General features: G+C 51.3%; 1 protein-coding gene and 1 long non-coding RNA gene across 2 annotated transcripts; both read left to right on the forward strand.

The window, feature by feature from the left end:
• Positions 1-581: 581 nt before the first annotated feature.
• Positions 582-22,561, forward strand: PTP4A2 (protein tyrosine phosphatase 4A2). The gene is made up of 6 exons (XM_042793673.1): positions 582-879; positions 9,158-9,842; positions 11,439-11,531; positions 16,612-16,742; positions 18,857-18,931; positions 20,028-22,561. The coding sequence occupies exons 2-6, from the start codon at positions 9,747-9,749 to the stop codon at positions 20,134-20,136; spliced, it is 504 nt and encodes a 167-aa protein (XP_042649607.1). The 5' UTR covers positions 582-879; positions 9,158-9,746; the 3' UTR covers positions 20,137-22,561.
• A 14,636-nt stretch (positions 22,562-37,197) lies between these two features.
• Positions 37,198-49,936, forward strand: LOC116964277. The gene is made up of 3 exons (XR_004408651.2): positions 37,198-37,301; positions 47,227-47,333; positions 49,279-49,936. It is a non-coding gene; the product is annotated as an uncharacterized LOC116964277 (long non-coding RNA).
• The last annotated feature ends 19,825 nt before the right edge of the window (positions 49,937-69,761 follow it).

Consider the following 69,761-nt stretch of genomic DNA (forward strand, 5'->3'; position numbering starts at 1 on the left):
CCGCCGGGCGGGCCGAACCACTGCGCAGAAAGTGGGGGGGAGTGGGAAGCGGGCTGTACCACTGCTGCTGTGCGCTGGGAGGAGTGGGGGGGGCGGTGCTGGTGTGGAATGGCCCGCGTGCACGTGCGGCCGGAGGGCCAGTCCAAGTGCGCCGGCGCAGTGGGGGGGGGGGGGGGTCGGGGCATTCTGGGGCCAGCAGGGGTGGTGCGTTTCGCTTCGGGCAGGGCGAGCCGCTGTCCGGCCGCGCTGGGAAGGGCCATACCAATGCCCAAGGCGGGGGTGGGAAGCGGGCTGTACCAATGCCTCGCCCCTCGTGAAGTGTGTGGGGGAAGGGCCTGTTCCAACCGCAGTGGGAGGGAGGGGAGTCGTTCCACGCGGCACGGGGCCGGTTGGTCGCTCAGCGAGCTGCGGCCTTGGGGAGCGAGGCCCTTCCCAAAGCCGCGTCGGCATGCTCGGCGCACCCCCGCAGTGCTGTGGGTGGACGCGCCCGGCGCGCTGAACCGGGGCGGGGTGTCCAAGCCGACTGTACCAATGCCGGCTGGCGGGGGGGGGGGAGGGGGGGGGCGGGGAGGGGGTTGCGAGGCGAGCCGTGCCAATCAGCGGCGGGCGGGTCGTACCACGGGGCGCGGGCGGGGAGGGAGGGAGCGGCCTGTGCGCGAGGAGCCGTCTGGCGGCGCGCGGGCTCTCGCGTCTCTCCGCGCGGCCGGGCCGCACCGGGACCAGCGCAGCCCCAGGCCCCGCCACGGGCCCCGCCGCCACCGGGCCGGGCCCCGCCGCGCCCCCTCCCGCCCCCTTCTTCGCTCTTTCCCGGCCCCCGGCCCGCTCTGTGGGAGGCGCCGGGCCCGCTCGGAACGAACGCCGACGCGCTCAATGCCCAGGGTGAGGGGGCCGCCGTGGGGAGGAGCTGGGGGGCTTCGGGTGAGGAGGGACCGCGGCAAGACGGAGCCTCCGCCCCGGGGCGGGCCTGGCCTGCGGAGCGGGGGGGCTGGGAGCTCCCCTTCGCCGCTTGGGACGTTTTGAAGGGATCCCCCCGGCCTGTGGGGCTGGTCTGGGGGGACCTCCCTGGCCTGGAGGGTCTCCTTCGGCCCCTGCGGCTGATTTGGAGGGGTCTTTTGTGCCCTGGGGGGCCCGCATGGGCTGCGGGACTGGTTGGGGGGGGGGGGGGCATGCTGGCTTAAGGGGCTCTCTTTGGTCTGAGGGGCTGGTTCGGGGGGTCCTTCCTGGCCTGGGGGGGATTTCCTGACCTGTGGGCCTTGTTTGGGGAATCTTGCTGGGCCTTGGGAGCTCCCTTGGCCTGAGGAGCAGGCTCGCTAGTCTGTGAGGTCCCTACTCTACTTTGGGGCTGCTTTTGGGGGGTTCCCCCTGCCTGTGGGGTTGGGCCGGTATGAGGGACCCCCATGGCCGGTAAGGCTGGTTTTAGGATAGCAGGCGTTGCCTGCAGTGTTGGGCTGCTTTGGGGGGGGGGGGGGGGGGGGATGTCCTGTACCTGCGAGGCTGGTTTGGAGGGTCCTCCCCTCACCTGCGGGATGGAGTTGGCTTACAGGGCCCACCCCCCAGATCCATGTGACTGGTTTGTGTGGGTCCCCCACCCTCAGCTGCGGGGGTGGGATGAGTGGATCCCGAAGGGACTCGGCCTTGTACCTGGGCTTGGGGGAGGTGTTCGAGAGGGGAAGTAATTCCCTGCAGGATTGCCACAGTGGGAGGATGAGGAGGCTGCAGAGGGATTGGTGTGGGTGAATGGAGGGTGGGTCTTGCTTGTTCCAAGTACAGGGGTGGTATTTGGAGGGGTTTGTTAGAGGGAAGGGAGTGTTACTTATTTCTGTGTGTATGTACGGGTGGAGGAAGAGTTTGAGACAGGATGGGAGGGTTGTTGCGGGGGAGGAGGGGGCTTGCCTTGTGTCAGGCCTGGAGATGGTCTGTAAAGGGTAAAGAATTGTTCAGGGATCTGGGCTGGAAAATGGAGGGGGAAGGCTGGAAGCAGTGTTGGAGGGGGGTAAATCTTTTTAGGCTGGAGGGGGGCATGCGGAGCTGGAAAGGAAGGGTGTCCAGGATGTGGTGGTTTTCCTGGGGTTTGAGTGGGGGCAGGGTTGTGAATGCTGAGGCTGGTTTGTGTAGATAGAGGGCTGCCCTGTGGGATTTGGAGCTGCCTGGGCCTGGAAGGGGGGAGTTGATGAAGCCCGGCCTGGTCAGGGCAGTGGCTAAAGAAAGTACTGGTGTTGGTGAGGGTGCTAGGAGTGACCTCCAGGAAGGCCTGAGACAGGGAGTGGTGTGCTTACTGGGAATGGCTGTGGTTTGCTGCTTAGGGTGTGCTTTGGTGGGTGAGGAACCCTAGTCCCTGCGAGCTGGAGGTTTGGGATTTGGAGCACAGGCGAGGCTGCAGGCTAGGAGGTGTTACGGTACGGGGATGAGTGTAGAAGTGGCCTCCACTCAGTTGCAGTGATGGATCCTCGTGGTTCCTTGGTATGATTAGTCACGATCTGCTTTTTTCTCTCGGGGCAGCTGTGTGCTTGTTGGTTTCAACATGAGGAGGCAGAAAGTTGGCTTTTAAAGCCTACTGTATAAATGGAAACTTGCTTCAAAACTCCCCAAATGAACCAGTCAGGTTCTGACTCAGAACTGCAGTTAGTATTTAAAGAAGAAAAAAAAGATAAACCCACCACTAGCAGCAGCCAGAAAACTCTATCCCTTATGACTCAACGTGTAGAAATACTTTGATTTAATGAACTCAACTGTTGGAAAGAAAAGATTGGTCAGAGTTAAGGTAGGAGTATGTATCTGCGTACATATGGATGCACAGGCAGGAACGTGGGTCTTCTTACATAGGGTCTAGTTGTGATGTTTTTACATGCATCTCTCGAACACAAGTGATTGACTTCAGGTTTAATTACCTTCAGATATCCATCATTCCCTTTCCACACAGCAGTACTCAAACACTGTTCCTCTATCAGAGCTGAACTGTGATCGCAGCTGGTTTCCTTGCTCCTGCTGGACTTTGCCCCGTGGTGGAATGCCGCGCTGGTTAACTGTTGGGAGGCCTGGGAGGGAGAGCGCTGATGTGCGGCCCTGGGGAGAGCCGGGTGATACGTGGCACGTGGAAAGGCACATTTCTGTCCTTACTTTAAGGAAGGTGATCCACAGCTGAAGATGCAGCTGTTGAGAGACTGTAGTGCAAGCAGATGATTTTTGTAAATGGTGTAGGTTGTGCATTTTGATAATATCTTTGGAGGAGAAAACATGTTGTCAGTGATGTACTGTTACTGAACTAGCAGAGAGGGGCTCAGTGTTGTCTGTTGTATTTGGATTAGTTTGACAGCTGCTTTGCCTGTTAGAGTTGGCGATTTAAAACACTTCTGTCTAAACATTGAAAAATAGACCTAATGGCTCAAGAATCTGAGCTAGAAGTTACTCTTTTTGACACATGTGAATTGCCGTGCTAGATCAGGCTGGCACCTATTTAGGCCAGTATCTGGCTGATGTATATCATAAAAGAGTATAAAATACCTTTATAGTGGCTGTTGACTTCAGTATCATCTTGAGGCTAGTTTTGCTAATTGTGAAGGGGTAGAGGAGCCTTAAATCTCTTGATCCTTTTTTCAGTTATAACACTTGAGACACTGGGTTGCTGTCTCTATTCAGGTCACTGTTACGTGTACCTTTGTTACCCCTTGTTCTATACTAAAAAGTTAAATTCTTTTTGGTCTGTTACACTGAAAGTCTAGCTCTGCTTGAAATAATGGACTGTGGATTTTAACAATTGAGACTTTGTGGACGTGCAGTGAAATTTATCAGTAAGCTTCAGTCTCAGTTGTCAGCCTGAATTTAACTGCCGCAGGAGCATGGAAAAGGAGCCAACTCTCCACTAAGTCATTTTTCCGGCAGAGGTATATGGCAAATTCAAATAAGTGAGATGAGTAAGATGCAAGTAATTCAAGTCTCTAACTTCATAGAATAATATTCCTGCTGCTGTGTGATTTGAAATTACTTCTAAGTCCTACTTGACTTGTTAATGGGTTTTTGGTGCGGTGGTTTGTTGGTTTTTTTTTTGATACTTCATCTTAAAGTGTGAGAATGTTTAGTCAGAATTGTTGGGGGAGCTGGTGATCTATCAGGACTGTGTTTTCAAAGACCAACTGTTGATACAACTTAGAAAACTTGGCATTCTGATTTTTAGGAATAAGTTGTTAGTCACATACTCATGAACTGTTATCTAAAGTAATTTTTAATTTTACTTAAATATAATACTGTGACTTCATTTGGATAATAGCTTAAATTTCTTTTCTTTGTGGGGCCTTTTGGTTTTGACTTCAAACACTTTTAGTAACTAAACTTTTTGGGCATGGCATGTAAATGACATTCAAATATGTCCTCTGAAGGGATTTTAAGAACTAAATGGTGGGTGAGGAAGGCGTTCAAAAAATCCTGTGTTAGAACAGCATTTTTAACTATGAAGCAGGTTTTATGTTGCAGGAAAGAAAAGATCTGAAGCATAAAGCACTCATGCCTATCAATTCTTTCTGAAAGAGCTAATGTGGTATCTAATCTCTTCCCACTGCTGAGCTTGCCAGGATGATGATCTCTGTGCATCGACGCCTGTGCTGCATATAGTGGTTTGACCTCGCCCAAACTTGGGGATGGCAGCTAAACTTTTCCTGTGTCATACTCAGTTTTGAGTTTTGTGCAGGATTGTTCTCTCACTGAATAGTCTTGCACAGTACATTTGACAATTCTTATTGTTTCCTGATGTGTCACCTTTAAGTTGAGACTTCTTTAATCTGGCCTTTTTTTTTTTTTTTTTTTTTTTTTTTTTCTTTTGCAAAAGCAAGTCTCTATCTGCTGCTGTGGGTTTTACGGCCTCGGATGGAGCGACTGGGTTAGTGCAAAAGGAAACGAATGAGTCACCCACAGAACTTGTCAGCAGGCTGGGAGGGAGCTCCATGGCAGGGGTGGATAGGGTGGAACAGTAAAATTTTTGACCTCACCCCTCTCTAGGCACGTGTCATTCTGAGCAAACTTCCTTCGGAGAGTGGTCAAGAATTTTTTCCAAGAATGTTAGTTCCAGAGTTTCTTTTCTCTGTGTGCTAGGACAGTATATGTTAGAAAAGACAGTGGCTTCAGTTATTGCTAATGTGTGTTTCCACTGTTTTTAGGCTCATGTTGGAGGTCTTGGTGGGTTCTTTCACTTGAACAGCTCCTTGTGCTCCAGACAAAACAGGACATTTTGGTAGAGTATGGGTAGAATGTGGGTCACTCTGCGGGGCAATGCAGGAAGGGGAAGCAAAATGTGACGTAGGCAGTGTCAGGAAAAGCTCAGCTGGGCTGTAGTGTCGTGTCAGGATGGCAGTTTTGATGGGATCGAGTTGTACATTGTCAGCGTGCTGTGGTGCTGATTTCATGTGTGTAAATGCAAACCGCAAGAATGAGGTTTTGTAGAAGAGGAAAAAGAGGAAAATTCAGCAGCTCATCACCTAACTTTGTTAACATTGAATGTGGATTCCCACTTCCAGGAACAAAATTAGTTGAGATGGTTTGGAAATACTGGTCTTCAAAATGCTGAAGTATTCTTTTAATACTGACTGACAAATTAGCGGGCTTTGCTGTGCATCCTGTGCACTGGCTTATTTTGAAAGGTGATCCAAGTGACCTTTCCAAAGGTATCCGTGTTTTGCAATCTCTGGAAGCTGCAGCTGTTGCAGGCTGTTTCGCTGTCTCAGCGCAGCCAAGGCAGCACTTTTACTGGTGGGTTTTGAAGGAGATGGTGGAACTAGGAATTCCTTACGATGTTATTACTTGTTTTTCATTAGACCTGTCTCCCTGAACTTGTGTAGGCTCAATACAGAAGAGCAAGCAACTTGCCCTATTGAAGTATCTAATTTAGGAGTCCATGCAGTGACAGATGAGGCAGCCACTGGAGATGAATATTGTAGGTGTGTTGGATTTTTATTTAAGGTAATCTCAAGTGAAGCTTCTATCAAGTCAGGAATTCATTAAATTGTTCTCTCTTAATTAGTTAATCACCCTGATTTATTTATGCTAATTATTAGGACTGCCCCTTGCTTACGTTTTAATCATATTCTTGCACTTCTCATAGCTTTTTGAAAGTCGTTCTTCTCAAATTGGCCTCATTAGGCTTTATCAAGCTCTCTTGACATGTGTGGCTGTGTGAGTGTGAGAGGTTGGGAGCTCACGGTGCTGTTATAACTTAAATTAGTCATGTCTGCAGGTACAGAGACTGTCACAGCTCACTAAACTTGGTTGTATAGATAGGCATCTTGATTAATGATTATTCCTTGATAATTTAAGCAATGTCAGGAACTGACTCCCAAGCATATCTAGTTCTTTTCAGATGCATGAATGGTTATTGCTTGGCTTGTTTGTCCTGATGTCTCTGCTTTTTCTGCTCTCCTGGTTCCTGATGAAGCTATTGCACCTAATTTGTAGCATTGGGTACTTCTGCTCCCTTTTTGAGGCCAGCCACATAAAACATGTTGTAATTTTTTGGTTTCTCTCCATGTGCTATCTCACTTTCTAAGTATAAAAGGTTGAAGGTTGTTTGGCTGAAACATTATTTCTTGTTTTATGTTGTGCATAGACCTGGTTACTGCTTATTGTTAGTTTGAGAGTGCTTAGTTCTCTTGGGATTTTGAAGTGCAAATTTGCTTGCTAACACAGTGAGGAAGAAATTTTAAAGTATTTTCTTGGGGAGATCAGAAGTTATAGACAATAGGGGTTTTCCTTTTTAATTTTCTTAATTAGAAGCCTGTTTTTTCTTTTTAAACTTTAGCTTGTTAGCCCTTGAAAGTCATGAGAGGAAGGGATATATGTGTCTGTAACCAAACTTTTAAAAATAGGGTTATGTGCTACATAAACTTCTTATCCTTCTGGAAATAATTTTTGAGACTTAAATACAGTGCTTTAAATTTTAATCACTCCTTAGCTATTAGCTAATTAAATGCTTCAGTAATATTCCTTTAGGGAAGGTAAGATGGTGTCATTCCTGTTCTGCAGATGAGTTGAGCTACTGAAAGTGGCTTGGCCAAGGTCAGACCACAAGCAGCAGCAGATCTGAGAGTAGGACTTGAGTTGGTGACTCCCCCCGGCCATACTTAATTTACTGGAACATGTCATCTCCATGTGTCCTTTCTTAATGACTTGGTAAATAGTTTTCATGAAAGACTTCTAAAATAATCAGGTTGAAATTCCTTCTTTGACTTGCTTGAGGGAGAAGTGTAACCATAATGACCAGATTTGATACAACTCACAGTGCAAATAGCACTGGATGAGGCTCTTCCAGCCAAATTATTGGTGCTGAAAAGAAAAATGTTTAAAGGGTTTGTTTGGATATGATGCAATAGCTCTTCCCCTCTTGACAGTGTACTTTGTAATGCTGTATGTCTCAGGTACTCTGGATCCAGGGTTTGATCTCCTATGCCAAGATCTGTTGACCATTGCTTTTATTTAAATGACCTTGTTAGGTCTTCTAAAGGTAGTTTTGAAACTGCTTCTGTAACATTTAAGTCTGCAGCTCACTCTCCAGGACACGTCAGATGACTGGAGTGTATGTTCAAATAGAGAAAAAGCAGGCCAGTGTTTGCCTGAAAAAAGACTTTCTTGCATCCCGTTTCACAGGTGTTGGACACATGTGGATATTGTAACTTCAGTCATTCTGTGCCTGGTACATCATCGCTATAGCAGATTGTAATACATTTTAACAAAGCCTTTGCTTTGAGATTTGGTAGCGTATATGAGAGAGTTGTGACAAATGTGCAAGAATTGACAAGTGTAAGGACTTGAGTATGATGTGTTTAGATGGGACTTTTCCATCTGGGGTAGGACTTAATCCTGTAGTCATTACACTGATAAAATATTCCAGGATTCATTTTTGAAATTTGTATTTCAGTCACTCAGAGCAAGAACTGCATTAAGGTCGGGGGAGGTTATTGAAAACATCTTTGTTCTTGCCTCTGGCAACCTAATTAATGTGTTTTTTTGGCACTGAAAACTGTTCTTTAGGGAAATAATTGCTGTTCTTTGGGTGATTTTTGACTTAATGTCAGTGAAAAAGGTAATTTTTTAGTACTTAATTTGACTGTTTTAAAGTGAGGATCTCATTAAAATGTTGAGTGCACCAAAAGTTTTGGGTGTGAACTTCCATGTGTGTGTGTGTTTTTCCCTAATTGTATTCACTTGAGTGTGCCACGTTGACCTTTCCGCTTGAGTTGCAGGTTTGTGACTTCTGGCTGCTAGTTTGGATTTGATTCAACTGATTTAAAACTTTTTCCTTAAAGAAGTGTCAGTAGTGATTCTTTGCTTCACGCTTTTTAAATGCAGTGAAAAGCCATGTTGCTTATTTAGTATTTCAGCTGTAAATGGGTTGAGCTAGTTTAGATTAGCTCCATTTTCATGGTAGAATTACAGTGTTCCATGTTTTATTGCTGTTGCTGAAACATCTATATTTTGAATCCTGTGTGTTAGGACTGGAAGCTGCCGCTGTGTTAATGCCCTAGCCTGTAAACTAAGATAAGACTGAGAATAACTAAAATTTATTACCACTAAATGGCCATTTGGTTGCTTTTGAAATGACTGATTTCTGGAGGATCTCTCCCCACTACTGTTGGGAGTTTGGTGATACAGTAAGGTTAGTGAAATTTATCTGCTAACAAAAGCTCAAATATGTAGCAGCTTATACTCTTATTTCAGCTTGTACTGCTTATTTTGTTCAGAAAATAAAGCCATACCAACAATATTTTTCACATATTTGGGCTTAAGCCAAACAGGTATGACTGTACCAACAGGCATTTTCAAGCATGTACTGGGCTTTGTGCTATTTTCTCCTCTTCTAGGGCACCTGGTTGGGAGGGAGGGGCTGTGGAGAGCACAGAAAGGTTTCCTTGTCTCGGTGACGGCGCCTGGTTGCCAGGAGCAGCAGTTATGAGAAGTCCCGTGGCTCTGGGCTGGAGTGTACTGGGTGCCGAAAGAATATTCGGAATTACTGTCAGGAACTATCAGGACTCCAGTAAAGACTGATTTTTTTTATTTGGTTGTTTTTTAAACATTGGCTTACCTAGTCTAATTGGAGTTTCTCTGGGAGGGTCAGTATTTGATGTTTCTGGCAGTAGAAGCAACAAATCTTCTCATGTGATATTTTCCTTCTCTTTAGGTGTTCTGTTGGAATATACGTCGCACATTTATGGCGATTTTGAGTGTGAGGGCAGACTTCTGCCAGGCCCAGCACAGCATCCTGGCTGACAAGTGAGCTGAGTACAGGGGGTTCTACGTGCCATAATTACTTTGCCTTGAAGACTCCAGACACAGCGAACACACTCAAATATATGGGATATCTTCTGCACATTGGAAGCATATTCCTTTTACTGACTCTAGCAAAACTAAGCATCAAGAAAACAAAGTGGAGAGAAAATCTGCCCTTACTTTTTTGCCTCACCAGTGCCTAAATGTAGAACAGGCTGCCTAGTCTTGCATGTAGTCAGAATTTTTGGAGTCTGAAGGATACCACCTGCAGTAATTGAGGCTGAAGTTGAATTCAAGTGGATTCTGAAGCAAACCTGCTTTTCTAGAAGCGAATTCTTTAAGGAACAAACACGTCAAAGCAAGCTCTGATCAATCCCAGGCATTGTAGTGGTCTTTTTAATGTTTTCTGCTGTGAAACGTTTCCAAGGTTATTGATTTTTTTTTTTTTTTTTTTTTTTTAAATTTAATTTTTTGGCCCCTTACACATTTTGTTTGCCATTATGAACCGTCCAGCCCCCGTGGAAATTACTTATGAGAATATGCGTTTCCTGATCACTCACAACCCAACCAATGCAACCCTCAGCAAGTTTATAGAGGTAAGGCAGTCAAAGTATCAGCCTTCTTTCCTTATATGCTCATGGTTTCTGTAGAAGGACTGAACAGTCATTCTTCACACCTGTTGCTCAGTGCTTTGGCTATATGTTACATGTTACTTGAAACGTAAGGCATTTTATCTTTAATACATTGTTCACATTCTCTTGACAGTATGAGAAGAGAATCCACCGATTACTTTTTTCAAAGTCCTGCATTTCTTTAATTGCAAGAGGCTGGATGAGCTTCCATTTTAGAATACAAACATGCCCCTTTGCTGTTGTTCCTGTCCTGGTTTCTGAAGGATTGTATGTTCTGCAATTCTAAACACTATTTTTCATTAAATAATGCAGTGCTTCTAATATATCGATCTATTGCTGATCTTTTGGCTTTTAAAGAAGTAGTTAAGAGAATTGTAACTGGTTTCTGACCTTTCTTCACTCCCTTAGAGTAGGATGGAGTGCAATACTTAAACTGACGTTTTAGTTTACAGAATGTGTTATCAAACTGCCCTACCAATCCCAGAATTGTCAGAGATTTCAGGTGCCAGAATTCATCCATGAAAAAATACATTTGCCTGGGCCAAAGTATGGGAAGAGTCAATTGCAGTGGGCAGTGGATCACACTGTTACTGACACAAAAAGATCTTAAATATGGCAAAATTTAATATTCAGTTTTCTGAAAAAGTAACAGATGGTGTCATCGGATAATCACCAGTACAGTGCATTTCTGCGTTCTAGTTTTCTCTAAACCTGCTGTATCTTTGTGCCCTTATCTAGAGGGCTTTTATCTTGTGTATGCAGGTCTGTCTCATTTCAAAGAGATCCTGTCATCTGATACTGATGTCTGACTGTGGCTATTAACAGACTTCCATCATTTAACAGTGTGTTCTTCGCCATGAATCTGCTCAGATATTAGTAGTTAATTTTGTCTGAAAGCCACGTTCTTTTGGTCTTTTATGTATTTATTTTTATTTTTTTTCCCCTGTTATTGTGGATTGTCTTCTTTCTTCAGGAGTCTGGACTCTGGAATAGGTATTATTGCTCATTGTTAGAAGTTATAGTGATTCAGTCCAAACATGAGAGGAAATTCTGCTTGCTGTATGAACCTTCAAAGTGAACTGGAACAGCTTTTGTTTGATCTTCTGATTATTTATCTAGCACAATGTGCTACTTGCAGTGCATTACAAGGAAGCTGGAGTATGGTGGTGTGTGTGTTCTGTTCCTCCCTGCCTCAAAATGTCAACACTGGCTGAAGCAAACAGTTCCAGGCTTCTATTTAAAGAGAAGAAGCTGCTTGGATAATATAAGCAGCTATTTTAATGTTGCTCTTATACACGCAATTTTTTTTCCACCTTGGCATTTCCCTAGAGAAGAATTATTTAGAGGTGTTTCACATTTATTCCTATCACTTGTAACCCTTGTCCTAATGTAGGCCATAACCCCCCCCCTTCTGTGTTGGTCCATTGTGTAGTCACCTTGGAGCTGCGCAGTAGTTGCAGTACTGCTGACTCTGTATAAAATGTTTAGTTTTGTAGCTAATGAGAAAGTTCTTGAATTCTTCACTGTCGGTGTGCTCACATGTTTTCCTTTTTCTTAAAGGAGCTGAAGAAGTATGGAGTGACAACCTTGGTGCGAGTTTGTGATGCCACTTATGATCAAGCTCCTATTGAAAAAGAAGGAATCCAGGTTCTAGTGAGTTGCCTTTAAGACTGTCTAAAAATGAAAAATTACGTGTCTAAAAGTGGTGGGGATGGCCTTTACTCTTTGGGCAAGAGCTTATGACTGTTTCAGATTGGCTAAAAGTAGTGTGATCCCCAGCATCAACTAAAGCTGGTTTTGAGAAACTCGCTGTACTTTTGTGAAAAGTACTTGCTGATTCATTACGATTGCCCGAGCACTTTAGTTGGAATAGAAATGTCTATTCCTGGATTTCTGGATTTGTTGTTATATTTTGATTGCCTGTTAATGATTAGTTCGCTACTAATCCAGTGTTCAGCCTTGTGGTTCATACAACTTGGTTTGGTCCTTTTCTCTGGATACAGCACTTCTTGGCTTTACTGTTGACCATCTCAGGATGCAGATCAACCTCCCTTCTCTTGCTCTTTCAAAAAGCGCCACCTTTTGAGACAGTAGTTGACATGTTGATCCAGGCTTCCGTGGACTGGCTATAGCAGGATGTTGATCGATAGCCTCATCACTGCTTGCCTCTAAATGGAGCCTGGCTGCTGGTGGTTTCCCAGTTCAGCAGGTGGAATTCCTTAACTGCTGCTCATGGTTAACATTATGCAATGACTGTCTGACTCTATCGTCTAGTACTGCTTGCTGTTTTAGGGGAGGTTTTCTTAAGAGGTGTGTGCTCATACTAAGCTGGCAGGCGGTATTTTTCCAGGCAATGCTTCTGAATTATTATAGTGTGTCAGATAAAATCAGTTTATTTTACTGAAGTGAGTAATACTCTGTTGTTAGGCCAGAAATTGCATCTTACCTTCTTGTTGCAGGTAGTCAGTCTTCTGTTGCCTCTTGATTTTTTTCATGGCTCAGTCAGAGGAAAACTTCTGCAGTTTTCCATTAGGAGGAAAACTTGTATCCTGGAATATCTGTGAAAACTCCACGTACAGGTCAGTCAGGTTTCTTGGCTTCCTGCCCTAGTAAGCATTTACTCCAGTTCCAGGCAGCCACGTGTGCCTCTGTTTTTGGAAAAATCAGTCATTACAGGGCCACCAGTGCTCCTAGGGCTGCGCTCTGGAGTAGCATTTTTGTTCACTTCAGAGCTGTCATGGACTTGGACATCATGGCATTTGCAGGCACGCTGCTGTGAAACCTCTAGCTGCGATGCTCCTGAGGTTGCCAGGGACTGGAAGGATTAAACTTCTGGTGTAGAAGCCCTCAGAGCCCTGATTTAAGCTGGGGCTTAAGAGTGCTTCTGTGTTCCTGTGCCAGAGCAGAGATCTGAGTTCTCCCTATAAGACTTAGGAGGATTTTGCAGGTGTCCAGCCCTGCCAGGGTGGCTGCCCTGTGAGGCCAGCTGACCTTGGCTCCTGCAATTGTGAGTGAAACCCACCTTCTCCTGTCCATGGCCCGGCCCCGGGCAGCTGCGGGAGCTGGGGAGTGCTCTGGAGCCTGCACTTCTGAAATAGGTCGGGGGTTTTGGTTCTCAGGAAACTTTAAAAACTTGGTGTTGGCTAGCTTTGAACTGAAAGCAGTTTTTTGAGGAAGCTTTTCTAAAAAACTAGAAATGGTGTTTCTGCCAGCTCTGCTAAGCACCGTTCTGTTGGAGAGCCTTTCACTTTGAGTAACACATGTGAGAGTCTCGTGTCTGTGCACATTTGCCGCGGCTAACAAGCCTCCCCATTTAGTACATACCAGTTCTTGGTATTCCACTGCTGCAGAAGGCAAGACAGGAGAGAGCATAAATCCACCAGGCATCTGTTAAGGGTAACGGAAGGCAGGAGGTGACAGGGAAAGTTTGCTGCTAATGTCATCGCTGATCCTGATGATCCCAGTCATGAGGTTGTCTTAGTAGTTTACTCAATTACAATAGTGGTTTGCTATTTGAGATAAGCTTAACTAGTCACTGACAAAACCACCTCCTGTATGGCTTTTCCTTCCGATGAATGCATGCTTTTTCAAAGCAGAGTCCTGTCGCTGTTCAGAAATGGTATTGAATTACCAGCTGGCTGAGAAAATAACACGTCACTATTTAAAGCTAATATTTGCTTGCAAAAATAACATGAAGATTAAAAACACAGCCTGAGAGAGATTAGTGTCTATTTTAAAACAGTTGAGGTCAAAAGCATAGTGAAACTCCTGAAAATGAGAGCATTTTAGCAAAGCCTGCTCTCATGCCGTGATACAAGATCATGTACTGGCGAGATGGGTAGAATGTGGCAGCTACGGAGTTGCTTTGGCAGATGGCATAGTGAGAAAGTAGAGAATTAGATGTTCCATGCTTGAGGTAGTACTATTGCATGCGCATGTTTATCAACAGAGATTAAATCCAGGAGACAGGAGGCGGGGATGGATTTAGTTTCTGTGGGCTTCTGCAGTTCTTACAGTTATGTTCATGTGTAAGGTCTTGTAACATAAAAATATTACATCAGAAAGACTGGTAGTTTTTTTTTCTGGAAGTATTTTTGCACTGGCTGGCGACCAAGGAGGCTGCGGTAGTTTTGTTCATCTTCAGGATCGAAGACACGTTTCATTGTTCTCCCTCTGTCAGTCCTTCATTTACTGCTCATCCCTGGATCAGACTTTCTTTACACGCCGTGCCCTCCCGAATGGCCACCCCATGAATGCCAGCAGGCAGCTGGGAGTGCCCATGTTAGAGATGCGACTCCGTTGCCAGCTGATTATTACTGCATTGCCATGGGCTCTGGTATTGGAGGTGGGAAAGTTCCATGGTGGTGGCTGTGGTCTCATCCCACGCAGATTCAGGCAGTTTTGGGAGAATTTTGCTGCTGTAACTTCTGTGCGAGTTGCATGTGGGTTTTGAAGAAAGGTGTCTTTGTCACCTTAAAGTCCTGTCACTGCTTCTTGGTCATCTTGGTTCTGCATTGCCAATCCTGCAGTCCTTGCTGACTGACAAACCCAGAGCTGTTCTGCTGAGCGAGGCTGTTCCAGATAAAGGGTAAATAAGAATAACCCCTTCTTGCCTATCATCCTTCCCAGCTACTGCGGAGTGGCACAGAAGAGCTGTGTTTTCTGTTTGTGCAATCTCAGTGCATCATCCTGGTTATTAATGACTGTTTTGGTCATGGAGCCTAGCAATTTGTTTTCTATCCTGTCCGACAGGAATTTGGAGGTGATGCTGGTAGAACTCATAATCAGGAAAAAAACTACAAAACTGTTGCAATTACTCCTCTAGTCCCAGAATTATTCTTGTTTCTCATTCTGGGCAGTGTCCCAAGCTGCAGTATTTTATCAGTCCTAATTTAGTGTCAGTGGTGTACCATTCCTGAGAAGGTGGTGCTCTGTGGGGAAATGACAATTGTGATTGATTCAGGCCAGCACAAGAGTTTTGTGGACATGATGGTTAACACGTAAGCTAAAGCAGCGTAGTAAGGTTCTGTATTTGGTCTGAAGGAAAGAATTTAATTTGATCTAAAACTAGGACACAGAACTGACATGTAAATCCTGTTCTTTGCAAGGCAGTTTCAGAAGAAGGCATTTTGTGGTGGGTAATGCCTCTTGTCTTGACAGCTCCTACATCTGTTCCTGGGACAGTGGATGACACTAGGCCTAAAATAATATAGCTAGCAGTGGATTGAGTGGAAAATCTCATAAAAGCTTTATATAAGAAAGAACAAGTTTTACTTTATGATCTTGTTTCTACAGCCTCTTACTTTGCTGTGTTGTCCCAGATATTTTTAATTTCCCATTTGCTTTAAAAAAAAAGCTGTTCTCTGTACTCTTCAGACTTTGTGTAACTCTGCATTAATTGCATATAAAGTTATTTCAGTAACTTAAAGCTTTTTGGTTTTGTAGTTCTGAGACACATTTCCACCTTATAGCTTTAAGTGCTGACACATTTCTAAGGTGCTCTTGGGCTGAGGTTTGTGCTAAGCTGTACTTGCTATTCAGGAAGTATTAGGGTAGCAGTAAGTGCATTTCAAAATGAAGTCTGATGAATTTTTACCTTTGGTTGTACTTGTGCAGAGTTTCTGCATTCTTCTTTCAGACTTCAGAGAATATTACTTCATGCTAACCTGTTCTCAGCATACTACGTGAAAGACTTGTTTCTAGCCAATGAGGGAAGAGGGCTTATTCCAAAGTAATTACCCTGCCATTTGCATAGGGGGTTGAATAATATGAAACTCTGGCTATGAGTGTCTCTTGTAAAATGCATTGCATTCATCTAATGAAAAGTGCTAAATAACTACTAAGTATTATTTTTTCCCTTGGATCTAGGAGTGTTCTTTCTATAGCACTCCCTGTGTCTGAGATGATTATAAAGCATGTGATGTTGTGCTTGGTCTTGAAATGTAGGACATGTAGTACTCCACTTAGCACAAGTTCCAGGAGAGAGCAGTGACCTCGAGAAAATGGGAAGCTTCTCACATGTAATTTTGATTTACAGCCGTGTTGATGATATTAAATGTGGCCTAGGTAGTTTAAATGTCGGCTACCCCTTTATTAGGCAGAAATGTAATTGTAAATGCTGCTTAGTTATTGACTTTGCTGCTGTCTAAGCACTCTTACTTTTTGGTTGTGAACGTGTGTTTTTGACTTAAAAATAGCCAGGTAATTTTAACTGTCTTGCTTATTGGATTCATGGCAGCTGGACAAGCCAATCCATTTCAGTTATGAAGTGCATTCTCTGCTGATCCCCTTGAATTGTTATGAAGTAGCTTCTCCTCTGCACAGAGTCTGAAGTACAAATAGTATTTTAAAAGGTTGACACAACCACAGGCAAAAGTCTACAGAGTTCTCATCTTTCAAATCTTTATTTGAAATGTCTATTGATTTTTACATATTTTTAATAAAATGAGATTTCAAGGGCAGCTATTTTTCTAAAAATTCTATACTACAAAGGAGTTGGTGTAGAGTTTTATTACAATTTTATTGAAAAGTGCGATCAGATGGTTGTTAAACATTTAGTGTTGCATTATGATATTGACTTGCAAACTTCTGTGTAACCAGGAAAAATACCCACAGAGCTGTTTTTGTAAAATGCATTCTTGCTGAATGCAATATTTTCCTTCTCCCAGTTATGGTTACTTTGCTGTTGATTATGGATTAAAATCCATATAGCTAATGTTTTTTTCCTTCAAAGGACTGGCCATTTGATGATGGAGCACCACCCCCGAATCAGATAGTTGATGACTGGCTAAACCTGTTGAAAACCAAATTTCGTGAAGAGCCTGGATGCTGTGTTGCTGTTCACTGTGTTGCAGGGTTGGGAAGGTTAGTATTCCACTATTTTGTTTCTGTGCTGGACTTAAAGTTAGTTTGTTTGTTTGGGCGATAGGTCATGGAAGGCATTAAGTAAATGCCAATTTCTCTGTGTTCTCCCAAATAACACTTTAAAGCAGCAGCATCAAGTTAGTGTCATTAAAGCAAGAGAGACTTACTGCAGCTTAAAAATCTTCAGTAATTTCATAACTCTCATGAAGGGTAAGAGGAGAAACTTGGTGAGATTGTTCAGAACAGTTCTGTCAATCATGAATGACATGAGCAGTCAGAGATGCTATTAATTTGAAAGTATAGGTCTTTGCTAAAACAGGAAAATCTCTGTGCTTCTTGACAAATGCTATATACATGTATAGTACAATTTCTAAGGCTGTAAAGTTTTGGTTTGGTTTGGTTTTTTTTTCATTTCATCCTATTTTCAATGGTATACTATTAAGCATGTGGTAATAAAAAAAAAAGGGCATTTAGAAAAAGTGGTTCGGTTGCTTTCTTGCTCTGAAGTGACTTCAGTGTCAGGAAGAGTTAGGCTTGTATTTCTTGCTCATGTGCAGATTGATGTTTCTTTCCTCATCACTCTAAATGTAACATCCCGCTTTGGGAAGGACTTCCTATCAAGATGAAATAAATAATAATAAAAAAAGACTGATTTGGAATAGCAAATTCTACATTCAGATTCCCAAATGTAACCTCTGAATGTTATCTTTATCCTGTGGGCTAGGAGGAAATGAAGCATAAGTGTTAGTATTCTTACAATAACCACGGGATTGTTAATATTTAAGGATATGACTGAGTGGGCAAGAAAGGTGGATTAAAGAAGTCAAATAAGCACAGAGTTGGAGTGCGTCAAGTTCTTAAATTTCTACCTCTAGAGAAGAAGAGATGAGGGAAATTAAGAGGTAAAGGGAGAAACGGCCAATATTTAAAGACACAAGAGCCAAAGTTCCAAGGCAATTAACATTTGTTTAACCATTTCTGCTCTATTTTTATCTGAGGAACATCTTCAGGAAGGTGGCCATGTGTAACTCAAGTGATTTTTTTTTTTTTTTTTTTTTTTTTTTTTTTTCTCAACTCTCCTGTTTCTTGCATAATATCAGGGCAAAGGGTACCGGGAGCTTCCCATCTTCTATACACCACATAAACTGGTGGTGTGGTCTGTTCCTGACCAAATGACCTTTTTGCTGTTGTTCTCGGACTGCTTCTGGCAGGGGGAAAAGCAAGAGCTTTACAGACTTTGCTTTAATCTGGAAAACTGCCTACCTGTAGTAGGGAATTGAACTTCAACTGTAACAAAAAAAAAAAAAAATAAAAAAAGCTGTTTCTCTTTACTGCAGTGACTTTTGAAGTTTCACATTGTTTCCTTTGGAAAGTGAGTAATTCTGTTTATGCAGGTGCAGCATGGCAGTGATAGAGTTGTTTCTCCTGAACTGTTTTTGTTTAGCTATGAGTACAAGTTGTCCAATTGTAGCACCTGTCTAATCGTTCATTGCTCTACTGTCGGAGGTGCCTATTGCTCTCTGTGTTCAGTGGGGTGAGCACCAATCCAGGAGAAAGTCTGTGTGTACTGTGATTTTGGCTTGTTTGAAAAGCCAGCTCTTTACACTTAACCAATTTCCAAAATGTCAACCCCAAAGTAGAAAGTTTTACTCTGCCATCCCTGGAACTCCCGGTTCCATGTATAGCATATAATTAAAAAAAAAAATATATATATAAGTCATTTGTTCAATGCTTCATAGATCTGTCTCAAGTGCAGCTAAATCTACAGTGTCATAAGAAGCCAAATGCATTCAGGAGGTATTACACACTTGTTTTAGCAAGGTAGAAAATCAGGTTATAGTGAAATGAGAAAGCATAAAAATCTAGAATTATTGTTTCATGCCCCAAACACTAAAGAGCTATTAATTTTTATTTTTTTTTGTGTATGTGCTAGAAGCAGAGCTGTCTACTAAAAGAAATTTTACATTAGGTACTCAGCAGGCAAATGTCTTTCTGTACATAATGCTTAAAGAGAAAATACTTAAGCTATCTGTTTATAGCTTAATTTGATGTATTTTGAAGGGTTCAGTATATTGTTTCTCTAGATCTTCCTTAAATATTGATTTCTCCTTTAGGGCTCCTGTTCTGGTTGCACTTGCTCTCATTGAATGTGGAATGAAGTACGAGGACGCAGTTCAGTTTATAAGGCAGTAAGTTAAACTTCCCCATTCTCAAGAAATCTCTCTGTTTACGTTGTGTTTGAACAGCATGTGTCTTCAGCAAAGTTCATTAGATTTCTGATTTGTTTTCTAGTAGCTATATCCTGACAATAATGAGCATGACTTTGACATTCATGCTGATTTTTTTTTTTTTTTTTTTTTAAATAAAAATATCTGGGCTTATATATTAAGCCATTGACCTAAGACTCAAAGATTTTGAACTTGGGAGGAAAAAATGTCTAGGCTGGGGCAGTAAAATTTGTGGATGAATTGAACATAGACTAATTCCTCCTAATTTAAAAAAAAAAAAAAAAATTCTAGTGAGGTTGGGTCCCCAAGCAGGTTTTCTACAGCAAGTAAGTGAGCACCAGCACTGCTACAGGTGTTGTGGGTGAGTGCGTAAACTACCCAGGAAATGTCAGCAACCACCCTCTCTGGAAAATAACAAAACTAGTGAAGGATGAGACTGCAGAGCTCTGTTGGTTTAGTGATAACATCAGATCTTGAAATGAAACCCAGCAGGTAAGATGATGTTGAATGAGCTTTGCCAAAAAAGCAATACATCCTTTTATGGATTCCCAGAGTCTTCAGTTATCTTTGTAAACTGTATTGCTGTCAACAGATTTCTCTGAATTGTTCTTTTCTTAAATTCCTTTTTTCTCTTGTTGGGTACAGTACCTTTTATACCGAGGTGCTCTTTTCTGAGAACCTCTTACATATTTGTATCTGAATGTCATGGTCTTCCTTAGCTAATATAACAAGTAGCACGTGCATCCGCAAGGAGATGGTGACCTTGATGCTCAGTGACTACTGCTGGCAATGGAAATAAACTCTCCCAATCCAAGAAAATATGATGACATTTGCTTAACTGGATTTTGATTTTACTATTGACATGTAGGTGATGAGCTGTGTGTGCTGGCCTGGTTTATCCTTCCTCAGAGTGTCAATGGGTATGGAACCAAGCCAAAATGCTGTTTTGTAGATGCAGAAAAGCTTTGAAACGAGGACTAATCTGCTCTTAGAATGTACATGGTGATCAAAGCAGTACTTCTTCCATTGATATTAGCCTTCATTCTCTTTGTTTTAGGAAAAGGAGGGGAGCTTTCAATTCCAAACAGCTGCTTTACCTTGAGAAATACCGACCTAAGATGCGATTACGCTTCAAAGATGCCAACGGTCACTGCTGTGTTCAGTAAAAAAAAAAAAAAAAAAAAAATCTCAAACGAAGGCAGAAGTTAGCATGGCTGTTTTCTGGACTCTTGGCACCTGGAAATGTGAATCTGGAATCAAACTACGTCATCAAATTAGTGGTGGAGTCAGTGCTCCTCAACCTCTGTCCTAATGGTGGTGATGATTGAAAAAAAAATAAAAATAAAAAAAAAAATTAAGAGAAACATTTCAGTGAAGGATTGTTTTCTCCTTAAGCTGCAGTTTGAACATCTGCAAGGAGAAAATCAGTTTCTGAACCTTCTGTATTTTTAACTTTTTAAGAAAAGAAATAAAGTAAATTTTATGTCTAAGGAAAACCAGCAGAGCATTGGCTTGTGCAGAAACTATTTTCTTGATTTGAGGAAAGTACCCCACAGTTAGGGCCTGATACATTAATTCCTATGGGACTCTTAAATGGAGTTGCCTTTCTTTTTTTTAACCTTGCTGGGACCTGGCAGAGAGACATGAGGAGGAGCCTTTGTTGCTGTGTGGGAGCAGTCTGACAGCCTTAAGCCCAACCTGGGCATATTCTAGAGATTTGGTGATGTCTGTGTTGTATGTCTGTGTGGAGTTCAGACTCTGCAGGTGTGAAAAAAGTTCCTGGTGGGCTTTAACAAAAGACTCACTGCCTAGTGTCTTCGGTGGGTCTGCTAAAGGCCTTTTCTGATTGGTGGGAGATGGTGCTTTTAACTGTGTGAGTGTGTGTGTGCGCGTGCGTGCACACGTGTGTGATTTTGTGTGTGTGTATGTCAGTCTCATTTTTCCAAAGAATTTGGCTGAAATCTTAATTATCTTTCTGTTGCTAGATAGAAAAATCTATCCTGGCAGAAAACTGATGTTCAAAAGTGTCCTAGATGAGCAAGGGTCAATTCAGACAAGGACTTAAAATAAATTTATCTGTCACAAGGAAGAAGAAAAGGCTTTTTGCTGCTGTCTAGACTCTCTGCTTTGCTGAACACAGTAAATCAGGATTTGGGGGGAGGGTCTCATTTGTATCATATCTGAGGTAAAGATGGTACGCACACAGAAATGTGGTCCACGAATAAATGCCTAGTATGGGTATTTTCCCAAACTAGCCCTCATGTACAGTTCAGTTTAACCACTGATTGCCTTGTTATTTTTTTTATTAGGCTCTTTTGGAGGGAGAGTTTCTAGTTACACACCAACATGCCTATCATGTATTCACCACTGGCAGACCATAAATATGCTGATTTTTGGAGTGTGGACTGGCACTGTGTTCTCTTTGTAGGGCTGTTGGTGTTGTCAGTGAATTAATCAAGATGAGTCATTTTAAGGCCTCTAATAAGCAGTTTCAGCCAGGCTACTACCAAACACATGTTAACTTAGTGCCCTGCCCCAGTAGTGACCTCGTATGCTTTCAACTTGAAGTTATGTCTGTAATATTCAGCCACTGAAGGCTTTGAGTACAGGTTTAGGGTCATACTCTCCTGTGATCTTTTGCTGTGGAGCACCAAAGGCTCATGTTGGTCTGTGCCCGGAGTAGGTGTAGACTGGTACCCATCTTTTACCAGTACCTCAGCTGCTGGCAACTGTGAACTGCCTTCACAGGATTTCTTCCTGTTCTAGACTTCTGCTTTTAGTCCGCAGCTTAACTGCGCAAATGTGTTCAAAGCACAGGTAATGGACTTTCAGAATTCTATTCCTGGAAGGGATTTATAAATTCTAGCAATGAATAGTGGTACTTGTCAAGCCCCTCACTTCACAGATATGCCAACGGGCCTGTTTGAGGTCCATGGCTAGAAAACACAGGGCTCAGTCTATACCCTGACTCAAGCTGTATTGTTGTATTGAGTTCCTTCCTCCCTTTAAGATGTGTAACGTTTCTGATTTCTTAAATAGATAAAAGGAGACGCGAAAGTGTTTGTGATGTCAATGCCTACATTAGGGAAATAACGTATCTGGTAATGCTTGAGTCCATGTGGAAGGTAGAGGATGCTGAAATTACCTAATTCTGGCCCTTACCTTCCCCTCGCAAATTAGAAGCCTAATGTTCTAACTGTTTCTGCAAATGAAAATTGATGTCTTTAGCAAAATGAAATACTGGTGGTTAAAGCCAATTTGACAAATGATGGAAGTCAGATTGGAGGGGAAGGTGTCGAGCTGGATTAAAAACCAAACCCCGAGCCCTTCTGAAGAACAATAAAAAAAAATTTTACATGCTATATGTATAACTTTGCATTCTTCCCCCTAGTTTTACTCTGATTTATAATGTACTAATTATCATATACTATGACTCTGCAGCCTTAATTGAGGAAGAATAGTGAAAAGTGCAGACTGTCATACAGTATAGACACAGATGGGGGGGAATGTAATTGTGACCAATGTCCAGTAGGCACAATACTTGGCTCAGCACTTGAACGTAGTGCAATAAAGTTCTTGCAGTAAAATGTCTTCCCTCTGGCTCTTGATGAATTTATTGCAGCTCATTAATGTTCAATGTTCTTCTTTAATCTGATTTGTAAAGGCCTTCGGACAAGTGTGTCCGTGCCCCTTGTATTACTAATCACCGTTGGGTACTACATGGCTTGGATTTGCTGGTGGGAAGGGCTGTTCTGTCTTTGAGAAGAGGGAACAGTGCTGCAGACAGGAACAGTTCTCTTCCTTTCAAATTACCTGTTTAAAAACATGTAAACTTACCTTTAAAGAAACAAAACAACCCCCCAAACCAAACAACATCTCTGAACTTTCCCAAGAACTGTCAAAGACCTGTTGCAAAACTTTCTGTTGTGCCCTGGACAAGACTAGACACCATGCCACCTGGCAGAGCTTGAATGGGGTTATTGTTTTGGGGTTACAATAAGTGAGTTTCTAGAGTCCTGGATCCCGGTCAGTTCCCCTTCCTTGGTAGTGGAATGCCACTGCGTTGATCTGTATAATTTATTTAAATAATACTAAGGTGCTATTTGCCAGGATTCACAGATAACAATCCAATCAGCTTTGCTTTGATGCCATCAAAGAAATATGTTACTTGCAAATAGGTATCGTGTTTCTAATATTTATCAGATTTTTCCCACTAGTGTACTAGAACAAATTTTTAGTCCCTGTTGGCAATGAGATAATAAAGCACTTTGACTGTGAGACTGGCAGCAGTAACTGTGAAGTTCCATCTCCTCTTTGTATTTGCATAGGGGTTTTTTGTTGTTGTTGGTTTGTGGTTGTTTTTTTTTTTTTTTTTAAACACCGAACACTTGCTTTGTTTTTCAGATTTTCTGCCTTTTTGGTTACCATGCACAAAAGTGAAATGTCTTGCTAATCAAAGGCTACTCAGTATAAAAAATATCATGCGTTTAATTGGAGCTGAGATATTCCTGTATTGTTTCTCGTTAATTTTTTTTCACCAGCATCTAGGTGGCTTCAGGTACTGATACTTTGACTGGAGATAACACTTAATCACATGTATATTTATATCACTTAAAATGCTACTTTTGGAGCAATTAAGAATGATAAACAGAGTGGAGTAACTCTGCATGGGGAAAGAAGCTACAGGGATCGTGGTTGGCACTTCTATAATACTGTATGTTCTTTTAACCAAAAAATTATCAATCATTTAACTTAGTATTAATGCTTGCAAATCCCTTCCAGAGAGCATTCGAAGTGCATGTTTCTTGGGGAGGGGAAGAACAGGTTTTTGTCAGGAAACGGATCTCGAAGTAAAATGTTAAGGTTACCATCAAACTTGTCTCTCTAGATTTGTGTAGTGTCACCACTCTGGACAACAGCGTTCGAGCTGGCCAGAGCCTCGGCTGGGGTTGTGACGTTCCCTGACACGGAGGGATCCTCAGCCTGAGGCACTTGGAACACGCAGTTACCTGCAGCTGAGCCCTGGGGGAGGTTACTGGGTTCTGGTAAATGGATTGCTGTATTCACCTCAGAGTCCTGGAGGCTGGCTTGGCTGAGTTTGTAGAGGTATAAAGTTGGGGGTATTAGTCCCTTGACTCTTTTATGAAAATGGAGATGTTTGGAGTCTTGTCTAGAACTGGATTTATGTCTGATGAAGTCCCAGAGGAACACAACGGGTAATGCTTTTCACGGGTGTATCTGGAACACCTTTCATTTTAGTCTGTCCAGGGGGTAATGTAGACATCATTGCCTTAATAGTCCTGTGTTAAATACTTTTGCAAAACCCAAAACCTTTGGTACAGAGCTAAATCTTAGGACCGTCCCTTGTTCTGACTGCTTGTTTCATCAGATCTTAAACAGCCATCGTCAACGAATGAAGTCACGTAAGTGAAGTCTTTGTTGTCTTTCATGCCATATATTTAGTTAAGATCCTGCTACTAGTGACTGGTGGGACAACATCAAAAAGAAAACTAGGTTATCTCATGAAGTTATGGGCTGTCTGGCAAAGTTGTTGGTTGGTGCACTTGCACTGCCCGGGACAGGAACTCCCTGGGCTTTGGATCTTCTCCGTGGACCACTGAGCAGATCCTCGCTTCAGGGATGCGGTTGGTGCCGGGGAATTGAGCACCCGAGCCCTTTGCAGGGGTGGTGGTGTGACTGGCGAGGAGCTTGCCTCTTGGAACAACCCTGGGTGAGATTGAAACGCTGCTAGAGAAGCTGCTTTCTTTTGGCAGGGCCTGCAGTGATGCTGGCAGGATAGCTAGAATTTGAGGTGGCTATGTCTGTGCCCTTTCTTACAGGGCTTGACTCAGTAGATGGAGACAAACGGACAACGGGAGCCAACGCCCGAGGAAAATCCCTGATCCAAATCTGAGGATGGATTAGAAGAGCTCAGGGAGGGGAAAAGAACCAGGTAAGAAATCACAACTTCTCTGTCCAGCAAGGGGAAACCAAAAGCACTGAGTAAGAACGTGACTCCTTTGGGGCTGTGTGCATGAAGTCAGCGGAGGGAGCGAATCTGGCCCCGGGATGTGGGACGTCCTGTGTGGTTCCTGAAGGCAGTTTCCTGGGCAGCGGGGCTGAATGCTGATGACTGGAGTCCTTCTCTGAAACAATTCTCTCACTGACAAGCACCCTGGGGGGATGCACATGCAGCGGGTTGGGGGATAGGATGTTGTGAAAGGCCCCCTGCTCCCAGCAAAGCAGGGAGTCTGGGGCTACTAACATCTGCAGTGTTTTGCGGAGAATGAAGAGCACAGCGTGAACCCCTGGCTGAAATAATATTCAGAAGGCCCTTGGGTTGTCTTTGGCAAGGCTGTGCGTGTGGAGCTTGTGACCTTCCTGTGCTACTGTTTTGTTTCTGTTTTTTATTGTCCTTGTTGTTATCCAGAGGGCTGTCGGATCATTAGCTTGCTGGGTGGCACGGTCTTGCTGAGCTGGTTATTCCAATTGACTAGACTTAGTGCTTTGGGGTACCTTTTGCTGCAGATTATTCTGCATGCAGGCTGACTCTTGTGCTACTTTGTGATTTATTGCCATTTCAATTTCAAATTTCAGTTTCCAACAATAAGAAGGAAGAGGACATTCTTGCATGGAATATAAACGGCTTTAGGACTGAAATAAGAAATTTTCCGAGAGAAAAGGGCAGCAGAACCCATCAAATTGGTACTGGGTGGGGTTGGGGAGAAAATGTTAAAATAGCAGCAGCTTGTTGACATCTAATCCTCACTGCTGCTCAGCCCTGCTGCCGGCAAGCTTCAAGTGCTCAGAGTGCAGACAGAGCCTCCTGTTTTTTTTTGAGAACTATGATGGGATCGATATGTTCCTGCAGAACGCTTCAATCCCATCATTTCAGCATTTGGCAGGGAGGGGAGCATCTGTTTTGCTGGAAGATCTTTGACTATTCCTAATAATGAGACGGGCTTTTTTGTTTCTGTTGCTTGAGGGCAGTAAGTGAGTCAGTGGGTTTCCTGCCATCAGATCAGGCGCAGGGGAGATAAAATGCAGATTTGATGGACTCCCTGGGGATGGAGGGGCTGGCTGGTGTGTTGGAGGAGTCAGCTGGAGTGTCTTGTACCGCAGGGCACCCGCTGCGTGACCCGTGCTGGAATAGCTCGTGGTGAGGTGGGTGTAAGCCATAGATTTCTTCCCTTCTCTCCTCCCTAGACACCAAAAACAAGATGAAGAGTAACAAAATGTTGTCAGCCTGGGAGGAAAAAATCTGGAGGAAGAACTGCATAATGCACAACTTGATGATAATCACTGTCTTCCCAACTGTTACTTTAGCTCCTCCACCACTGGTCGTACCGCAGGCTGTGTGGGACGGGGGCTTGCCTTAGGACAGGCTTTTGGGGTGTCCATTTTTGTGTAACGCTAATTTGTATTCGTGGTATCTTTGCAACTGGGATTCAAAGTCAGGCCTGATCTTGCAGCCATGGAGTGGGGCAAGAAAAAAAAAAAATTCTATTAAAAAAAAAAAAAAATGTTGTCAAGGAAACTGCTCTCACAGTACCACTGCGCGCAGCCAATAAGGCACAAAGAAAAGTCTCCCCACAGCAGAGCTGCGTGCAGCACGGGGTAGGCTCCACAAACGTAATTGAGACAGCAGGAATTCAGTGCTAACTACAAAGCCTTGTTTTGATTACCGTGTGGACTCCATCCCAACCTGCCGTAGTTATTCTTTGTACCTTCGTTAATGAGCCAGTCTTGTTTCCTTTCTGTAAAGCTAGCCAGAAATTTTAAATAGGAGAAGGGGTCAGGAGGAAGGTGACAGAAATTACAGCAGACTTGCTTTTGGTACTGGTATTCTTCCTGCAAGGATAATTACTTAAAGCAAGACGAATGCTCTGCATTTCAGTTAACTCCTCTCCAACCTGCGTTAAATCCATTATGGGATGCCTTGCGTTTGACATTTGCGTCTTTGTCCTTAATAATGACAGTAAATTTAAACACCCCAGGAGGGCTGCGGGTAGCTGCCAGGTCTTGGGATGCTGTTGCTACGACTCCTTTAACATCGCCCCATGGGTGAGGCTGCTGGAGCTGCTTTGCCCAGGAGTAATGAGGGAGCTGGTGTCTCCCCCACACTCACATCATAGGTGAAAGCTGCGCTCGCAAAAGCTAGATGTGATGCTGATAACCCACGGTTGCTTCCTGGTTACTAGGTAATAGCACTGTCCCAGGTGAATCCTTCGTGCCTGCAAAGGTAATTTATCATATGGCTTTCCTGTTTGTGTTCTGCTAAGCTGAATCCAAGCCTTCCATTTATTTCAGGACCTCAGAAAGAAATCAAAGCAGGGTTGCCAAAGGGCAGCAGAATTAAACTGTTTGCCTTTCCTTGGAAATGGCTTTAAATTAATTCTGGTGCTCGCAGAGCTGAGTCTGCTGGTGATAACTGGGATGGGAGGCAGCTCTGGGCAGCTGTTTTGCAAACAGCGCTTGCGATTTTCTGCCTTCCCCTGCCCCGTAGCCATGTATATACGGTGCCAGAGTCCCCACAGCTTCTCTCAAGTGCAGACATGCATTAACTGCCTCCGGGAGCGAACACTTCCCTGCCCACCCCTGTCCCTGCTGAGGGTCCTGCTGTGCTGCCCTGGGCTGGGTGCTCTGCAGGGGACCTGGTGTCCGGCTGCTGTGAATTCTGCCCGCGGGCGCTGCAGTGCCAGCGGGGCACTGACGGAGCTTCAGCTTCGTTGTGAATCTGGGCTGTTGTCGCTCCTGAACAAAGCAGCTCTCTAAGCCAGGCCTGCAGGGCTGTGAGATGAAATGCCGTCTTTCCTCCAGCTCTCATGTTTATGTATATATGCTGTATACACTTCTATTATTCCACCTGTTTGATGATAATGGGTGTTTGGGATAGAGCAGCTGCTAAAGTGGCACGCGGGGCGGATCAAATCAGCAGGTGACATTTTTCACTGGGTTTATCTTTGAGAACAAGCTGGGCCTGCAATAAACTGGCTGCTCCTTCATTTACTAGAGGACAAAGCTGCCATTATTCAGGGGCAGAAGAAAGCAAAACCCCAGGAGATGAGCTGAGTGCGTGTGCGATATCCCTGTTCTGACTGTGTGCAGGCATTAATGCAAGAACTCAAGGTCAAAGGCTACCCAGCTCTGAGAGTCGGAGGCAGAAGGGGCCTCCAGAAGGAAGAATGGTTTATTTCTTTATCTCATGGAGTCCTGTATCAATTATCCATGGCGCCTAACAGCCTAGGAAGGGAATAGATTTTCTGCTCTTTAAGAGAGGTTTTGCATGTACCGTTCATTTGCTGGGCAGAGGATGTAAACTCTGCATGGCTTTTGAGGCAGGAGGCTAAAAGCAGAGACATCGTGTAGCTTATGAGAGGGGAAAACCCAAAGGGCAACAGCTTTCCTTTTAATCTCAGGTGGTCCTTCTGTTTTTGTGAGGCAAATGGTGCTGATAATGTGAATTAGGGAAATCTGCTGTGCCCTGTTCTAGAGGGATTGCTGAGAAATTGAAGAAGAAATTACCAGTCCTGTGTGGCAGAGAATTGTGACAGGGTTAAAGAAATCAGATCAGCTCAAAACCGGAGGGATTTAAAAAGCACTTTTGTTGAGCTTTTACAACAAGGAACTGCTACCTACCTCTCTCTGCTGCAGTATCATATCGTGACATGACCAGCTGTCCGTGTCCTGACACCAGGCTGCTGCCCAGCTGCCTTGCACCCCCTGGGGTTTCCAGTCTGCAGAGCAGTGCTGCGTCCTCTGGAGGGGATGCTCCTGAAGTGATGCTCCTGCGCCTCCCGCGTGATGAGTCTTGGTAAGACTCTGCTCACTGCAGCCTTAAGAAACCAGCGCTGTGGCAAAACCCGTCCTCAGCAGGAGGGCACAGCTACAGGAGCTCAAACAGAAGCGGCATTTCTGCTGAGCAGAGCAAGTGCTGAGCATTCATCCCAGCCTTGGCTTCTGAGGGGGGGACCCCGTTGCCTGTTGTGTTAACAGGCAGAGGAGAGGATCCTGTGACATACAAATGGATCTGGGCTTCGGCACGGGCATCCCGCAGCACGGCTTGCACTTTCCCTCGCACCCAGCCAGGGCTCCGCTCGCTCAGCAAGTTACTGAGCCAGCTTTCCCTCTGGCAGCAGTGCTTGCTGCCAATTCCTCCTTGGTCCAGCAACGTGGGGGCTGGAAAAAGCCTGCCCTGAGCAGGAGAGGCTCTGAGGGGTACTTGGCAATTCCCAGGGTCTTGGCCTCTCTGGGGTAACAGGAGGTCATTTCCACCTTCAGATCAATTGAAATCACCTCCCTGTTTGGGGAGGGGAAAAAACATGTTTTGTTGTCTCGTGGCCTCACCAGTGAATTGATTACAGGAAGCAGTTGCTGTAGCATGAAAGAAAATGCCTCTTAGCTAGACAACAACAAGCAGACTTGTTTTACTGTCTCTGCGACCTGTGTGCATGCTGCTTGCCTTGGTAGATCAAGGCATCAGAAAGCACTTCAGCAGATTTCATCCCTGCCTGCTTTGAGCACGCTCCCCTGCTGCCTCCTGCCTCTTCCAGCTCAGCTCTTTGAGCTCGGGAAACGTGTTCGTTTGGAAGCAACGCGTGGAGCAGCCCACGTGAACGGGGAACTTGTTTCTTTCCTCTGAAGCACCGGCGCTCGGGTGCCGAGCACAAAGTCCTGGCCAGATGCCACGGCGGGCTGTGAGCTGTTGTGCCCTTCGCTGCTCTTCCCTTGATCTCCTTCGTGGCCCCCGCTTGGGTCCGGTTTCCAAACTGAAAATCGCCAAGTGGGAGCGATTCGGGTCGGAGAGAGGGTTCTGACAGTGAGCGCACAGTGCCGCGGGGGATTGCGATGTCCCTGACTGATGGAGGCGATGGCAGCCCGGGTCTCTTCCAGCTGCTGAGCCCTGTGAGTGCCTCTGCTCCGCCCGAGGTGTGGGAGCTGCGGGCAGGACTGGTGCTGGCCTGGGTCATTTTGTTGGGCGAAGAGCATTCGCGCAACCTTTGCAGTCCGTGGAGCTGTGGTCTCTGCTGGCAGCAAGGTGGTAACAGCGAGCTGTGAGACGGAGGGAGGAATATCTCAGCCTTTTCTCCAGCAGCTCTGGCTGTCTGCACCTTCTCCTGTCACCCACCGAGGCCTCACCTTTGGTTTTCTGGTTTCCTGCAAAGCGCAGGAGCTGGGTCCGGCCATTCTGCTGACAGCCTGAGCCAGGATGTGGGATCCACAGCTGTCCCTTTATCCGTTTTTGAAAGGACATGAATTACTGCCTTTAGCACTTTCCAAAGTCTGGGATTCCTGACCTGTGTCTCGGGACACTTCTTTCTACAAAGGCACCATCTCTGCATGCACCAATTACACCCTCCTGCTCTTCTTCACACCCTTCCCTTCCCCAGACTTCCGTCTTTCCTTTTTCAGTTTTAATCCTTGCAATAAGCCTGCAAAATCCCAGGCAACAGGGGAAATCATCAGTCCAGGCAGATGGAGGCCTCAGATCACGAATCTCTTGCGTTTCCACCACCTGAGTACTGCGGTGTGAACCAGCCTCCCCCAGTCTGAAATTCGGTGTGAGTAGGATGGGAGTGGGTTCTTTGGAGAATGGTCTTTGGCGGTAGCCGGTTGTGCAGCAGAGGATGCGAGAGCTTCCTTCGATCCATCTTCTTCTCTTGACACCTCTTCAGGAATTATTATCTGGCTGTGTTTGTCATGTCCTTTGTAACTTAAGAGCCTGGCAGCTCCCTAGGGAAGGGGCCTCTTCCCTCCTGTGTAGCGTGGCCTTACAGCAAACCAATGGTCTCCCTGGTCTCTGCCCCATTTTGCTGGGGTTATTTGCAGATGTCCCCACGGTGCCCTTGCTGCTGGGGCTGTCATTCATCTGGTTAGCAATTTTTGATGATGGAAATAAATGTAACCTCTTAAAGATCAGGCTCATATTGAAAATGCAATAATACAGAAAGCAATTGCTCTTTGAGTCAGCCGTTGAGGGCTTCTGACTGCTGTCTGCAGGGCTTAATGCAGCAGGGAGTGTCTTCCTAATTGATGACATCTCTCCGCTGCTCCAGAACACTGATATCTGATCAATACGTGGTAGAAATGAAGCAGCATTAAATCTGTACCTTCTCAGGACCTCCCATGAGAAGTGGAAGAAATATATTTGCAGCCTCGTAAAGCGATTTCCCGGCTGGAGACTGGCAGGGCATGCGCCTGCACGGAGCTCTGCAACGCTGCCTTCTGAATCCCGTCCCATCCCCGCGTTGCCATCGTTATGTCATATCTCCATGCTTCATAAAACTCGCGTTATAAACTCGAGTCTCCCTCATGTTTGCTGTGTAGCTGAAGCAGAAAACAGATGAGAGTGGCTCTGGGATCTAAAGGCTGGGAGAATGTCTCCCGCTCACCTGGAGTCCAGCACTGCCTCTCTAGTGAGAAAAGGGTCGTAAAACACCAACAGTGTTGGTTTAATGCATGTTTTGCATTTGCTGCAAGACAAAGAATGGATTTTAGATGGATGCCTTGGCAGAATTCAGGCGAGACGTGATTCTTGTTCCCTTGACAAGGGTGTTTCAAGGGCAAACACTTAGTGATGCTGAGGACAGTGACCTTCTGAATCCGCACTATAATATCTCCGGTATGTGCAGCCCTCTGGCTCCTCGCCCTCTGCAGCCATGGGGCTGCACAGCCAGGCATCTCCCCATCCCGTCGCTCGCCATGCTGCACCGAGGCCATGAACCTGTTGCACATGGGGACCCGGGGTGTGCCGGGGTGAGATGCTCTGCCGGTGGCAGGCTGCGTGTGCCAGGGCTCTTCCGTAACCTCGTATGGGAGCGAGAGTGCCGGGGAGAGGTGAAGCGACGGTAATTCCCAGCAGTCGAGGCAGTGGGACCCTCAGTTGCAGACTGCTCCTTGCAGAAGCTTGCAAAATGGAAACTTTTGCTGTTCAAATGGCATCAGCTCGTTCCTGCGTTGGTGAGATCGTCCCAGCATGACCCCAGAGCCGAACGTCGTTGCTGCTAGAGGAGAGGTTTCGGAGGCTGCCTTCTCGTTTCACCGGGGTGCTGACTCCTCCGCGGCTTGATCTTTGTAAACCTCCCCTTACGAGCCACAGGAGGCGTGTTGTGGATCAAAAGGTATTTTAACTTGGCTGCCGTTGTTGCCCTTAGACCCAGAGTGAAATTAGAAATATAATCCATCTCCTGTACGCCGGGTGACATCCCAGCCTGTCTGAATTCTGCAGCTATATTTTGTGATTACCAGCGATGTAGATGCTATTCCCGGTTCAGCTACAGCCTGGCTTGCCCATCTGCTGTCTGCCTCGCACAATCTGAATGCAATCCCAGAGGGAGACGGGACATATTTGTCACCTGGCTGAGCACGACAGGTCCAGACCACCAAGGTGTCTAGATGTCCCTTAGCAGGATGTCTTTGCTAACTAAGAGAAGCGAGATGGATGTAGGGGTGGCAGAGCCCAGCGTGGGTGGGTTCCTGGCCAAAAAGAGCATATCCATAAATAACTTCCCTTCTTGGTTATGGTCCAAAGTGGTGTATATCAAACAGAGAGGCCTGTGGGCTCAGACTCCTTTGGTTTTGATGCTGGATCCATCTTTCATGTTCATCTAAGTTGTTGCCATCTGGTAGAGCACCTGCCTTCGCCTTGCCAAGGAGTGAAGAGCAGGCTGACGTGGTGTGGTGCCCCGGGATTTATCCCGGCGGCACTGGGAGGGACGGGGACCGATTCATCCCACGGGATGATGGAAGGGGATGGCCAGCCAGGGCCGGCTGGCGCGACGGCGGCGTGTCTCCCCGTGTCCTGGCGGAACGGCTCTCCTGCTCCCTGCCGGGGCTCAGCGGAGCGGGTGACGTGCCGTGGCTTAACGAGCTGCCGCTTCCCCGTCCCCTCGCTGCCGGCACGGGGGGAAGGCACGGGGGGGTGTGCCAGTGGTCGCCCTGGCATCGCCGGGGCCAGGCCGTGAGCCCTCTCCACCCCCAGCACGCGTACCCTGGGCTTGCCGTGGGCCTGGGGCAGAAACACAGCCGCCCTTCCGAAAGCGCGGGCCGCCCGCCCCAAAGCCCATCTGAGGGGGGGCCAGGCTGCTTCTCCACGTGCTCGAGCAGGCTGCTTTGCAAACGGCTTGCAGAACTCCGTGGGGATGAAACCTGAGGATTTTATGACGCTCTCCCTGCTTTTCCAGGAAGGGCTCTTTGCCGAGGCAGGGCTCGTTGGGCTGCAGTGAAATGGGATTTTCAGGCTCATGTACATTTCTGGGAATCTCCTGTCCTGGAAGAGAGGAGACCAACTCACCCGTGTTACAGCACAGTGCCGCAGCTCTTCGGTTTCTCTGTTCCCACTTCCCAAATGACTTTTAAAAACCTGTTAAAACCACTGGAGCATTTCTCGATTCGCATCGTTGTACTTCAGAGAACACGCTGGAGAGTGCGTCAGCCTGAAAGCGTGATAGGAACAAATTTTGAAGAGCTTTTGATGTGAGGGGAAAGAGGGGAATTGGCCTGCGTAGGAAGGGTCCTTGGCACTGCAACACAGAGAGCTTTTAAAAAAAAAAAATCTGCAATTTGTTTAGCCGTTTCCTACCCAGTTTTCTCACATTCCTAGAACTGACTCATAAACCTGCTGCTCTGCATTTCTGATATTCAGCCTGAGGGCCTAATTCACGCAGTCCTGGATGTCTTGGAGCTCTGCAGCCTCTCTGTACCATTGCGGAGCACGTGGAAGAGCTCAGCAGAAAGTGCTCTCCACCTCCCAGGATTCATCTCAGGGACCCCTGGTCTGTAGGAAAGTTTTGTGTTAGGTTTGTCTTTGTTTTTGTTTTTTTTTTTTACTTGGAGGCAGCTGATTGCCATTTAATTAACAACAGTTAGCATGTTTCTTGAGCATTTGGGAAGTGTCCAGATGAGCTTTGTTCCAGGATGCTGCTCTCTGTGGTTTACCCCAGGGCTCAGGCGAGTTGTTAATGGGGATTCAGATGCTGCCCCGACTGGGTGTGTGCATGAGAATCCCTCGGCAATGGTAGGAAATATGCTTTGAAAGTTAGCCTGGATAATCTATAAATACAGAGGGAGCTTTGGCAGGGTCAGAAACAAATCCGTGACATTTTGCATCAGCAGGGAGAAAACAAAATTTCATCCAAGGTTTTATTCAATAGAGAAACTGATAATAAACCTTCCTTCCTCCAAACGGTCCATTGCCATGGCAACTGGCGTGACATGCCAGGATGCAGGGATGGATGCAAAGTGTCACCGTGAGGAGGGCTGCAGCGTTCCGTGGGTTCATCAAGGCAACGAGCGAGCGTAGCAGCAGTGGGGCATTTGTACGGGTTCGCTCCTGCCGCGGCTTGCTCCAGTCGGCAGAGGTTCAGGTTAGCCCGAGGAAGGAGGGCAAGGTCTGGGGAATTTTGATTTCAGCTTAAAACAGCAAAGCGCAGCTTGGACTAGGTTGGGGGGGGCGGGGGGAGCTAAATTTGCAGCAGGACTGGCGATGGCAGAGCAGCTCTTGCCGTCGTGGCGGGTGGCACTGTGCGTGTCCCATCCGAACAGAAGAGGGAGAGGCCTTTGTGCCCTGCACCCCTCGGCTGCCTCCGGCGTGCGGGCTGCTGTCTCCCAGGGGTCACAGCTGACAGACCACCCAGGATTGAGCAGGGGATGTGAGACACCTGGGAGCAGACCAGTGAGGTTATAATCTCTGTTCCCTTTCTGTCCAGGGAGGAAGGAGGGTCCTTTGGTTTATCAGTCACACAGCGTGTGACCCACGTTTGGTTTTTTGTTTGGTTGGTTGGTTGTTTTTTTTTTCCACCCCCAGAAAGAGCAGGCAGTGGTGGTTTGAGGTCAAAGCCAGCACTTTAAAATCTTATCCCCATGAACAAGAGCAGTCATCAGTAGCCAAGAGCATTGGGCACTTGTCTGGGATGTGGATTTAAGTCCCTCCTGTGAATGAGACCCTAACACTCGATTCTGCTGCCCTTGGCTGGCAGAGCAGCATCACTGATGGGGACCGTGGCACAAAGAAATTGTCACTAGGTAAGAGAGAGAGCGAAGGGAAAGGGTTTAGGAACAGCTTTCTTCCCAGGGAAGGGCTGTCAGGGAAGCAGTAGGAGATGGAAGGATGCCAGCCTGGACCTGCCTGCCCTGCCCAGAGACGATGTCGGTATGGCAAGGAGGGCAGCAGGACTGAGCCAGGCCCTTGAGGCTCCCTGAGAGGGAAGGCAGCTTTTTTTCTGGCCCTTCTTTTTGCAACCTTTCTGGATGTTAAAACCTTCTGTTTTTTCCTCTGGAGGCTAGCGATCACATAGCTGGGGAGGCTTGTCTGTGCCTGTCACCTTCCTGTCCTCCACGCAGGAGCAGAGAGTGGCTGCAAGAGTAGGCTGCTGTGGACTTTTAAGATGGAAAATAAAATCTGGAAGTGGAGCAGGTTATATTCTTTCCTTGCAGGTGGAAATTGTAGATCTCCTGGGGGTATGTTGATGCCTGTGGCAGCCCTTCCTGGTCATTATTTCATAGCCTGCAGGCCTCCCTGTGACAGCCATCACCCCTGCGCCTGGTGTCCTTGTTGGTCATCTGGTTTGGAGAGTGAATCTTTGTGCTCCCCAGCGTGTGTCAGGGAAAGCGCTGTGCAGAGTAGTTGTTTTATCTCCTGCAGAGGCAGGCGCTGTCATTTAGCCAGAGTCAGGAGGGAGAGCAGATGGTGACCTGTTTTTGCCAGTGAAAGAATGAGGTTGGAAAGTCACCGTTGAAGTGAGGACATGGGGAAGAGGCTGCCTGGCAGCCCCTTCGATAAACAAGACTTCATTTTAGCTGGCCCCAGCGTGAGGCTTAAGACCTGCCTTTTCCCACGCTCAGGGAGGAAGATGTGCTCTTGGCGAGGAGGTATGGTTGAAAATGTAGATCTCTGTGGTCCTTAATTTTTAACCCGTGGTGTTATGTTTTACCATCTTTAATGTGGTAGGATGGGAAGAATTGTCCATCATGTGTCTGGTCTCCAATTGTTCACACCCAGAACTCCAGAAGTGGTGACCCTCCGTTAGATAGAACCCCACTGGTAATGTTTCAGCCTGATGCCTGATACAGATTTGTCTGAAGCAGGAAGGATGAGACTATTTTTCTCCTTTGTTTTCCTGTGTACAGTTAACTATTGTAAGATGATTCACTGTTATGCATATAAACATATGCTTCTTCTTGGAGTGTTGCTAATTTCTTGGCTTCAGCAGCTTCTTCTGGGAGTTTGGCCACATTTGGTTCATGTCGAGTGAACAAGTGTTGTTAATGCCTGTTGCTTTGTGTGGGGTTTGGTTACAGGGGAATTGTGGGTTGAAGCTTGGTCCCTGCTCAGCATTCATCTCCTGCCTTGAAGATAAGTTAATTGCTGGCAATTTTTGCTGTAGCAGAAGGTGCCCGAGGCAGAGCGGGTTGCCCCTAGCAGGAGGATTCAGAAGTCACCTCAGATGCAGGGCTGGGAGGCGCTGGATGAGTTACCCTGGGAGGGATTTGCTGATTTTGAAGCATTTTGGGTACGTTGTCCCTTGCAGCGACGTGATCCGCAGCGGAAGACGTGGCTGTAGCTTTCCAACGGGGAAGATGAAATAACAGAGAAAGGATTTGGAGGGCGGGTAAACGAACCCTTTGCCTCACGATGGTTCATCCGAGTCTGCCCAAGGTCCCATGTAGATCAGAAGGTTTCCAGCTGCTGGCTCCTGCATGAGATGGAGGGTGATCTGGAACCCGCACAGGGCAATGCCCCACGTAAGCGGTGGGGCAGAGGGGCTGCCCCCCACGCTGCCACAGTCCAGCAGCCGGGGAGCCCCACGGCACAACTGCCCGGGAGATCCCAGTTCTGCTGGAACCAGCCTGGCAAGGGAATGGATGTCGCTGTATGAAACAAGGGTGCTGTGCACCGGCCAGGTATTTGGGAAGTATTAATGGGAGGGAGAGAGTGTTTCCAGCCCTGAGGAAGTGGTAAAGCAGGCTGGAATGGTCTGATGCAAAATGTGGGCGCGCAGGGAGATACCTTGAGCGAGAGGGTGGGGAGCATTATGGTAATTAGGACAGGGGATACAGGGAAGCAAATGACTCACTCAGAGATTAGGTAAATCTCAGCAGGATTATTATTATTATAAGGGAAAATCCTGCAGATGTTGAATCTCAACACCTTAAGAAGTCACCTTGAAAGGGGAACTCCCCGGGGCGTTGACCGTGGAAAAATGCATTTTGATTTAATGGGGATTTGGGTGCAAAACCGTGGCTAGTTCTGGCCGTGCTGATCCATCCCTCTGTAAGAGAGATTCAAACCCCTTTGCAGCCCGTGTGGCGGGGCAGATGGCACAGCACACAGGTCGGTAACGTCCTTAGGTGGAGGACAGGGGTCTGGGTAGCCCAGCTGTCCTTTGGTGCTCGCCGTGTCCGGTCGTGCTGCCCGTTGCAGTCGGCTGTGGAAGGCTGCTCGGGTGGAAATGCCCCGCGGAGTTCCCCTTTCTGTTTCTGCAGGACGGCGCCACCGGCAGCCAGCGATGGTGGAAGTGATACCGGTGATACCGCCCTGGGGACGGAGTTCAACTGGTCCTGCTCCAGGGCACGTGGCACTCGGGGGCACCTCAGGTATCCCCGCTGGCAAACTGTGATGTGGCTGCGACCCCCCCCCCACGTAGGAGGATCCCTGTTCCAGGTGGTCTGTCCCCACCGAGGCTGGGCTTGGGGCAGGGGGTTGCTTGCAGGGGGGATGCGATGGTAAAGGTGGGGAATGCTAGCTCAGAGAGTCACGGTGGCCCAGGTTTTCTTATCTTGGTAGGACTCCCCGCTGTCTGGGGAACTGGCTGCTAGTGCAATCCAGTCTATGATCCTTCTGGTTGAAATACGAACTTTCAGAGCATGAAATGTTTATTAATCAGGCAGCAGTATTTGGGCATGCAGCCGTGTGAGGCAATAGCTCTGAGATGTGAGAACTGCTCTGTTTTTTTGTTGGTTTTTTTTTTTTTTGCAAACTGTCAGGATCCTCAGTTCCTTCGGATGACCCTGCACAGGGAAGAAGGGGGCAATTAGGTTACGAAGATCTCTGTGAGAGGGTTATGCAGCGGTGGGTTTCGGTGTGGGGTGGACCTCAGGAGAGCACTGCAGTTTAGCCTTCTGCTCTTCAGCCCTTCTCTTTCCCCTGCAAGATCGTGGGTTAGCCTGGTGTAGGCAGGGAAAGGTGGATCTGTAACAGTCTCCTGCTCATTCCCAGCCCTCTTCGGAGCTGCTGAAAACGTCTCTGAGCAGCAGCCGTCGTTTCAGGTCACGACTGAGATTTGTGAACCGAGACGCACAGAGCAAAGCCCGCGGTCTCGCCTCGAGTCATCTCCCGGCAGAGTGACTCTCCGACAAAGACCTGTGCTCGGAGGCTGCGACGGCTGCGGCAAATCACCGGAGGAGTCTGCAGGCAGCCCGTGACCTCTGCCCGCTGCTCCCGTCCCTCTGAATTAGCAGGGCCTCGTTAGCACTGCGGCTGAACCTCTGCCGCTCTGGCATTCCCCTCCAGCCGGCAGCAGCTCTGTGCCGGGCGAGTAAGTCGGGGCTGCCGGGCTCTCCGAGCACCGTTACATACCACATGGGCTGGGGGGGGGTCAAGCTGAGGGCTTTTCTTCTTGCTCCTGCAGCTCCAGAGCAGCGTGCGAGTCAAAAAGGGGATTTCTGTGCGGGCTAACGTCTCGCCCAGGCTCTGAGAGCGAGCTCTGCCTCTCCATTTATTGCTGACAAGAAAGATGCGGTGAGCTGAGTGGTTTCAGTGCAGCCCACCCTGCCCTTGTCCTCTGTCGTCTTCAGGGAAAATGAGTGTAAAATGTTGATTTGGAGTCTGGCTCTGCAGCCCTGGCTCAGCGGGGCTCCCCGTGAGCACTGGGCAAGGGGAAAAGGAGCCGCCGCTGCCCAGACCTTCATCAGCGAGGGCGTCTGCATTGCCTGGGATGCCGGCTGGTGTAGCAGACAGTGCAGAGGGGAGTTGTTTCATTTATTTGAGCTGTCTGGTCGTGGGGAAGCACTCCCCACGGGGGATCGGTGACAGCGCCCGGGGTGAGCCAGGTTTGCTGGCAGTGCTCCCGCAGCCAGTCTCTTGCACCCTGGCCGATGGGTAGGTGACCTTTGTTTTATTTATAATCACAGCTCCGTAATTCCCCAGGTAGCAGATGAGCAGCAGTCCTGTCGTGAAGTGCAGTGCCTTGGCTCGCTATAAATAGATTAGACCTTAATCCTAAAAAGATAAAGCAGTGCTGCTACTCGGGCAGATTAAATGATGTCGGGGGGAATTTTCCAGCCTGTGGAGCGGCGGGATGGAGGCAGCGACCATCACGGCTTCGTGGCAGTCCGGGTTGTCACACGAAGCCTTTATTCCTGACCCAGAGCATCCATCCTCTCTGCATTTTGTTCTTTTGAGCGTGATTAGCATACGTGGTGCTCCAAGATGCCAAGATACACCCCGGCAGGGCTCACGTACCTGGCCGTGGGACGTGCCCGGCAGCCGGCGGCGTGGGGGGACGGGGCTCTGCAGTCACGTGCAGTGATGCTGTGGGTGGTGGATATGCTGACCTGGAAAGATATGAAAGGATGAGTATCCACGGCAGATAAAAGTCTGCCTTGTGTTTGCCACAGGCTGCAGCTGCCTCTAAATGCTGTTATGCAACATGAAGTTCCCTTTCGTGTGGAATTTGACTTTAACAACCTTACAATTTAGTAGAGCGATGAGGTTTTTTTTTTCTTTTTTTTTTTTTTTTTTTTTTTTTTTTTTTTTCTCCCTGTGCCTTTTTCCTGAGGTGTCTTTATCCTGGGAGTGCTGTGCTGATTTTAAAGACAGACTTGAGTTAATTGTGGGTTGGCCCATTCGTTAGGTGCAGCACAGTGTTCTGCTGGAGCCAAGGAATGAAATGGTTAAGCAAGCTGGCATAGGCAGGAATTAAAATAATGACACAGCTTGGTTAGCCAGGTGATGGTCTTGAGTCCTCCTCTGTTTTCAGCAAGAGCACGTATTAAATAGCCGCCTCATGCAACAGCGAGGTCCCTCTGTGCTGCTAATGAGAGGGTGGTGGTGGTGATGGTTGTCTGCACCTCGTGTTTTGAGAGTCATTTCAGGCAGAAAATTATTTTCTTCTGTTGTCTCCATCAATACAAACGGGAGAGAGGTTTGGGGAAGGTAAAGAATAATTTTTAATTGGCTGCTGAGACTCAAATGTGCCTTCAGTAGGAGATCTGAAGAGCACCTTGGCCCTGTGCTCCTGCTCAGAGGATGCTCGGTGCTCCTGCGTCCCCCTCGTTACTGGAAAGAGGGACTGAGGTCGTCGGGGCTGGTCTCTTGTAACGTGGTCAGGATGAGCAGAGGAGGGGGGGAGGTATCTTCTGAGGAAGCTTTGATGTCGGTCCATCGGCAGCAATTCTCCAAAGAAGTTGGATTAAGGGCACAAGCTCTGCCAGGGGTGGTGCACGGAAGGTAACGTGGCTCGTGGGTGAGAACTGTGGGGAGTGTGCTGCTGTTTTCCATGAGCTGGGTGCAATTTCTGGGCAAAGTCTCACGTCTGATGGCTCTTTTCTTAAATGTGCAGGCAGTGAAGCCCTTGTTTTGGATGGGATTGCTGTGCTCAGAGAGAGCTGCTTTGGAACAAGCTGTTCTGAAACACAACAAACCTACTCATCCTGTTTTCTCCAGGGAATCGGCTCGTTCCACGAGGAGGTTTTTATACCTTAAACTCTCCTGGAGCCTCTGACCGTCTCTTCTTGGAGGATGAGGCAAAACTCCTGCTCTGTCTGTGCCGTGTTACCCCTCCCTGGGAGCCAAAAGTGGGGTCTCTTGCTGGGGATCCCAGTTAGGTGGCACCTCGAGGGTCAGGAAAGCCAGTACAGCCCAAACCGCTCATTGTGTCCTCGGGGACGGTCTCACCGCTGCGGAACGTCCTTTCCCAGAGCTGGATGGGCCCGTCCAGCGTGTCCCTGCCCCGGCGAGGGAAGGGCTGGGAATGTCCCCAGCGGGCTGGGAGTGGGGCTCGGGGGGTCGCACCGCACCCCGGGTCGCTCGGCAGCAACATCCGAGCGCTGCCTGCAGAGAGCCCGGGGCTGGCAGCTCGCTGGGGTGGGACGGGGCTGCTCGGATATTTGATATTAATGAGGTGGGGGGATACAGACCGAAGCCAACCTCTGCTCCCGAGGTGGAGGGGAGGTGGGGTTCAGCTCAAGGAGCTAGGGGAGAGGATTTCCCGTGTGTGTTTTCCCACGTGTGAGGTATTTCCCTCGTGTGACTTGCTTAGAGGGGCTGGAAAAAGTCTTCTGGCAGCTTGGGTTAAGAGCATTTCACTTTCCAGTGTTTGCTTCTGGTCTAGAGAAATGTGAAGCATGCGCCCCGGCCCGTAGGAAGGCCACTTTATAAATGTTAGAAGTAAATAATAGAGATTAATAGCAATAACAGGCTCGGTATCACGTTGCATGCATAGGCCTTGAGTTAAATCTGAAGGTTATCAAATAAATAATAACGATAATCTTGTGTGGTTTTGCTCCTTTGGCTTTAAAAGCCGGTTTCAAAAAGGTTTTCTAAAGCAGGCTTTGCCCCACAGATGCAGTCAAGAGGCTGTATCCTCCCCAAGGCCGCCTGGGGTTATTTGGAGAGCGCGGAGCCAGCAGGAGCTGAGGTTTCCCTTCAAAGGCTCTTGCTTTCTGTGCTGAGGAGCTGCTGGAGAAGGGGCAGTGACAGGAGCAGGGGGGGCGGCTGGTGCTCCCCGTTGTACCCAGGGCTGTGACCAGTGGCTAATGCATGGCTGAGGATTCAGGTGGCTTCAGAGCCTGGAGAGGTGCTGCCGCGAGTCTGAGGCATCTGTTGGAAAAACCATCTCCAGTTGGTCCATCAGTGACTAATCCTGCCCCCCCCTGCTCCCAAGCTCTGGTGAAAAAAATCAATTTACTGTTGTGATTCTGTCTGGGGCAGTGAAGGGCTTTTAGCATCAGCTGGGAAAAGGAAGGGTGATGCCGCCCGAGTTGTTGGAAAGGGCTCGTACTTTGTTTTTGGTCTTTCCAAGCAGCCAGTGATTCCTGCCACAGCCCACGATGACTGAAGATTGCTGCTCATCCACAGCAGTCGTGCCTTATTTTTAGCTGTGGTCAGCCTCAAGTCACAGCTGAGCTACAGTGACATGTTTGCGTGCAGAATTAGCTACATTTCCTCATTTAGAGTGATTTATACAATTAAGCGCTGGTGTGTCACCCGAAGGAAAACAATATTCCCGAGCCGGAGCGATGGGCTCTTCCGATACAACAGGAGAAACCCTGAAAACAGCAGCAGTGCTCGAAGCTGTGGCTGCAGCTTTGGGCACAGGGTGCCCAGCGCGGGTGGGGGGGGGACGTGGGGCCACAGCATCCCCTCCCGTGGGCGCCGCGCAGCTCGGGTGGCAGGACCACGCTGTACAAGCTGTTCCCCTCTGGTACCGGGGCGATGCTGACCGCGTGGCCGAGCTCCTCGGCCAGTTCGTAGGCTTTGCTGGTGGCCCTGGGGAACGCGGCTGTCCCCAGGTGAAAGGCATGAATTCAGCAAATGAGGGGGATGGCAGCCAAAAAACACTATCCTGGTCAGAGAACACAGGCTAGTGCCACGCGTCCGTTTAATAGGATGTGGACGGGTCGTCCCCACTTGTTCATGCAAATGCCCTTTACAGGAAGCAAATGCCAAGAGAGCAAAGAGGACTGATGTGTTTTTACCTCCTCCTGGTGAGCCGGGCTGGATCGTTGGGCCACTGAGCCCGTGCCTTTGCCGGGCTCACGGGCGATAAAGGCTCAGACCCGGGGTCGGTGTTGGCCTGTGAGGGGCTTGGCACGAGCTGGAGGCAGCAGCAATAAGGTGCGGGGCTCGGAGCCCATCGTGGGTGGGCGGCCAGGCACCGATCGCGAGGTGGTGTGGGGAACAGGATGCTTTCTGGTCACTCAGCTTTTTGCAGCAGCTAAAAAATAACTATTGACTGTTTCCCCAGGAGGGCAGGAAAATTAACTAGGTGGAGTCTGTGGCCTTGCTGCAAAGGCACCTTATGTGCCCATTTGGAAACACCAGACCGCTGAGAGGAAGGGATTTAAATTTTAATTACACCTGGCATGGGCGCAGGTTGAAGTTTTGGGCTTTTAATAGAGGTTTTTTTGATGATGGTTTTAGTGCAGAGACACCAGATAGAGGTGGATTTGCTGACTTGCGCAATGCGATACGGCCCTGACGGTTTTAACTCTTTCTGAGCGCAAAGCACTTTCCTGGTGGTTCTCCCACCTGAGGGCTGTTTTTCTGTTAAAATCTTGGTGTGGGTGGAAAAAAAAAAAAAAAAAAAACAGATCTTCCCAACGCCTGGCACTGCTGCCCAGCATTGGCAGTGCTGGTGTTTCTCAGAAATACCTGCCAGACTCTCAAGGGCTCTGGGAAAGGTCAGCATGAGCCCCGGGGGGCTTTACCTGATAGCCGCCACGAGGAAACCCCGGGGTTGAATCCTCGTGGGGTTTGCAGGGCTGTGCCTTGACCCACGCGAGCGGGATGGCTGGCTGCGTGCGGCGAGTCTTGCACGGTTGTGAAGTCTTCAAAATAGCTGGTTTTGGAAAAAAAAAACCAAAAAACAAAAAACAAAACCAAACCAAAACTCCCGTTCTGCTGCTCTGCCTGTCAAATGCTGTGAGCTGTGCACATTCTGGAGCATCCCTGCCCTGTTTTGGGGCATCCCTGCTGCCAGGAGAGCCGAGGAGTGGAGCCGAGGGGGGAGCGGGAGGGCGTGGGGTGACGGTGCCCACCCACGTGGGGCAGGACACGCATCGCATCGTGGGGCTCAGGCACTTGGCACCTTAATGAACTGCCTGTGGGAAATTCCCTTCCTCTCCCCGGCTCTGCGCAGTTTCCCAATCGCTCCCTTTGCTCTCCCGTAGCACAAGGTGCTTGGGTGATCCGGGCGGCCACCCAAAAGCTGTGCCAGGGCTGAGGGATCGCAGGGCGGGATGCTCAGGCTCCCCAGGACTTCGTTCCCTGTTTCTAACTGGTGTTTGAGCCCCAAACGTGTGGCTTTCACTGCTGGTGCTGGGCTGGCCTCTCCCTGCTGTCGTCCCAGACCAAGCACTGTCACCTCCAGCTCCTCTGCCACAGACCCTGCGTGTTGCAGGAGCAGCAAAGCTGCATCGCCTGTCTGCATGCATGCATGGGACAGACCCACCTGGGTGCTTCTGCCCTTTTTTTCCCTGTCTAATGGGGTGCTGTCTGCACCAGCACCCCCCCTAAGAAAGCCCTGTCCCACCCTCCAAAGCGACTTTTATCGCTCCCTGGAGCATGATGCATCTGGCAGCCTATTATTGCTCCTGCAGAGGAGGTGAATTTGTGTCTGGACAAGGTGTTTCCTGGAATCGCCTTGGAGGTTTGCTGCTGTAACTGTTGAATTTAGAGCCGGGCTGCGTGGGGGGAGCGGGGAGGTGAGAGGTGGATCCCGCTCCGGCAGTGGCAGGGCTTCATCTCCTTCCCGCGGGCGCCCAGCTGCCTTTGAACGCGTTGGGGAAATTCTGCGCCTCTGAATTTATCTCATTTCCTTGTACAGGATCCAGATGGCACGAGGCTCCCTGTCCTCTCGTAGTAAACACAGCAGGCAGCCTGCCGGTGCTGGAAATACTCTGGCCGGGCGTTCAGTGCTGCTCGGCCGCAGTCCTTGGCGTGTCGATCCTGGTCTCCTCCTCCTCCTCTCGCCTTTTTGGGGGCTGCAGCAGTGACCCCCGTGGCCGGGCTGCTCTAAGCACCCGCTGTCCTCGCACCCACAGCCCACCGGCCCGTGGGGACCGGTGCTCGGTCCCGCTTGCGTGCGTGGTATTGCTGGCAGAGGGCTTTGCAGCACGGGTGAGTTTTCCCCGGGAGCCAAGGGGAGCAGCACCCAGTGCTGTCTCGTTTGGCTGCGGGTCCTGCTTTTTTGAGCATGAAATCAGGTATTTGGAGGGAAACCTGGAGCCTCAGGGCGGGTTTGGCAGGTCTCTGGCAGAGCTGGGGTCTGGTCCCCAGTGTCCTGAGCCCATCTTTGGCCCGTTTCCCCAGCAGTACCAGCTGGCTGTCCGCATGCTGCTGGGACACTGTCACCTTTAGCGTCACCCAACCACGCAAATGTGCTGGGGTCTGTGTGCCTGCCCGGGAGCTGGCCCCTCTCCTGAGCATCCCCCATGGCTGGCGGGGAGGCAAAGCCAGGAGTTTACAGTTCCCAATTCAGCAGAGGCCAGGAGTGACGGGCAGAGCTGCCTCCAAGTCCTGGGGGGCGGGGGGTGAGTGCTGGGGGCCCCCATGGAGGATGTGGCTACCAGCACCTGGGACCAGTTGGCCCCGTGTCACCAGCCCTGGGAACGGCAGCATTTTGCTGCCCTCTAGTGAGGTCTGACAGCCGGGCTCCCTTTGGGGTCCCCACAGGACCGACACCTCCCTTTGGGGACCCTCTGGCAGGGGCACGGCCTTTGGGGTCCCCAGGGCAGGGCAAGTCCCTAGGGGATGGTGACACTTTGAGGTGGGAGCTGCTCTCCCTGGGTGGCTGCTCCGTGTCCCGCTGCAGGACGAGTCACCAGCTTAAAACTAATTGACCCCCAAAGCAGCTGGGCTTATCTCCCCCTTCCCACAGCCTCGTGGGACCCCACCTTGTCTCCCCACCCTGCCCTGGGCTGCAGGGTGCTGTCGCCAAGGTGTCAGCCCCAACCACCCCTTCTTTCCTTTTGGGACCTGCTTTTTGCCAAGCAGCGAGGAGACATTTACCCTGACTTCTGCCCGGGCAGCTGTTGCTGCGTGTAAATAATACAAATTAATTAAAAGGAAAATCAAAACTAGGCACATTTATAATTAGATAATCCACAAGTCCCTGGTATAATTAATTATGTTAATAGGGCCGGCGGCACGGTGAAGGCTTGCAGGGGATCAGCGCCGGGTCGCAGCGTGGGGTTGGGAGCAGCAGTGTGGTTCAGTGGCCAGTGTCCTCCGCCCGTTGCGTGGCTGTGCAGACACAGCCCCGATCGTGTCTGTCCGGGGATGCTCATCCCCCATCCCCGTGGGTGTCAGCAGAGGGAGGTTTCCCTTCCCCAAAGTGTTTTATCGCCTTGCTCGTGGTGCCCCAAGCCCAGGCTCACCCCTTAGATCTGGTCACTGTGCTCCGCACCAGCTCTTCTGCGTGTACTGGGAGAGGGAGTCCCCCAGCACCAACCCTCCTGCTCATGTTTGCAGCCAGTCCCAGGGCTCTGGGAGTGCTTCAGGGGCTTGTGCTGAGCATCCCTGCCCCGGGGTGTGGAGCATCCCTACCCCGGGGTGTGGAGCATCCCTGCCCCGGGGTGTGGAGCGTCCCTGCCCCGGGATGCAGGGCCAGTTGCCAGGCAGGGAGCTAGCCCAGGGCTCTCCCACTTGAGCAGGGCCATGACGAGCAGGCTGAGGCCATGAAGTCCGGGCAGAGGACCTGGACCTTCTCCTGGGAGCAGGATTTCCCCGGCAGCAGAGGGCAGCAGCAGGCTTGGCAGTGCCCACTGCATGCAGCTGCAAGGGGGCCGTGCAGGCTTGCACCCACCTGGGGTGCAGAGCCAGCACCCTGGGGTGCAATGGAGTTTGGGTGCTGTGTGGGACTCGGGGCGAGCACCCCAAGACGTGCTGGGTTTCGCGTTTCCAAAGCCCAGCGTTGGAAGTGGTGCGCAGGGGGTTTGTGGCAGGTGAATAATTCAGCTTGGAGACCGAAGCACTTCAGGAGCGCGTCTGCAGAAAAAACAGGGTTGGAGCTTCCCTCTGCTCTCCCCTTGGGGGTCTGATCCATCCCCTCTCTGCTCAAGGAGAGGCGCAGGCACGGCGGGATGTGTGTGTGTGTGTGGGGGGGCTGCACGCCTGCCGGCCTCTGACACCACACGTGTGCTACGTCTGTGCACGTGTGCAGGGGCTGTGTGTGTGTCCGGGTCCCAAGGTGGGGTTTGCAGCCCTGTGCCACGAGGAAGAGCCTGTTGCATCCCCAGGGAGCCCTCAGCAAAGGGCCAAGTGGCTTTTGCTGGCAGGTGACACTGGGGTTGCCACTGGTACCTCCAACATTCTCCCTCGCTGCCCTCCCCTTTTCTTTCCTTCTTTTTTCCCCTTTTCCAGCAGTGTGGGCAGCAGCGTCCCCAGCTCTGGCCGCAGGGACAGGGATGGCCAGGATGGGGCTTGGGGTCTTCGCCTCCAGCCCACCCCCCCTGCCCTGCTCCCAGTGCTCTGCCACCCAGGAGAGGACCCAGCACAGCTTTTTCCTCCTGCTTGATGGTCTTTTATCCTCCAGGCCTCCGGGGACCCGCGGCGAAGTGCGAGGACAAGGACATCAGATATGTGCAGGCAGTGACAGCTGAGTGGAGAAACCATTCCCCGCCTCGGAGAGCGGCTGGGCAGGTGGGAGGTCCTGTCCTTCCCGGGGAGGAAAATACACTCTGCCATGAGGTGTGGGTGGCTGTCACCATCCCTGTCACCCGTGGGGCTCCTGGCCAGGCTGGGGGATGGAGGTGGCATTTGTGACAGAGGTGTGGGACAGCACTGTCCGTGCGGGAAGGATCAAAGAGCTCGCCTGGAAATGGGATTCACCAAACGGCATCCTGGTGTGACAGGGAGTTTAATGAGGCAGGGCCGGGTCTGAGGCGAAGATGGAGCTTATTAACAGGCAGATGAATGGAGGCGCCTTCCACAAGTGCCACAAATCCGCGTGTTAAACGGCCGCTGTCAGTCAAGATTAGGGCTGACACTTAGAGCCTGACAGGGGAGAAGATGTTGTTAAGAAAGCTTGCGGGGCTCAGGGCGTGCCAGTGAGTGAGTTTGTCTTTCGCAGTGATACAAATCCATCACCTCCTGGGAAGCGCCTGTTTGTTAATCACAGCACCGGCTGCAGCTCTTCCCCCGCACCAGGCTGTTGGGGCAAGGGGAGAGGCACACACGGGCTCTTGCACATGTACAGGCATGCACAGCGTGTGTACACACATGTACAGGCATGCACAGCGTGTGCACACACGTGTACAGGCATGCACAGCGTGTGCACACACGTGTACAGGCATGCACAGCGTGTGCACACACGTGTACAGGCATTCACAGTGTGTGTACAGGCATGCACAGTGTGTGTACAGGCATGCACAGTATGTGTACACACATGTACAGGCATGCACAGCGTGTGCACACATGTGTACAGGCATGCACAGTGTGTGTACAGGCATGCACAGTGTGTGTACAGGCATGCACAGTATGTGTACACACATGTACAGGCATGCACAGCATGTGTACAGGCATGCACAGGCATGCACAGCATGTGCACAGTGTGTGTACAGGCATGCACAGTGTGTGTACAGGCATGCACAGTATGTGTACACACATGTACAGGCATGCACAGCATGTGTACACACATGAAGAGGCGTGCCCTCTTCCTGGGGCAGCCCTGGCTGCACCATCCCTTTGCCCATCCGCTCCTCGCCTGTGGCTTCCTCCAGGGCTGAAGCTCATTTTTGAGTCTAGTGACTGCAAATCCTTCCCTGGGGCTGGGACCTGCCGGCAGCGGCTCTGCTCCATGGGAGGCTCAGCCACAGTGTGAAAAAGCCCTAAATAAATGGGGGTGTTGGGGGAGCACAGCGGGGCATCAGCTTCAGGCGGTGGGCAGCCTCTTCCGTCCCTGTATCTGCTTTCTCTGTGCTTCAAATGATGCTCAGGTATTCTGAGAGCTGGGAGCAGAGTAAGCCCTGGAGACACCTTGAATTAAAGGGTAATTGGTTCATATTTTCCAAGCAACTTTAAATAAAATAATAAAAATAACCCCTAACAAACCTAGCCTTTTGTACCAGCCTGCCAGGAGATTTCAGCATGGGGACTTTATAGTCCAAAACACCATAAAACAGAGCCTAAATTACCTAGCTCTCACTTGAAACAATTACAGTTTTTATCTTTGGATATTAAAAGAGGTGATTGTACAGTGTAGTTAAAAAATCTTTTCCCTTTTTTATAATTTAATCTTTATGCACCGAGGGAAAGCGGGTGTGCAGCTGCCCTGCCAGCCGGGCTGGGGCCGAGGGGTGGGGAGGAGGGTTTGGGGGAGGTTTGGGGGTGCACGGCTGCGGTAACGAGCAGTCTGCAGAGAGGCACTGAGGGGCTGGGACAAAGTTTTAGGGCTGGGAAGGAGCCTGGCATGGCCACCCCCGGCCCACGGTGCCGCTCCTGGTGCCCAGGCACTGCTGCCGCCGCTCTAATCCCAGGTAATTGGATTTACAGGGAGTGCTGTATCCAATTACAGAATCCTAATTAACGGACCAAAGTTACAAGTGCAATGTGTCTTGCTTTCAGCAATTATGATTAATTTTGCCAGAATATACATGCAGACGTTGATTACAGGATCCACGGGCAAACAGGAGCTGAATGCTGATAATTGAGCTGTCAGCGGGGAGGCCCGTCCTGGGCTCGCCGGGGCAACGGCCGCGGCCCCGGGAGCGGAGGGTCTGGCTGCCACCAGGCCAAGGACCCCGGGGCAGAGCCAGGACCCTGCCAGCTTCTCCCTGGGGCGAGCCCACGTTCCCCGCTGGCTTTGGGAAGAGATGCAGGGTCGTGGAGCATCACCGGTACCCCGGCGTGGGGCACCATTCGTGGAGGAGCAACTGGAATTCCCAGAGATGCCCCAGGATCTTCTCATGCTCCGTGGGGACCAGGAGCAGCGTCCCTGTGCAGCGCATCCCCTTTGCTGCACCAGCACGAGCCCCTCGCTGGGGTTTCCCCGCTGCGGGAGCTGGTTTGTGGTTATTTATCGCCTTGCCAGGCTCTGTCTTGGCTGGGGCTGAGCTCTGCCGGCAGCCCTGCCGTTCCCGGGGAGGTTTTGGGGAACACTGGCCGCACGTTGCCTTGTGTTGGTGGCAAGTGCTTGGCTTGGAAGCTGCTGCAGAGCCCCTGTGGCACAGGCAGGGGGTTTCATCACATTTTCTCTCCTTTGGAAACAAAAAAATAAAACCTACCCACTGTCCAAAAGTTACAAGGACTTGAGAAGTCTCCATTGCTCCAGCGGTCCCTGGGCTTTGCCTGCACCTGAGCACTCACTGCAGCATCCAGCATCGTACCTGTCCCGTGCCAAGGGGCTGCCAGGGCTACGTGCTTCCCTGCCAGGCATCTTCCCAGTATCTCCAGCACATGTGGCCCCGGCAAGGCAGCTGCCCCGGTCGGGGAGAGCAGTTCTCTGTGCTGCACCGTGCCTTAGTGCTCCGTTTGCTGTTGCTTATTATCTTGCTCCCAGGCAGCCACGAGTCCCTGGCTTGGGGCATTAATTCAGCACAAGCCAGAGGCTTATCCAAACGGGGAATCTTCCTTGATGATTTTTAAACAAAACTTGATAAATCCTTCGTAAAAGAAAAAGGGCTTTCATCTCCAAAGGGCCCATCTTGGAGCTGATGAGTGATAAATGCTCTGGCGCTGCACATCTTCATTTGCTGCACGTTTTCTCCCTGGGAGCCCGGGCTGAACACATTTACTTTTCTTCTCGCTGTATTTTTTCCTGCTACTGGAGCTCAGTGGAGAGATCCCAGCCTGGGGACCGGCCGCAGGATGCTGTTCCCCCAAGGCCGTGCTGCTGGTTTTGGTGTCCCTCGGGAGCCAGGATTTGGTGTCTGGGCTGTGCTGGGGCTGGCAGGGTCTTGGGGATCCATGGGTGGCCCCAGTGCCCGGGGATGTGCTGATAAGCAGGAGGGACCTTCCCTCCACCTGCACCCGGCGACACCCTTTAGTTGTCCCTTCCCAGGAGTGTCCCCGTGGCTCTGCCTCATGGCAAGCGGGGACATTGCCCGTGTCCCTGCCAGCTGCCCTTCTCGCCCAGCCTCACCCCCCCAGCCCCCTCCACCTCTGCTTGCTCCTAGGGATACTCTGGGGTGCCGGATTCGAGGCAGCTGGGACGGGATGGTGGTGCTGAGCACGGTGACAGGCACCAGCCCGGATTTTTCTTGGCTGCCATGGTGGCCAGGGGGCTCAGACTCTCCCTCATTGCTCCGCAATCGCTTTCCCCTGACACTCTGCTCCTGCCCAAAGCTCTGAGTGGAGTCTCCAACCAGCGCTTGGAGCCACATCTCTAGCCTCTCCATCTCCTTTTGTTCCCAGCCCTTGCTCCCTTCCTCCCCTCCTTCCTCTTCCTCTCCTCCCTCCAAGTCCCCCGGCTCCTTTGACGCTCAGGTGGGGCTTTGATCTGCTCCGGAAAGCCCCTTCCTCCTGCTGAACCAACTGCAACGCCTTGGTGGAGACTTATTAAAATAGATGAAGAGCTCCCTTTGATCGCCGCAGTGCTCCGAAGACCTTTCCTCACTGCGAGGCTTCAAGCGAAGCCGTCTGCCTTTCATCCCAGCGCCGGCGAGGAGCTCACCAGGCTGGAGACCAGGAGCTGCCGGGGTTGCCGCTCGCCTTCCAGGGAAAGTCGGGGGGATCCCGGCCCTTGGTGAGCCCAGCGTGGCTGGACCAGGGCTGCGGTGCATCCCTAGCAGCTCGGCACCTGCTGCAGAGGGATATCGGGGCACCCGGCAAGGACACAGGCACATGGAGATGCGGCGGGGAGGAGCGTTGCTGAAACGCTGGGGAGAAAAGAAAGGAAACGAGAAGGTGAAGATAAAAACAATCCTGAGGAAAAAAAGAGAAAGGGTTAGAAAGCAAAAGGGAAGGCAGCAAGGGTAGCTGCCCCCCTGGGCAAAGCAGGAGCTTGTTAGACCTTTATAACAATGTGTCTGAATTTGATAAAATGTGAATAATTAATCCTGTCTCCTGCCATGGATTGGGCTCTCTGTGCACTTGCTGCACGGTGTGTTTCTGCAGGCACCGAGCTGCTGCTGGGCTGAGAAATGGGGGGGCCCCCACCCCACCGGGGACGTGGGGCTGTGGGTTGGAAGGATGCAGTGTGTGGGGGGGATGTTCTGGGGGGGTTCCCCCAAGGGAATTGGCCCCCCTTGGGAGCCTGCCTTCTCCCCTGCGTGGAAGGGGGATGCGAAGGTGACAGCCAGGGTGACCACGGGGGACACTGGGGGCCAGACACGGCTCCTGCCCTTTCCCATCCTGGCTCATCCAGCTCCATCCCCACAAGAGCCAGCGTCGTCTGCGGGGAGCCGGCACGCCAGCGCTCCCCGGGGCAAATATTTGCTAAAATCTGCTAAAATGAGGCAAATCCTTCTAATTACCGCTAATTAACTGCCAGAGGAGCAGCCGCTGCCCTGCGTGCCACGGCCCTGCCATGGGCACAGACATGCCCAGAGCAAGCACGGTGGCTGCTGGGGACTTTCCCCCAAAACCTGGTGCTCTGCACATTGCAGTTACCCTCCCGGGTGAATGGCAGTGCTGAGGACCGCTCCACGACGCCAAGGATCCAACCCTCCTGCTGCTGCAGATCACACCGTGCCACATGAAATCCCCATCCCGTGCCAGCCACCCCCGTGAGCCACATCACCTCCCCGTCCCACCACAGCCCCCCATGGCAGGGACTGCGCCGAGCCCTTAATAAGACGTGATTCACACACTGTGCTTAATTAGCAATTCAGTTAACGGTTTGTAATTCAGGCACGACCCTGATTGCATCCGAATGCTACTTTATTTCTTCTCTGCTGCTTGCATTCTGAGCACTAATTATGCCTCTTTGGATGCTAATTGCTTCCCAGCCCTCTGCTGCTGTCTTTCCCGAGCAACATTTATTTTTCATGCGTCCATGTGTTTAAACTAAGAAAAGCCTGGGGGGGGGGGGGGGGTGGAAAGAGGTGGGAGCTGCCTCAGTCCAAGGCTTTGCCAAGATCAAACATCCCGGGAAGGTGAGCTGGGATGTGCAAGTGCTGCCGCTGCCTTTGCCGCGTCTCCAGTGGGAAAGAGGGAGCGTGGGAAGGAGCCAGGCTGCCTCCTCCCTCCTCTTCCTCCTCCTCCAGCCCTGGCTCTACCCTGCATTAATCCCCTCTATGCTCCTCAGGCTCACCTCCCTTCCCAGTGGGGTGGCTGGGCTGGGGGTCCCGGGGCAGGCAGAGATGCTGCTTTGCCACCAAAGCTGGTTGCTCCCCGCAGGCTGCTGGCCCCATCGGGGCTTCCCAGCACGGCTGGAATCCCCCGTGCAAAGCAGCCGGGCAGGGTTAGGGGTGAACACGGGCACGGAGGGACCAGTTCTGGGTCTGGGACAGGCAGGAGGGGCCTGCGGGGGGTGCAGGGATGAACGGGGCTCGTCCCTGCAGTGTGGGGACGGGGCTGGGTTGCAGGCAGATGGCAGGACGGCGTCCCCATCGCATGGCGACAGATTGGGGATGCAGTTACAGCGGTGAGCCAAGGCAGCAGCTGGGACGCCTGATTTTTGGCTCCTGCGCTCGGAGAGCAACAGGGAGGGAGCAGAGGGGACAGTGCAGGGACCTCCACAGCCCGCCAGGGTGACTGTCCCCAGGGTCCCATCGGACTCATCCCTCCTGTCTCTGCACTTCAGTGCCCAGCCCGTTAGAGGGGATGGGAAATTAATGAGCCACCTGAGCGTATGTAAGAGCCTCCCCTGCTTTGTGCTGGCTGGGAGTGGTCCCCAGCCACTCAGCCCCCAGCTGAGTCCCTTCGCTTCCCAGTTCCCATCCCAGTTCCCTGGCTCCCAGGGGCCCACACAGCTCCCTACTCCGGGCTGCTTCGAGGGGGTGCTGCAGACAGGGCTTAAATATTCCCCAAATTCCACCTCCTCCCCAAGGGATCCTGCAGCAGCCGGGTCCCAGCACGGGACCAGCAGCCTCAGGCTCTGGGGAGCAAGAAGTTGCAGACCCAGTTGCCCCCAGACCCTCAGCTCTGCTGCTGCAGGGCTTCCCAGCAAACCACCTGGGTGGGAGCTGAGCCCTCTAAATTCATTGCATATGTGCTGGTCAAGGATTTGAAGCCAGCTAACTGGGGAGCAAAGCTGTGGTGGGTGCGCAGCTCTGCTTTGCCAAGCGGCTGGGGAGCTGGTTCTGGAGAAGGATCCCCCCGAAAGGGGCACAGACCCCCAGAGCTGGCAGAGACCGAGGGGTCCCAGCGCACAGCTCATGCAGGAGCCCACCTGCACCAGGGCAGCCCTGCTGGGATTAATTGGGTGGGTAATTGGTTCTCGTTGCCCCAGTCACAGACACACCTGAGCACACCGGTTAGGGCCGGGGCACTGGGCAGCCGACCCAGGGCCCGGTGCTGTCTGGGGAGCAGCAGGACCGGTGACATCCATGGCCAGGAGGGGTGAGTCCAAACTGCTCTGTGGCTCCGTGCCTCAGTTTCGCTGATGTGTACCCGAATATTTGGGCTCCCCAAAGCCAGGGGGAATCTCCCGTTAGCAGCAGAAAGAGCAACTTCGCTGAGAACAGAATTACAGTGCCCACACGGTGCCAGGCAGAGTGAGAGCATCCCGGCAGGCAGGATCCCCTTGAGTGAGGGGCTGCAGCCTGTGCTGGGGGTGCAGGATGAGTCCCCCCTCTCCGCCGGCTCGGCCAGCCGGCAGCCAGGCCTTCTCCAGCCCCCCGATGCAGCCCTCACCCACGAGTTGCAGGTGTTACTTTGCTTCAGCGTGGGTGCAGCGTGGCCGCCCCGAGCGCGGTGTTTGGTGTTCACCAGCCCTGCCCACAGCCAGCTTTGGGCACGGCGGGTGCCGCTGCTGGGGTGACCTGCACCGAGGAGGAGACGTGAGCCTCCTGCTTTCCTCTCTTTATTGATTTTTTTTATGCCCATCTTGTTATGGTGGACAGAACCAGCTTGCAGATTTGGGTTTTTATCTCTCTGGGTGTTTTTTCTTGCCTCCTCTTTGCATCAGTGCTCAGCACTCAGCTGTCGGGGTCACCAACAAACACAACTCTTCTATCTTTGCTGTGGTCCTGGGGCACGGGTGGGCACCCACCGGTCCCCAAGGGCTTGGTGACACCAGGGGAGCTGAGGTTGGAGCAGAGGCTGGGGCGCAGCCAGGACAGTCGTTTTGGGGACCCCACTGGGCCCAGGCTGGTGGCAGATGTCATGAGCGTGGGGTAGGGGCACACACAGCACACGTGTGTTGCATGTACACCAGCACCCGTGGGACCCAGTCCCGCCTGTGGGGCCCACGGGTGCTGGTGAGGACCCATGGGCGCTGCAGGGAGCTCTGCTGCGGGCGGAGGAGCCAGGGAGCTCAGAGGCAGCTTTTATTACCCTCAGTAATGACTGCAACGCTAACGGGTGTTTAATTAGCTCAGCCACTCTCGTTAATGGTATTGCGGGGCCATGAGCTGTGGTTAAGCCGGTGAGCGAGGTGTCGGCGAAGGGCCAGACCCCAGCAGCTGCCAGTCCCTCCACAGTCCCGCTTCTGTGCCTCAGTTTCCCCAGCGCCGAGCAGAGCACAGGGGGAGGGGGGGGCACCTTGGGGCTGCGGGGCTGGCTGGTGCTGGGGGTGGGGGAATGGGCTGTTCCAGAGTTGTGCTGGGGTGGCTGAGGGCACCTGGTGTGTGGGATGGTTGTAGGGTCTGGCCAAAGTCACACCATCACACTGCGAGGGGGGGCCCCTGGCATTCACCCCCTCGCTCCTGCCAGCCCCTGGGTGCCCCCAGAACCCCACGGATGAGGCCTGAAAGGAGACATCTGTGTTTTCACGCCTCTCCCAGCACTGCTCGCCCCCGCGGTGGCACGGGAGGGTGAGGGTCACCAACGCCGGTGCCGGAGGAGCCGCTTGCCACGGGCCATTCCCATTAGTATTAGCATTTTGCCTCGTGTTTCATGAATAGTTAACGGCGAGGGAACCTGCAGAAGGGTCCTGCAGCAGCACAGAAACATAAATATTCATCTGCTCGGGGAGATGCGGGCAGAAAGTGGCTGAGTGGCAGCTGTCAATCTCCCAGCCTGGGCAGGGGAGCCGGCACCCTGGGGCATCCCTGCCGGGAAGGATGCACCCTGCGTGGGGGCCGGGGTCTGGGGGCTCCTGCTGAGCCCCGCCAGCACCGTGATGTGCCAGACCAATGGCCGTGGGGCGCAGGAGGTGGGCACCGATCCACAGGCGCCGGGATTTGGGGCTGGGAGTTGGGATTTGGGCCGGTTCGGAGCCCGGCACCCGGCTTTGAGTGCAGAGGGAGGGATCGCCGGCCGGCGCGCCGAGGCTGGACGCGGCTGCGTGTGGCTGGTGGAGGGTTAAATCGCTGCTGGGATGGGAGATGCCGCCTCTTGATTAGTGTCTGCATTGCGGGACATTAATGCAAAGTGTTATTAAGCAGTTGTTTCCCTGCGCTGCCCTGCCCGGGCTGGCTCAGTGGGCCCGACGGTGGCGATGCCCGCCGGGATGCCGGGTGCTCACCGACGGGGTCGTGCCTGCCAGCAAAACTCTCACCCGGCCTCTCCAGGGCTGGATTTGGGCTCATCCTGCCGCGGTTTGGTTCTGGGCTGCAGAAGAGACCCGCGGGCGCTGGCGGCTGGGCCGTGCGTGCACCTGCGAGCCTCGCACTCGGGGATATATTGACGCAACTGTGTGTGTTTATTTAAAATATTTGGCAGTCGGTGAGGGAGCAGAAGAATGTAAAATCTTATTTGCATTGGATTCCTGCTGGATGGCCCCGCCACCCCGGCAGCGACTCGCCAATTAAATATCCATCAGTAACAAGGAAAACAAACTCACGGATCCCTAACACTCCACATTAAAAGTTAATAATACAGCCAGCACCTGCAGCAAGAGAGGCAAATTAAGAGCAGCACTTGGAGTAACACAGTAAACGGAGGAGGGAGCAATTAACAACCATAAAAAGATGAAGAGAAACAATTAGGAGAAGGGGGGAGCACAGGCACATGTACACGAGCGCGGTGGCAGTCGCTGGGCTGCCGGCAGAGCCGGAGCCCCCAGAGCTGCCGCGGCAGATGCCTCGGTTTGCCGCTGCCATTCTCCCTGGGCCCGGAGTTGCTGCTTTACTTTGCTGGGTCCCCGTTTGCAGCCCCCAGAGCGGAGCCCTGTGGGGTTTGGGGGGTAAATCCTGCCCTGTCGGCTGCAAGGGCGTCCGGTCCCCGGCTGGGGTAACCCCACGGACCCCCCCAAGGTGCCCCAAGGTGCCCGCAGGAGTGACATCGGCAGCTCCGGTTAATCTCCACCACTCCCTTCCCCTACTTGCATCGATCCAATATATTAAGCTATTAAATGATTTTGCTGTTTCAGAGCTCGGTCAATAAACGCTGAAGCTATCGCGGGGAATGACCTTTCCTGCGGGCTGCTCTTGGGCACAAAACCCACGTCGCCATTGACCCGTGTGGGCTCCAGGTGCTGCTCCAGGACCTCTCCTCTCCCCCTCCTGCCTTTGGGATGTTTCCCCTGGAAAAAAGGGGGAGCCGAGCCTGGTTTTGCCGTGCCAGGTTGGCTTGTAGCCACTGCTGGGGTGGTGGGATCAGGCAGATGTTCCCAGGCACCGAAGTGGCTGCAGCCGGTAGCGGGGCAGGGTTGGGGACGGTGGCCTGGGGTGTGACAGGGTTTGTGATCCAGGAGCTGGTGGTGGCACTTGGGGAGTCACCGTCCCTTTGGCACTGGGTTTCCTGTGGCTGAAAACAAAACAAAACAAAACAAAACATAAAGCTGGGAGAGAGAAAAGGGGGTCTGTTTTGCTGCGTTAACCTTAAAATGGGGGCAGGAGGAGGATCAGGAGGGGGAGCCTGGCTTTGCGTTTGCACTGTGGCTGCAGCACCGATTTCCCAGCATCTTGCCCCATTTCGGGGCCTGGATCATTCCACATCCCAGCGATGGGATGGGACCAGCCCCAGCCTGGCTGCCTGTGCAATTGGGGAAACTGAGGCACGGCCCTGGGGAAGGCATCTCCCCCATTTTGGGGGCAGTGCTGAGGTTTTAAGGGATCTGCTGTGGGTTTGAGGAGCGTTCGCCAGGAATCGAGCCCACGCTGCAGCCCATCACCATCAAATGTGGGGATGTTTGCTGGGTGGGTTTGTAAACCTGTGCTAAATCAGGGCTGGAACAGAAGCAAATGTAATAGATCCCAGTGGCACCAGGTCTGAGCAGGTTTTCAATTTTTCCAGGAGTTATTCTGAAATGTGATTTTTTTGTTGGTTTGGTTTCTTTATTTTTTTTTTTTTTTAATTGGTTATATCACAATATCACAATCAAAAAGGGAAAGCTGATATCTCTGAATATGCAGGAGAATCCTTCCTTGCAGGCTTTAAACAGAGAGTAGAATGTTTTAACTATTACAATAGAATATTATTAGAATGGCAACCGGCAGGACGGAGACTGTCGCTGCTGGCGTAGCTGTAATGAAAGAAGAATAAAATCAAACCCTGAAAGCCGCCCGAAAGCTCAAAGCCAAATGGCTGTTTCCAAGCCCTGAATTTTTTTCATTACGGATATATTTTTGGAAAGCAAAGAAATTTCAATTTTGGAGCGTTTTTTGATCTGGCAGATTACTAAACCCCCTGATTTTGGATGAGAAAAGTGAGTGTCTGCAGGGGGTTGGTTAAAATAACCCCCGGTTGCTCCAGCTTTCTCCCCAGCTCACACGTGCAGCGGGAGCTGCATCTCCATCGCAGACCCTGCCAGGCTGGGGGGAGATCGGCTTATTAATAAACTTAATGAGATGAGTAACATTGGTGGCCGCTAATAAAACGAGAGCAATATCCCATATTTCACTGCTGCAATCTGAATTACTGTGTATCACCACCACTTACCGTTCCTGTAAAGCTTTATATCTCCAAACCGCTGTAATGTCATTAGCAACTAATTGATTTTTTGCAACATCTTGGTGAGATAGCGAAGCAGGATCCTCGTTTTGCAGCGAGACAGATTGACTGGCCGCAAAGCTGAGCTCGGCTTTACCAGCAGCCTGCGGCACGGCCAGGGCCCCCTCGCTGGCTCACAGAGCTGAATTTTTTTCCCATTTTTCTTGGATTTCAGCATCCTGGCTGTGCTGCCTGTGGGGAGATGGTCCAGGAGGGCTGGGAGTGGGGTTGGCTTTTCCAACTCTGGAGCTGGAAAGGGGTGTCAGGGGCTTGGCAGGGAGCAGCCCGACGCTCCGGTGTGTGATACGCCGTGCTCTCCGTGCCCCAAATCCGGAGCCACGTTGGGGATCCCCCAGCTCCGGCACGAGTCTGGCTGCCGGGATCTCCAGCAGTCGCCTCTCCACCGGTAACCGGGATTTATGCCAGTGAAACAGGAAGCCGGAGGGAGAGATAAATTAGAATTATTTTTAATAAAATGAGGATCATTTTTAATCATGTTTAAGTTATTTTTCTTTAGCCACCTCGCATGGTGTAGATTTCCCTGAAAAATGGGGAACTTTCATCTCTTGCTGCTTGGAAATTAATTCCTCCCTGACAGCCGTGGTGCTTAATGTAGATAATAACTATTAGTTCTACCCCAGACAGCACACTCTGTCCTGCAGGTCCGGGGCTTTCATTTTTCTCCCTGGATTAGACTAAGTCCTTCAACAGGCAGCGGAGCCCTTGAGGGAGGGGGGGCAGGGGGACACCCACGTGTTGTTAAGCCGTACGGATGCTCCCGGTCCCTGTCCCTCTCCCCAGCCCTGTGCGCAGCGTTTCGCGTGGGGCAGCCCCAGGAAGGGATTTTTGTGCCGGTGATGGGTCTTGGTTCTGCAAATGGGGGATTGGGGGTTGGTTTGGGGTGCTCTCCCTCCCCGGATTGCACCATCTCTGTGCCTCTGCGTGGCTGGGGCATCGCCTGGCTCCCGGTACACGCCGCTGTCGTGGGCATCCTCCATCAGCAGCAGCATGACAGAGCGGCAGGACCCGCGTCCTATTAAAAAAGGGGTTGTAAATATGAAGTTAATGGAGCCTGAAAGCCGGCCATTTCCTCGTCACGTCTCCCTGACTGAGATTTCGGGGCTTGTTTGCGAGTGGCTCTGGGGATTTACAGCAGGGATGGGGGATGGGGTTGGGGACGCTGCTGCTCACCGGAGTTCTGGCTAAGGGAGTTTGGTGGCTGGTTGCAGCACCGAGGCATTTGGCCTCTGCCCTCTGAAAACCATGGCGAGATTAGAGAGAAATGGGAATAGAAAATATTCTTCATGGAGGGAAGGCTGGTGAAGGACCTGGCTGGAGGCTCTGTGCTCCAGACAAGGGGACACCAAAAAGGGCTCTGCCCGGTGCACCGGCCACCCACGATTATTTGTGTCCTCGTGGTGTGGCCAGAGTGTGGGACTGGCTGGTAAAGAACCCCTTTTGCCCAATATCTGCTCTCCCTGGTGACCCAGAAGATGTTTCGGGGGATACTGGGGCCATTGTCCAGAAGGGTCAGGGCTCCCGGGGTGGGGCTTGCTGTGCCCGGCAGCCCCAACATCGCCTCTGCCAGCACCTCGTCCATCCATCCCCGATGGTAGGGCCCTTCCCAGGGCCGTGGAGCCACGTTTTTCCCTCCCTGGAGTCACCAATCCCCTCCCATCGCTTGGACAGAGATAATCTCCCTCCATCAGCAACCTCCCTCCTTAAAAGCAACCACAAAGAAGCCGGCAGTAATTTAGGTGCAATAAGGGCTTTCTGCTGCTTTCCCTGCACTGTGCCATCCTCCCCTTGCATCCTCATTTCGCCGAGACGTGGCTGGTAATCGCTGCCTCCCTCTTTGCTCCCAGGCTATTTTGCAAAACCATGTTTCAAACAAACCTCGCCTGGCCCATGAGGTTTTGCTGGAGCCGGCTGTGCTCCCTGCTCAGGGCTGCAAACCGGAGGGGATGAAAATGCCCCTGCCCTCCTCACCAGAGCCCCTGTGGGAGTGTTTTTATTCCCTTCTTCTCCTCAAGAACCTTACCAGTATCTGCTGGGCAGAGGCACTCAGTGCAGGGATGCTGGTGCTGAGATGAAGAGTGAAGTCGAGATCCCGGGATGCCTGGCATCGCCCTGGGTCCATTCTGGGGGTCTGGCGTCGCCCACCCTGTCTCTGAGCCCAGCTGAGCGTCGCAGCCAGTGCAAAGCCTTTTCCCAGTGCAAAGCCTTTTCCCAGCGCGGGCTGCGGGTGCTCGGCTGATGCGGGGTGCCAGGGATGCTGCCTGCCCCTCTGGTGCCAGCTCCGGACCCACAGTGGGTTTGGGGGAGCAGAGACCAGAATGTGACCCACCCATCCCGGCCCCGTATCCCCCCGGTTCGGCTCCGGCGGGAAGCACCAGGCTGGCTGTCCCGGTGCTGCCGGCGCCTGCCGCGGGGTTCGTGTGATAGCAGTTACCGCTCCGGCGCTGACATGCAGATCACAGGGGCTTTGATCCGGGGTGTTGTGCTTTTTTTTTTGCTGCAATTTCACATTCATTAGCTGCGCCATTTACTTAAAACATTGGAAAAACACACCAAAAGCCCCAGTTTTTGTTAAAAGGGTGGCTTCCCTAAAGGGATGGGTGACGATATCCTCCCGTCCCTCCCCCAAGGTGGGGGGGGCAAACAGCTCTGGGCTCGCAGCAGAATGAGGCCCGGGGGGTGCGTGGTCCACAGGCTTGGGGATGCTCTCTCTGATCCCTGAATTCAGGCTGGCAACGAAGACTGTAAGGATTCAGCAACTGGAGCCATCGGTCCCTAAATAACCCCCAGTTGAACTGAACGGTGTCTCTGCTCCCCCTGGGGAGGTCCGGGGGGGTGGGTGCCCGAGGTGGGGGCTCACGCCGTTCCTCGCCCGCGTGATTTCCCCTCCGCCTGCTGCTGCGGCTGGAAAAGGTTCTTTTAATCAGGGGTAATTTTATGCATCATTAATATCAGGCCTGATTATAAGGAATAAAAGTTCAGCCGAGGGAAAGATGAAAGGAGGCGGCGGCCGTCCGCTCTCCCATCACCATGGGCTGGAGAGGGGGCACGGGGTGTCTCCGGGGGGGTCCCTGCCTGGTGTGGTGTTTTGTGCTCAGCACCTCGGCACCCCTCCTGTCCCTGTGTCCCCCCAGGAAGCTGCATCTGGCCAAGGTGACAGGACCTGGGAGGGCCCCATCCTTCGGGGACCCTTTGGCTGTGGGGGGTTCACTTGGGGACAAAAGGGACCTCCCGACACCAGAGCAGCAGGATTTCGGGGAGCCCCATGCGACACAGGCAGGAGGAATGATTCATTCTCTTCGTTAATGCCATTTTCCGTGTGGAACCTGCTTTTGTAGCCTCTCCTGTACCAAAGGTATTTATTCTGCAGGCGATGCATCAAGCACCCCTTGGAGTCCCCAGGGATGCTCAGCAGAGCCATCGATGCTCATCGCCCCCGGGGCATCCCCTCTCCTCCGCTGGCTTCTTCCCCGGTGATGGGCAGGATTTGGGGGCTCAGTCTGACCCCTGGGACTGGCCCATGGTGGGGGGGGCTTTGGTGGCAGTGGGGCTAGCAGGAGTTTGGGGTATAGGGGTTTCACCCAGGCGTTTCCCATGGCTGCTCCCTGGGAGTGAGCGCAAGGGTGAGCAGTGATGTAGCAGCAGCAGCGGGCTGAGCAAATTTTTCCTTGGAAAAAAAACCTGTTTCTTCCTCCTCTTCCTTTTCCTTGCCTTCTCCTGCTTGCTTTCCCTTCAAGTGTGGGTCCAGTCGTAAATTAGAGCCTCCATGAAGAAAACAACATCTGTTTACCCTTCTTGGCCATGCAGCTCATAAACAGAGAAGGAGGAAAAGGTGCCTGGCTGCTGCCCCAATAGATTATTTCTTTATTTTTCCTGTGGCCAGAGCTTCTGCAGACAGGGCTTCCCCGCTTCATCCCCTCCGCTTGCTCCAGGAGACGGGGATGGAGGGCAGCAATCCTTGTTATCCAGGGTGTTGAAAGAAAAAAAAAAAAAAAAAAACAGCCCAAGTTTTATTCCTTGAAAAGCGCAGGATATAAAATCTAAATGTCAAAAGAACCTTTACTGACGGGGTGTAAATTTATGAAGATTCACCCCAATAAAACTCGCCGCGAGTCACTGCTGAAAAATGTCTGCATCCCTTGGGTGCTAATCGTGATCGAGAGCCGGTGCGGGGCTGGGGAGGGGAAAGGTTCCTGCTGCTGGGATCTCCCAGGGGAGATCGCACATCCCAGCGAAACTTCAAATCCCCCGGCGGGGAAGCGCTGCCAAGCACGAAATAAATTACGGTTAATTGGATCTAAACATCTCGGCGGCTTTATTTCCTCGCTGCTGTCGCCACCCAGCCGGGGTGGGAGCCTGAGTGCGGCTCCGGGCCCCAGCTGCCAGGTGGGGGACATCGGTGACATGGGGGGGGGGGGGGGGGGCCGGGGGCTGCCGGGGCCGGAGATCCGTGCCCATCCTCACCGGATTCCCGCCGGCAGCCGGCGTGGCCGCTCGGTGCGAGAGCCGTGCGCGGCGCAACCGCACCGAAATGTCACGTTAGTCAGGTCGGCGGCCGGGAATGTTAATAAGGGGCATGTTTAATTAAATACCATTTCCCACCTGCCATCCTCCCCTCCCCATCCCCTTCTCTCGTCCTTTCCCAAGGAAGAGGCTGTGATTGAACACCGCTCTTTAATTGCCAGCCCCAAATTTTGGAGTAAAATATAAGAAGCCCAAAGTTCCCCTCTAATATTAACTGTAATGAGATAAACTTAATTGAACATTTTTACGATGTCATACTCATTTCCCTTTTTAATTAGGTCCTTCTTCCATAACAACACGAAACTATATGATTGTGAACTTCTATGAGCAGTTCGTTAGCGAGAGCTCTGAAAGCCAGAATTAGTGGGAAGGTTTGGAGATGCTGAAACAGCTCCTGATGGGGGCTTTGAGGGAGGCAGCGATACTGCGGTGGGAGATGGGGGCAAAACCCCAGTGGTTCCAGTTCCCGAGGGTGGCAGGAGGAGGGAGGTGATGCCAGCCCCATCCAAGCCCCTCACCTCTTGCTGCTGGGTGCTTTCCCTTCCTCATTTCCCCTGTCTCCCCATCAGGAATTAATTGCACTTATCAGCATAAACAACCTAATAAAATAGGGGGGAAAAAAAAAAAAAAAAAAAAGAGGATGAAAGATGAACTGTGGCTTTGATTTAATGGCCTGCTGGCTAGGGATCTGTTGGGAATTCATGGCATTGGGATGACTGAGGATGGAGGGACTGTGCAGCCCTGGGGCAGGACCCCACGTGAGTGGGTGACTGTGTCCAGCCCCGCCCTGGCACTGTGGGTGTAGGGATGTCCCTTCACCGTGCGGTCCTGCAGCCGCACTGGGACCCACTCGGGCACGGATCCCCCTTTCGCAGCGATATCAAAGACCACGGTGGGTGAGCCCCATCTCCTCCCTGCTCATGCCCGCTGCAAAAATCCAGGGATTCAGCTGATTTTTCCAGGCTGCCCAAGCCGGCATTTCAAAGGATTGACTGAAAGGACAGGAGGTGGTGGCTGGGGAAGGCGCGGGAAAAGGAGATGTGGGGGGTGACAGCGTGAATAGGAACTTCTTGGGTGCCTGCTACGGACTCTGTGTCTTTGCTGGGGTGCATCCCACGGGAGCTGGGAGGGATGGGTGCCTCACCGAGCCCCCACCAGCCTGAAACTGGGGCATTGCACAGGTTTGCGTGCAACGTTTGCGCCGCAGTTGCTCCGCGCTCGCTTTGCTCCCTCCGGGCTTCGAGCAGGTATTTTTTTTTGCAGGGGAGAGCACTTAGTGCGTTAACAGCGGCTTCTCCGTGCACGTAACTGGGTTGTAATTAATCATTCATACAGCTCTGGGACCCCTGGCATCGTTCAGAGGGAGTAATTACACCTCTCCCGCTCCTCTTCCTCGCTGCTGTGGCCCCTCTCCCCCAGCCCGGCGAGCGGAGAAGTTTTGACAAGGTGATCAATGAGGTCTGCAGTGCCGGCGGGGGGGTGCGTGCCGAGGGGAGAGGTAATTAGAGCAGAAAAAGGGGCCTGGAGGAGAGAGCAGGTTGCAGCACACTGGGAAAAAGAGGAATAAAAGCCGGAATGCGGGCGCGGAGTTGCTGACCCCTCACTGAGTGCCCGGCGGAGAGCGCGCCGGCTGCTCGAGCTGCCGCTGTGCCGGGCTGGGGATGCAAACTGGGGATGCAAACTGGGGATGCTGGCAGCTGGGGGGGCTCCTGGCCAGCGTGGGGTTTGTGCGGGATCGGGATCACCTGTGGGAAGCCCGTGTTTGCACGTGGTTCCTCCGAGAGGGAGGTTGGGACCAGTAACACCAGTGCTGGGCGCGCTGGCGGCCCTGGGGATGCTCCGGGGTCACTCCGTTGCACCATGGCTGCAGTTTGTCTTCCCACAGCTTCACTGCAGCTGGAGAGAGTTGGGGAAAAAGCAAAAAAAAAAAAAACAAAAAAAACAACAAAAAAGCACTATTTGGGATTGAATTTTCTTTCCCCAGCTGTGTGACGAGTCCCAGGCTGGGCTCAGGGGGGAGCACATGCTCGACGGGTTTTGGGGGGCTGGGACGAGGAGCTGCACAGGGGATCGGGTCCAGCCGTGCGGGCTGAGTGTGCGACATGACCAGGGCTTGAAAACCCTCCTCAGCTCCAGCCCGAAACATTGTCAGACAAAAACATGCGGAAAAATCTTGGTCCTTAAAAATGCAAATGACATGTGATGCTGAATGTCCTTGTTTGTCTGTAATTGCAAAATTCTTAGACTCAATCAGCCAAAGATAAACTGTGTTATTTAGGAGCAATTTGAAAGCAGACAGATTGAAAACAATGGGCCAGATTCGGCTTTCGGCAGCTCAGGAATGAAGCCAGAATCTGCCGGATCAGCAGGGCCCTGTGGGATTTACACCCTGTGGGTGCAGGGCAGAGCGGTGCCCGGCCTCACCTCCACAGGCCAAGCATGCGGGATGCCCACTGCCCGCACACACCTGCCTCCCTCCCTCCAGGGAGCCTTTTCCCTACAGAATTCCTGGGCGTTCCCCAATTTCCCACAGTTGCAGCTTTAGAACGCCTACCTTGCCACAAGCATCCCCCCAGCTCGCTGGTGGCTGTGGGGATGAAGCTTGGACCAGCGTGTCCTGCTCCCGCATCCCCCTCTATTTATTTAATATTTATTTTAATATTTATCATTTAATATTTAGGAAAGAGAAGGGACTCGCGAGGGTGCAAACCGTGGACATGCAGCCGCTCGCACGGGCACAGCCCTGGCCAGCAGGAGCAGAGCCAGCGGCCAGTGCTTAATAAAAGACGATTTTCTTGGCTTCAATGCTGCAGATAAATCACTTTGGGGAGCAGCCCCGACCGTGTCTGCTCGGGTGAGCTCTGCACCAGCCACTGCATGAAAGTCCCCGGAAGGAAAGTGCCCCGGCTGTCTCGCCCGCGCTCGGCTCCTGGTGGCACCGTGTCCTGATGCTGTCAGCCGAGTGACAGCTTGGCATTCGCAGCGGTCCCTTCTGCCTATAAATACGCGTATTCTCCGCTCCGCTTGCTGGGAAATGAAAGTTTTGACTGGTTTGCCTCCACCTGCATTGCAATAACTCAGAGGGGGGGGCCAGAGCCTTCCCCGACTGCTCAAATCCAACCGGAGCTGCGGGTGTCCGAGCCCCATCGCTGCTGGTGCCAGGCAAACCACCTTGCTGCCGAACAGCACCTGGGTGCTCCCCCTTCCCTGGGTGCTCCCCCCTTCCCTGGGTGCTCCCCCCCTTCCCTGGGTGCTCCCCCTTCCCTGGGTGCTCCCCCCTTCCCTGGGTGCTCCCCCTTCCCTGGGTGCTCCCCCCTTCCCTGGGTGCTCCCCCCCTTCCCTTGGTGCTCTCCATTCCCTGGGTGCTCCCCCCTCCCTGGGTGCTCCCCCTCCCTGGGTGCCCTCCCTTTCCTGGGTTCCTTCCATTTTCTGGGTGCTCCCCCTTCCCTTGGTGCTCCTGCTTCCCTGGGTGCTCCCCTCTCCCTGGGTGCTCCCACCTCCCTGGGTGCTCCCCCCTTCCCTGGGTGGTCCCCCCTTCCCTGGTTGCCCTCTCTTCCCTGGGTGCTCCCCCCTTTCCTGGGTGGTCCCCCCTTCCCTGGTTGCCCTCTCTTCCCTGGGTGCTCCCCCCTTTTCTGGGTGCTCCCCCCTCCCTGGGTGCCCTTTCTTCCCTGGGTGCTTCCCCTTCCCTTGCTGCTTCCCCTTCCCTGGGTGCTCCCCCCTTTCCTGGGTGGTCCCCCCTTCCCTGGTTGCCCTCTCTTCCCTGGGTGCTCCCCCCTTTTCTGGGTGCTCCCCCCTCCCTGGGTGCCCTCCCTTCCCTGCCTGGGGTGCAGCATCCGATGCCCTATAAATTCCCAGCGATTCCAGCCTCAAGCCTTTGCCCCGCTCTGGGAACAGCAGCTCTGCTGGCTGCTCCTTCGGGGTTTTCCCAGGGGCAGTGGGGCTGGGGGGGTTGGAGGAATGGGGGGAGCACATGGTAATGCAGAACATGGAGGTAATTATTTTTAAACAATCACATTTCCCTTTCTGTACAGACCTACAAGGATGTAAACAAGATACCCTTTAAACACATGCTTCCCAGCCATCCATCACCACATCCAGACTTTATTATGCTCTACTCTATATGTTATAAATTACATTTTAATGATAAATTACGCACTCCTAATGCAAACTGCAGCCTCCTGTTGTCGCTAAAAAACAATAATACATTTGTAGAAAGTGAAAAGAGGGAAATGCATATTTATGAGGTTGGACAGTTTTGGGGGAAAAGGCAATTGTTATCTGAAATATTTGGATTTATGAATTACTTCCTATTTTAAAAGGCCTCTGTGTCTTCTCGCGCTCAAAATGTCAAGTCATTACAGCCGGGGAAGGCGGGAAGCGCTCGCTGCAGCTCCTGCCGGGTGTGCTGGGACCCAAACCAGGCTGTCTGCTGGGCGGGCTGGAGTGAAGCTCGATCCTTAATGGGGTTTAATGGGATGATAAATGCCAGGGGACGAGCCAGCATCCCCGGGGCGATGGCAGCCGTGGGAGGGAGCTCGGGTGGAAGTGGGGAGCCCCTGAATAGTCACTGCCCAGCCGGGGGCTGCAGCTGAGATCACGGGTTGGGAAAATAACCACAATTTGGGGAATAACCAGGGTGATAGGGAGGGAAGCACCTTTTCAAGCAGCCTGAGTCGGGCAGCAGCGGGAGGGAGAGCCCCCCCCACCCCACCCCGGATGTTAATTTAACCCTGTCATGATGGAACACTGCCTTAATTAGGCTTCTCGTCGCGGTGCCTTGGCTCTGTCAGGCAGCCCTAACGATGGCGGTTAATTAGGGGTTGGTGCGAGCTCCGGCGCTGCCCGGGCAGGGTGCCCTGCGCAGGTGCGGCGAGCCCAGGGCTGCAATGTGGGAGGCTCATTTTGCAGGGGGGTGTGATGTGGGGAGTGTGTGTGGGGGGGGCACTGCACATTGCAGAGCAGCAGCGGCTGCTGCACGGCGAGGAAGAGGAGGAAGAGCAGGAGGAAGCATATTTTTGGACACACAGCAGCGCGCACCCCTCCTCCTGCTCCGTCTCTGCTCTCTCCTCCTTTCCCCGGAACAATCTGTGATCTCCCCGCCAACTGGGGGGGTCCGGCACGGGCACCCCACAGCCCTGGGCCTCATCCTGCATGGCCTGAGCTGCTCGGAGTCGGGACGAGGCTGCCTACCCGGATATCTGGGTTCAGCCGGAGAAAAGCCGCCCTCGTGCGCGGTGCCGGTGGCACACGGGGCTGCTTGGCCGAGCGAGGAGCTGGACACCGGTGCGGTGGTCCGGTGCTGCCGGGGGGGCTGCTGCAGAAGGAGAGGGTGAAGCGGCCCCCCCAACCCTCCGCTGCCAAGCCCGTGCTTTTGTCTGCGCATTCATTACCGGAGCAGCTTTTGACTTCAGCAGAGATCGTGTCTCTGGCCTTCAGCAAATGGCTTTTTCAAGGTGAACATCAGCTTTCTGCCAGAGCTGAAGCTTTTGGGAGCTTTTGAAAGAGCATCCTTTATTCGGCGGCAGCAGCTGGAGTCTCTAAGTGGGATCAGGGCCCCGTGGCACGAACCCCTCAGCTCCTGCCTGGAGAAACTCCCAAGCAAGACCGGGAGGCACACGGAGGAAAATATGAGGAGAGGGTCCTGAGGGGATGTGGGGCCGTAGCCGTGGGGCTGTCCCAGCCCAGGGTGCGTGGGGCTGTGCGGGGAGGAGAGGGGTCATGTGTGACCCTGGCTACCGGGAGAGAAAAAGGCTGTTGGTTTTTGGAGACTGGTGAGGGGGGTGTGCATGCCTGGGAAGGAGGCTGGGGGCAGCCGGGGGACAATAAGGACAAGGACAGCGTGAGCCAGTGTCCGAGATGTTGCTCCATCCCCAGGACTGCCGTGTGCAGGGTGATGTGGAGGTGGGAACATGGAGATTGAAGGGGAAAAGTCTGATGTTGATGCCGCTTCCTCGGTCCCCTGGGAGTGACGGACTCATCCTGCTCCCTGTCTCCATCAGGCACAGGGTGCTGAGTACCGAACCGACTGCCCCGGGCCCGGGTGCAGGAGAGGGATTTTGCGGGAGTGCTCAGAGGGCTCACGCGAGAGCACCTGAATAATTTATGCACGAGCACCCGTTCAGCTCATGCACGAACACCCAATTAAATTTTGCAAGGCCTCCCAAGTAATCCATGCATGACCGCCCAATTAATTCACGCGTGGGTGCCCAACCACCCACCCCGAGCCTCTCATTAGTGGCTGCGGGGTGCCGGCACGGGCAGACCCGTGGGGTGCTGGCAGCTTGGGCTGGGGCTGCTCCTCATGCAGCATCCGCAGGAGGATGGATCCTGCCCTGGGAGCTTCCTTAGAGGAACCGCCGCGGAATTTCAGGCCCTTTCTGGCTGTTTCAGAAGCTTGGCAAGTGCGAAAGGCACCCGCTGGCAGGGCTTGGGAAGGGGGTCATTAAGGAGCTGCAGCTGATGGGGATTTGGGGGGTTTTGCAGATGAAAGAGCTGCCATCAGTCAGTGGAAAGCCGGGGTGAGGCAGTCAAGTCCCTGAGCAGGAGCATCGGCACAGGGCTGCCTGGGGAAGGGGGTTTATGAGCCCCTCGGGGAGCCGGGGTGTGGGG

Source organism: Tyto alba, unplaced genomic scaffold, assembly GCF_018691265.1.
Source record: "Tyto alba isolate M040663 unplaced genomic scaffold, T.alba_DEE_v4.0 Super-Scaffold_20, whole genome shotgun sequence".
Lineage (NCBI taxonomy): Eukaryota > Metazoa > Chordata > Aves > Strigiformes > Tytonidae > Tyto > Tyto alba.

Coding starts and splice junctions, on each gene's coding strand:
- PTP4A2 (XM_042793673.1), top strand. CDS start 9,747: ATGAACCGTCCAGCCCCCGTGGAAATTACTTATGAGAATATGCGTTTC. Junction 9,843..11,438: donor CCCTCAGCAAGTTTATAGAG/GTAAGGCAGTCA, acceptor TTTTTCTTAAAG/GAGCTGAAGAAGTATGGAGT. Junction 18,932..20,027: donor GCAGTTCAGTTTATAAGGCA/GTAAGTTAAACT, acceptor TCTTTGTTTTAG/GAAAAGGAGGGGAGCTTTCA.